General features: G+C 36.3%; 3 protein-coding genes and 2 pseudogenes across 3 annotated transcripts in view; all 5 read right to left on the bottom strand.

The window, feature by feature from the left end:
• Positions 1 to 2,311, bottom strand: part of LOC149141627 (uncharacterized) — a 7,415-nt gene extending 5,104 nt beyond the window's left edge. The window contains exons 1-3 of the mRNA XM_089451284.1: positions 1,988 to 2,311; positions 1,588 to 1,826; positions 1,419 to 1,482 (exon numbers count right to left, since the gene is read on the bottom strand). Coding sequence (XP_089307410.1) covers positions 1,419 to 1,482; positions 1,588 to 1,826; positions 1,988 to 2,311 — 627 coding nt within the window. The remainder of the gene's footprint in view (positions 1 to 1,418; positions 1,483 to 1,587; positions 1,827 to 1,987) is intronic.
• A 7,685-nt stretch (positions 2,312 to 9,996) lies between these two features.
• On the bottom strand, positions 9,997 to 14,511 carry LOC149141626 (uncharacterized). Its single transcript, XM_089451283.1, has 5 exons — positions 14,363 to 14,511; positions 14,064 to 14,227; positions 12,941 to 13,919; positions 11,772 to 12,472; positions 9,997 to 11,588 (listed from the first exon to the last, which is right to left on the bottom strand). The coding sequence occupies exons 1-5, from the start codon at positions 14,509 to 14,511 to the stop codon at positions 9,997 to 9,999; spliced, it is 3,585 nt and encodes a 1,194-aa protein (XP_089307409.1).
• A 6,499-nt stretch (positions 14,512 to 21,010) lies between these two features.
• Positions 21,011 to 21,931, bottom strand: LOC149141625 (pirin-like protein; annotated as a pseudogene).
• A 3,678-nt stretch (positions 21,932 to 25,609) lies between these two features.
• Positions 25,610 to 41,719, bottom strand: LOC149141624 (pirin-like protein; annotated as a pseudogene).
• Positions 41,720 to 52,477: 10,758 nt separating this feature from the next.
• LOC149141623 (GDSL esterase/lipase 6-like) lies at positions 52,478 to 54,222 on the bottom strand. The gene is made up of 5 exons (XM_089449148.1): positions 53,933 to 54,222; positions 53,712 to 53,827; positions 53,376 to 53,612; positions 53,013 to 53,271; positions 52,478 to 52,900 (listed from the first exon to the last, which is right to left on the bottom strand). The coding sequence occupies exons 1-5, from the start codon at positions 54,186 to 54,188 to the stop codon at positions 52,647 to 52,649; spliced, it is 1,122 nt and encodes a 373-aa protein (XP_089305274.1). The 5' UTR covers positions 54,189 to 54,222; the 3' UTR covers positions 52,478 to 52,646.
• Positions 54,223 to 72,089: the final 17,867 nt, after the last annotated feature.

Below are 72,089 nucleotides of genomic sequence, written 5' to 3'. Positions count from 1 at the left end.
ACTTGAATGAGAAAAAAAAACTTGAACCCGAATTAAAAAGATGATGATCAACTCTCGCAATAATATTTTAAAATCACTTTATTAAAATCGTTTACAAAATAGAAAATATTAAAATTGTGCTGGGTTCATATCACTCGTTTACCGAAATCTAAATTTTTTTGGGAATTTAACAACAATGTTGACAACTCTGTCAAATGGAGTGAATGAAATATCGAATAAATCTATCTAATAAGCAAATTCAAAGACGAAGGTTGGTCAAACAAATCCACATATTAAGAAAATTCAATGACAAGCTTGTTCGCCAGAGTATATTTCCAAATATTCAACGTTGATTTCAAAGATTTGACAGCGAGGATATTTCTTTCACCAATTGCAATTTCTATATAAATTAAATACATATATTATGTAAATTCAATAACAAGGTAAATTTAACATTTATTTCTAAGATTCAAGCTTGTAACTTCCTCCAATCACAACTTGCTGGAATGTTTAGCCTTCAAAGTAGCAAGCCTAGTGGGTTTAGTGAGAGCAATGCTAGTTGAGCATATATGCTCTATGTATTGTTTGCGTGACTTGAACCCACATGCTTTCAAGTCCTTTGGCGTGATTTTGGTCCTTTTAACCATAGCATCAACATTTATCTTTTTTGTTTTCTGTGGAAATTAAAACATTATCAATAAATATCAAAATCCACATAGATATAACGAAAATATGCGGACCATGTAACGAATATGAAAAGACAATGCATTGACTAGCTATCAACAAATATCAAAATCTATATAGATATAATGAGAATATGGGGAACATGTAACGAATATGAAAAGAAAATGCATTAACTAGTCATAAAAATATATGTCAATGTTATTATGAGCTAAGATATGTAGTATATAACTTACCTCTCTTAATTTATCTTGAAGTCTAGGTGAATGCCACAATGGTTGAGGAGAATGTGATTTTTGGTGAGTATCATGTCCACCATCATACATGTGCAAAGGTTTTTTAGGAAATGTATATTCATTACTCTGAACATTAGATTATACATAGATATAAGTATGACTCAAATAGAATTAAATGTAAAAATATGCTAAATTTACAAGAGTATAAATAGCTTACCTTGCATTGTGACATTGGACGTGAAGATGGTTCTAGAATTTGAACCATTTCATTTCCATTCTTCTTAAGACTTCGACAAGGGGTTTTCATTGATTGTGATGGTTCCAAAGGGAACAACTGCACCATAAATAAGAAATAACACACACACACATAATCAAAACAAATCAAGGATAACGATATATAATACAAAACATCCATTTCTCATCCCATCATTATGGTAAAACATAACAATTTATATATTAATGTTTTTAGTGGAATAGGTTATATGGATTAAAAACTTACTGGCCCAATAACCCCTTGAAAACCTTGAAATCTAGGTGAGCGGCGTAATACTTGGTGGCTTGAACTTGGGGAATTTTGTTGATTAGGCTACGCATATCAATAACAATGAGAAATTAGTATACAATTATAATAAATATAAATATTATTTAATGTTAAAATGTATAAAAAATTAATATACGCAAAAAAATGGACTCAACTGTGTTGTCATTCTCCTGATTAGTTTCATCAAAGTTTAATATATAGTTATGCCCATCTAATCTTTCTTCCCCCACATCATCAGGAACCTCAGTCCTTGCTTTCTCTTTTAAAGCAATGTCTATGTGCTTCATTGTCTCCATACGTCTACGAGGTAGACTTTGATCCCAACGTTGAATTTTTTCACAAATCCTTTGCTTTGCAGTATCATTAAGCTGATCAAATGTAACAACTGACTACGAAAACAAGTTTCAATGAATTTAGTCCACAACAATAAATTAATATTAATAAAAAACATATACAGATAAATACTAATAAATACTTACAGCTGAAAGAATTTCTTCATTGACAATATTAATAAAAAAGCATATACAAATAAATACTAATAAATACTTACAGCTGAAAGAATTTCTTCATTAACAAATCTTTTATATGCTTGTTGTCGTGCACGACATAGCCTTGCATCTAAATCATATTGTATTTTGGCATTTTGCCTTTTTACTACACTTGTAGATTTAACCGCCCATGTAGCATTTGCATCTCTTACTCGACCTCTTTGACGTGGAGGAATTGGTGGGAGATTGTGGTTGGTAGCCCGATGATGATTAAGGCCAGATAGCTTAGATCGACTCAAGTTCCCCACACAATCACCAACAAGACAAGTGAACAATTGCTTGGTGCCTTTGATAGTTACCTCCCATTCATGTCTATTGTCCTCCATTTTCTTACTTCCTTATAATGAATATGTAAACAATATTGTTGTTAAAAACATCATAAAAACACTTTAAAATAAAAATCAATATTCATATCTATTTTTTTGTGGTTACCATAACTATCAACTTTTAAATAAAACTGATATATTTCCAAGATTTCATGGATAAAATTGAAGTAAACCCATTATTCTCATTTTTACCCCTAAATAAATATGAGATCTACCTTCAAAATAAAAATATAAACATGACACATAATTTGAACAAATTTTATTTTCGAAGAATAATGGATAAACTGAAAATAATGGGGAACTGAACTGATTTGATTTGATAACAGTTACGACAGGGTAGTTAAAATTTGAAATATGCAAATTATATCACTGAAACATGGAATGTTGAGAACTATCAAATTTGAAAATTAAGATTCTAAGAAGTCCCAAATTTCCATGAGAATAATTACCCTAAAGAAGACAAAAAAAACATCCGATAATTAAAATTACATGAACTTTTTTTTTTGAGATAACTAAATAAAACTGAAATATTTCCAAGATTTCATGGATAAAATTGAAGTAAACCCATTATTCTCATTTTTACCCCTAAATAAATATGAGATCTACCTTCAAAATAAAAATATAAACATGACACATAATTTGAACAAATTTTATTTTCGAAGAATAATGGATACTGAACTGAAAATATGATAGGGGGAACTGAGTAAGTTAAGTTTTCGTTTTTTGGCTTTATTCATTTCTACATTGAATAATATATATAAAAAAAATTACCAACTTTAATCGTATTATATACAAGTATTTGGATGTATAATCATGTTTAATTTTGGAAGAATTAATATTCTATTTAAGAATTTAGGTTGAATATAATCTCATTTTATTCTATTTAAGAATTCATATGTAATGGGGTCGGTCTGTAATTACATCCTTGTCAAGGCAGAGAGACAGAACCGTGGATCATCTGCGGAGACAGGATGAGGAGCTCACTGAAACAATCTGAATAGTTAGCGGACTTGCTGCAGGGGCTGAGTGGAACAACTCAATCAAGAAGACAGAACAACTCAATCAAGAAGACATATTACTTTTTATCTGGATTGTCGATAAAAAGTTAGAGGTTCAAAAGTAGAAGAGTTGGGTATTTATATTTTTTTTTAGAAACAAAGGGTTTCATACATGGTTTTTCTATCTAGTATCGAATGATTTTATAACTTACAAAAATAGAAAATCAGAGTAAGAAGCTCAAGGAAAGTAAAAAGATCTAAGAAAATAAGAAACTTCAATCATGGAATACACAATGAAAGTTTAGGCTAGGAATACCAACCACATTAAAAATCACTCCAGAAAATGGACCCAGTTCAAAATAGTTAACTTGAGTGGGCCTAATTTGATAACTGTGTGAATAACCAATGAAAGTTGAGGCCAAGAATTGCAACAACATTAAAATAACCGTGATTTGATAACTGTGCAAATACCCAATGAAAGTTCAGAACACCCAATGAAAGTTCAGGCCAGGAATACCAACAACATTAAAAGTCAATGCAGAAAATTGATGCAGTTCAAAATAGTTAACTTGAGTGGGCCTGATTTGGTAACTATGCAAATACCCAATGAAAGTTGAGGCCAAGAATAGCAAGAACATTAAAAGCACTGCAAAAAATAAACGCATAAAAGAAAATCTCTAACCTGTTCAATGCAATCCAATAATGGCAGCCAGAAAGTTCAATTTATGACTTGGAAAAACAGAGAATATTGTAAATGGAGCCATTGGAAAACAGATTATAAAGTGTAGAGTTAACGATATATTTATCGTCCTACAAAGATAGATATCCTATAGAATATTTTTATCAGACACCCTCATAAAACCAAATTCTGAAGTACAGAAGTGTAACAGTACTAGCATGAATGGTGGTAGAGCGTTACCGGTTTCCAATGGCTGCAGGGGATCACCAATCTCTGTTCGTCGCTGCTCTGCCGTGCTCTTCTTCGATGGTTGCAGGGTCTGAATCCGCGTATTCCCTTCAGTCCGGTTGGTGTATGGAGTTTATGGATCCCGGTAGAGTTTACGAACATTAATGCGTGGGTTGGTAAACTACAGAGGCGGGTAAACTATGGATCCCGGCAGAGTTTATGAACATTAATGCGTAGGTTGGTGAACCTCATTAAGTCCTCAAATCGGAGGCGGGCAGGGACACCGGCGCCGGACGCGGGCAGGAACATGCATTGCCGGAGCTGAGTGATGAGATGTGGATGCATGGATGCATCCCCATGATTGGCTCTCCGGGTGACGTCAATCTGGTGTCAGGTAGGTGCATTAATACTGGTTATATACAGAAGATGTGTGCATATACGGAAGATGTGTGCATATACAGAAACTGGGCATGTACGGAAGATGTGTGCATATATGGAAGATGTGTGCATATACGGAAACTGTGCATATATGGAAGATGTGTGCATATACGGAAGATGTGCGCATATACGGAAACTGGGCATATACGGAAGATGTGCGCATATACGGAAACTGGGCATATACGGAAGATGTGCGCATATATGGAAACTGGGCATATACGGAAGATGTGCGCATATACGGAAACTAAGCATGTACGGAAGATGTGCGCATATATGGAAACTGGGCATATACGGAAGATGTGCGCATATACGGAAACTGGGCATATACGGAAGATGTGCGCATATACGGAAACTGGGCATATACGAAAGATGTGTGCATATACGGAAACTGGGCATATACGGAAGATGTGTGCATATACAGAAACTGGGTATATACGGAAGATGTGTGCATATACGGAAACTGGGCATATACGGAAGATGTGTGCATATACGGAAACTGAGCATATACGGAAGATGTGTGCATATACGGAAGATGTGTGCATATACGGAAACTGGGCATATACGGAAGATGTGCACATATACGGAAACTGGGCATATACGGAAGATGTGCACATATACGGAAACTGGGCATATACGGAAGATGTGCGCATATACGGAAACTGGGCATATACGGAAGATGTGCGCATATACGGAAACTGGGAATATACGGAAGATGTGCGCATATACGGAAACTGGGCATATACGGAAGATGTACGCATATACGGAAACTGGGCATATACGGAAACTAGACATATACGGAAGATGTGGCATATACGGAAGATGTGCGCATATACGGAAACTGGGCATATACGGACGATGTGCGCATATACGGAAACTGGGAATATACGGAAGATGTGTGCATATACGGAAACTGGGCATATACAGAAGATGTGCGCATATACGGAAACTGGGCATATACGAAAGATGTGTGTATATACGGAAACTGGGCATATACGGAAGATGTGTGCATATACGGAAACTGGGCATATACGGAAGATGTGCGCATATACAGAAACTGGGCATATACGGAAGATGTGCGCATATACGGAAACTGGGCATATACGGAAGATGTGCGCATATATGGAAACTGGGCATATACGGAAGATGTGCGCATATACGGAAACTGAGCATATACAGAAGATGTGCGCATATACGGAAACTGGGCATATACGGAAGATGTGCGCATATACGAAAACTGGGCATATACGGAAGATATGTGCATGCCTTTCAATTATGCACGTCGTTCGTGTATCTGCATTGTATACGCGCAAATTCAATATACAGAAATTGCGCATGTACGTAAACTGTGCATATACGGAAGCCATTCGCTTGTCTTCCGTATATGCACAATTTCCATATATGCCCAATTTCTGTATATGGAATTTGCGCATCTGCGATGCAGATACACGAACGACGTGCATGTACAGAAGGTATGCACATACAGGAAAGTTAGGGATATACGGAAGACATGGGCATGTCTTCCGTATATGCCCAGTTTCCGTATATGCGCACATCTTCCCTATATGCACAGTTTCCGTATATGCACAATTTCTGTATATGGAATTTGTACACATCTTCATTTATGTTATAGAAACTGCTCATATACGAAAACTGTGCATATACGGAAGATGTGCGTGTGTCTTCCGTATATGCGGAATTTGCGCATATACGGAAACTATGCATACACGGAAGACACGCGCATATCTTCCATATATGCCCAGTTTCCGTATATGCGCACATCTTCCGTATATGCACAGTTTCTGTATATGCACAGTTTCAATAAAGGTTAAAGAAGTTAAATAACAAGTACATGTTTATTAAATGGGTTGATTCTCACATGTAAAATCTATGGAATATGAACATAAACTATAAACTATAATTCATATGTAAAGAAATAAATGAATATTCTAGGGTCGAGGATGTGAAAATATATTTAAGTTGTCATATTTTTTCGATATATATTTTGTTTATACTTAAGAGTCGTTATTGTATGGTAGCTTATGATAAAAATATCTATGGTTACATATTTGTTAAGAGACTTTGTAAGAATATTTTTAAAGTGATATTGGATTGTAATGTGTGGTTATTGTTTTTTATCTAGTATCAAGTTAGAAAGGCATATGTATTTTTAGACATATTAATCTTGAGGTGCGAGGTATAAGTCTTAAGATTACATTTTAAACATCAAATAAGATATAAATATAAGTTGAAGTTGCAAGGTGGAACAGTTAGAACACTTCCGAGTGTTCTGCATATTCCTGCATTGGCCAGAAATCCGATTTCCATAAGCAAGCTGGATGATGCAGGTGTAAAAACAATGTTCGATAAGGATACTTGCAAGATGGTTCGGGGAGCACTAGTGCTCCCCGCATCAATACTAGTGTTCCCCGAACCATCTTGAAGGTATCCTTATATGCAGTTATTTTATCTCATTTTTACATTCTTTAATCTATCAAAATAAACTAAGACTTGGGTCGGATAATGGTTAACTAGATCGCTGCTATTCTTTCTGCCTAGAATTTATAAATAAATGAACTTATCAGAGAGCATAATATTTACTCATGAGAGTTTAATATTTACTTATCTGTTTGGCTCAGAAGATTGTTGTTTTACCTATCGGTCTGAAAGTCTCTTTTCCTCCCAGCCACGAGTGTGGCAATTACGTCCAGACTCCCCCCAGAGCACTTTTTGTGTTCCACACTGGATTGTCCAGTTACAGTCAGTACCTTGGGCCTCAGTGTTTCTGCCCAGCCTACTTTTCTATTGAACGTTATTTTTGCAAAATCCCAGTGACTTTTCCTTCTCTCTCCCAACTTAAGGATTTCCCCTCTCTCTTCCCTTTTTCAGGTAGAGGGTAACTATTTTTCCTTGCAACCGTTTCTTTTAACTACATTAAACAATTGCTATTTCATTAAAACATCATTATCAAAATTTTTGGTAAACACAACATATATGGCATTCTAGCCTCAGTCACTTAATATTCAATCATTAACATGTAATAAAATCTAATACTTCCAATCTTCTTGACTTGTTAAGTCATCCCAACTATAGTGATCTCGAAGTCCTTTCCCCTTTTTCTTACCATAGAAATAATTTTTTGAAGAATCATAATTAGATTCTTATTTTCTTAAGGTGTGATAGACTGCATTGATATTAGTGGACATATATATATATATATATATATATATATATATATATAATGAAGACAAAAACATAAAAATTAATAAAATAAACAATAAGGAAATAATAAATTAAAGAATAAAAAAATGTTAAATACTAAATAAAATAAATAACATAAATTATATATATATATGAATAAGAATTAATCAAAAATTAAAATTAAAAAAATAAATAAAAATACCAAAAACTAAGAATTATGAATATTTCGAGAAAAAAAATATAAATGTAAAAAGAATAAACCATTATCAATAATTAATTATTTATAGTATGTAGAAATATTAATAGGCATATAAATTTTATAAATTACGAATTTAAAAAATATATATAAATATGAATTGGAAAAGAGAAACAAATAAAAGAATCAAGGAAAAAACAACTAAAAAAAATTTCTAAGAGGAAAGGCAGGCATCTTCTCACATATTTGTATAATTTAAATTTGTATTAATAATTTAACTACTTGATATCCCCACATATTTTTTTTATATTTAATATATTTTTTATTTTTTATTATTTAATAAATTAAATTTAAATTACGAATTTATATTAATAATTTAAAAACAACTTAGAATCAAGAAAAAAACAACTAAAAAAAATTCTAAGAGGAAAGGCAGGCATCTTCTCACAATTTAAATTTGTATTAATAATTTAACTACCTGATATCCCCACATATGTTTTTATATTTAATATATTTTTTATTTTTTATTATTTAATAAATAAAATTTAAATTATGAATTTATATTAATAATTTAATTTTAATTTCATAATATTAAAATTTTAATTTAACCAAACTCGTAATTTGAATATATATTTTTAAAATATTTTTCTTTCTTAAATCTATAATAATAAAAGTGTGAAAACAATAATTTATAACAATAATATGCATACTTTAAAAAAATATTTTTATATGAAATTTATAATAATAAAAAACTTTTAAAAATTTCAAATTAAACTTCTTTTGTTTGTTTTTTTTTTTTAATTCATTGCTATAGAAAAAATTGTTATACAAATATAGTTTATTTGTGATGTGTTTTAGAAAAAAATTTGGAATATTATTTTTGGTCTAATTTGCCCAAAATCTAATATGTATTTGTTGAAAACAAAATGAAATCACAATTTTGAATTATAAAGTGTGGATAATCACATTGCCTAAATATTTTTATTTTTTTTGACTTTAACGGTTAGATTTTTATTTAAAAGGCGGCAAAACAGCTACCGCTTGCTTTTACATTGGATTGAGTTCCTCAGTTTCATTTCTCTCTGAGTTCATGAAATCCACGGATCCATGATCAATCTTTGACTCAGGGTCGCCTTTTGGAGAAGAAACGTTGTGTCTCTGCCGAAGGGTTCTTTACCTTGATGTTACCTGCTGTCTCTGAAAACCTGAGTTTGCCTTTCTGGAGCCGTCCTCTAACTCTGTTGCCAGAGGAGCGAATCGGATCTGAGCTATTTCCACTTGGGGGTATGAATATCGTTTTCCATCTCTAGTCTTCAATCTAACCTTCCAGCGCCTTGATTTTTCGATTATGGTTTCAACTGTAATCCACAGGTTGATCCCTTGGATAACCACTTGCTGTCGTTTACAAAATCGATGCACTAACAGTTTCAATGTAATGATCAGCTTGCGCTAATGCTGAATTCATAGATCCCTTTGTAGGAGGCGAGTCGAAGGCACCGGTGGATATGGAGTAGCCTGACACTGGAACAACTTTCTGTAGAAACGAAGAGCCTAAAATTTATGCTGCTGCCATTCTCCACAAGCTTGAGAGATAAAGGACAGAAGAGATCCAGTCTTTTGCTGTCATTCTTGGTTTACTTCAGAAATGAGGTTGTGGAACCTGTGATAACACTTTTATTTCTTCCTTAAACACACCTGCAAAAAGCAATCTGCCTAACTCACAACGCTCAAGCCGGATCCTGCTTGGAACAGAGAATATAGGGCCAGCCAGAGACAGAGAATCCAATGCATCTGACATTTCTTAGTTGCCTGTCCTTGGTGCTTGGTGTAACTGATTCCTGTAGCTGGAACAGCGAAAGCCTGAAGGAGCTTGAAGGGTTTCCGAAACATCTGGATCAGTAGCTGAGCCCCACAACCTCAAGAAGAACAGTATTCCTGGTTAATCCGATTATGGGATGATGCAGAGAGAATCTTCCAAGTTGAATGATAGGGTTCTTTGGCTTCTAGCAGCTCCAAGGTTGGCTTCAGAATCAGCTTGAGTATTAAGCTGCCTCATAATGTGGAAGAAGGAGATTTTCCGAAACTTAGCCAGCATGGGTCTTATTTTCTTGAGAATTCGGCCTAAATGGATCTGCAACTGATTCGAAGGAGAATTCATTGCTTGAATGATGAGTCGAGAGTCTCCGAAGACCGTCAATGTTTGAATGTTCCGTTTTAGAGCCAGAGTCAGCCCCTGCCACAAAGCTAGAGCCTCAACTCTATTATTTGATTCGATTCCCAGACCCCAATGGTACTTGAGTAAAGTAGACCCATCGGGTTTCAGCAGCACTCCACCTCCACCCGCAGCTCCTGGATTGCCTTTAGAGGCCCCGTCGAAGAAAAGACAATGGTCATCTAGTGCCGATCTCCACTTTAGAAATTCCTGTTCTTCCAGACGAATTTCCCACTTAGCATGGCAAGTGGTTGGAATAGTAGGGATGGGTTGATTATTCGGAGCGATTTCTTTTAGCCACAGCTCCTCCTCATTGTCCAGCTTTACTTCATTCCTTAGGGCTGGCTTAGCTTCCAAAGTCTCTCCCAATAAAGCTTTAATTTTGGATATAACGTTGTTTACAGTGCAGATTTCTCCTCTGAAGATTCTGTTGTTCCTTTCCAGCCATAATTTCCAACAGATGTATTTAGGGGTCCACATCCAAGCAGTCTTAAGGAGGTTTTTATTGTTGGTGCAGATTGGAGGTAGCTTGGCCCACTCGTAGAACAGGGATGGCACATTTCTTGGTAGCTCAATCTTGTCCACCCTTGAACTCAGGACCCCTTTCCAGACTGCCTTGGCAAAGGGGCACAGCAGCAACAGGTGATCAGCTGTTTCTTCCTCTGATATACATAATGGGCATCTGGAAGGCCCTTCCATTCCCCGTTTTCTCAGGTTGTCTCCTGTGAGAATACTATTATGAGCAAGTGTCCAGCAGAAAAAGTCTATTTTAGGGAGAGAAGGAAAGCTCCATATGAATTTCCATTGCATTGGGTCTGGAGGGACATTCGGGACAGCAATTAAAATTTTGTATCCTTCAGCTACCGAGAAGGAGCCAGTATGGGAGCCCCACCCTCTTTTATCCTTGGTTGTTGCTGATAATGGTGATTTCCCTTGCAGATTGTCTAACAGTAAAGAAGCTTCAGATTGCAAATGGTGTGGTACCTCCCCGAGATTCCAGCTGTCCCATCTTCTTTCAGCATCCTCCGTCCAGTTGGTTATGTCCCACAGAGTTTCCTTGTTGTTGGAATGCAGCCATAGCTTAATATTTGCCAGGCCTTTTATATGATGAAGAGGCTGGTCTCCAAGAATCTGATCATTCCAAATTCTTATTTTTTTCCCATTACCTGGGATCCAATAGAGGTTGGGGCTGAAGTTGTCCAGAGCAGCGATACAAAGTTTGGATATTGGGGAGCCTTTGGAATTTTTTGGAGGAAGATCCAAACATCTCAATCGTTGACCTTGAAAGTATTTCTTCCACAGCACTTTCTTGCTCCAGCTTATTTTCCCTGCCACAATATTCCACAATATTTTTGAGCCAAGAGCGAGATTTTGGGCAGCCAAGTCTCTCATTTGCAGACCTCCTTCTATGAAAGGTTTCTTAATGGTATCCCAATTTACTAAATGAAGCCTTCTTTCATTGTTTTTCCCCCCTTCCCACAGAAATCTTCTCAGCATACCATCCATTTTACTGAGAAAGGTTTTGGGAGCGAGGAGAATGGAATGCTGAAACAGAGGCATGCTTGTTAAGACAGATTTTATAAGGATAATTTTCCCAGCAGTGTTCAGCCAGGAGGCTCCCCAGGCATTAATTCTGAGTTTGAGCTTGTCCAAAAGGGGCATCCAATGGGAAACTTTGGGGATGGATCTGAAAATTGGGATCCCAAGATATTTGAAAGAATCCCAGTCTTGACAGATTTTCATTTCAAGAAGCCTAGCTATGTCAGCAAGGTTTTTAGCTGAGCAATTCCAGCCATAGATTGTACTTTTTGAATAGTTAATCTTGTTGTCGGATGCTTCCTTATAGATGTCCAGTTCCTTTTTGAAAGAATTGGCCGAAATAATGCTCGCTCCACTTAGTAGCAGAGTATCGTCGGCAAATTGAGCATGGTTTATTTCTTTGACATTTCGCACCATTCTGAGACCTGGCAGAATTTGGATTTGCTGACAGTAGTCGAGCTGGAAACTCAGCACTGAGGCTTGTATAGCATAGAGAAGCGGGGACAGCGGATAGCCTTGCCTTAAACCCCTGGAAGCTGTAAAAAATTCAGTTGATCTTCCATTTACCAGCGGAGCAATCCAAGGAGAGGCGATGCAGGCTTTCACCCAATTTGTGAATTTTGTTGAAAAGCCCATTTTTGTCATAACTGCAAACAGGAAGTCATGCCTCACCCTGTCAAAGGCATTAGCCAGATCTAGTTTTATTACCATTCCTTTCTCTTTTCTCTGGACACTTGAATGTACTGCCTCTTGAACCAGTACAATATTATCCAGTATCTTTCTCCCTTTGATGAAGCCTCCTTGGTTCTCCGGTATGATGTCCGGCAATATATTCTTGAGGCGCATGGATATTATTTTGGTAATAAGTTTATAGCTAGTATTACACAACGAAATGGGGCGAAATCTACTGAACTCAGAAGCTCCTTTTTCTTTCGGAAGCAAAGCCAGGAAGGCTGAATTGGTGCTGCCTCCTATCTTAGTACACAATTGGGACTTCCTTACCATTCTCAGAAGGTCTTTGTTGATAATTGACCAGCAAGACTGAAAGAACCTGGCAGTGAACCCATCAGGCCCTGGCGCTTTATCCGGATCCATGCAATCCAAAGCTTTCTTGAGCTCATCCATGCTGATCGGGGCAGACAGCATATTATTGACGGGGTCTTGCACACAGAAGGGGATCAGATTGTACGGATATGCTTGGGGATCTATAGGCTGGTCATCAGGAGCTGAATAGAGATCTTTAAAAAAGGAGAATGCTGCTCTCTTTATGCCCTCAAAATCATTAACCACTGTGTCTTGGAATCGGATTTCTGAAACATTTTTGTATTGCTTTCTGGCTTCGGCATGCTTGTGGAAGAAACTAGTATTTTTGTCGCCGGCTTGTAACCATAAATTTCTAGATTTTTGTCTCCAATACTCCTCTTCGTCCCTACTGGCTTTATGAAAGGCTTTTTGTAACTCAACTTCTTTTTGGAGCAGACTTTGGGTAATAACTGAATTCTCCATTGAGGATTGGAGGGCAGTAAGATTTTCTATAGACTCTTTTCGCTTGGCAGCAGGTGTTTTCAAAGCTTTAGCCCACTCCTTGAGCTTTCTCTTAAGAGCCCGCAACTTTTCTTCCCACACGAAGAAAGGGGATCCCTGAATTTTCCGGTTCCAGACTTCAGCAACCACCTCATTGAACCCCTCTTGCTGAATCCATAAAGGGCTAAATCTAAATGGAATGGGTCCAAGGAAATTATCCATGGAAAGCTCCAGACTTATGGGTTTGTGGTCAGAGGTGCAGTTGGGCAGAATTTTGGATGAGGTCATTAGTCCACTAGTGAGGAAGGAGGTTTGGACAAGGAATCTGTCCAAGCGAGCTGCTATATGGCTGGGACCTAGTCTTTTATTAGACCAAGTGTATTTCCGAGCTGAAGGTTTTATGTCCTCCAAATCCCAATCGATCATGATGTCTTCTACCCATTCTCTGGCAGGGTCCCTTACAGGTGAAGCACCTTCTTTCTCTTCAGCAGCTAAAGTAACGTTCAGATCCCCTGCAATAATGATATTTCCTGGATTGTGCAAAACAAGAAAGGACTGGAGCGAGTCCCAGCAAATTTTTTTCTCCGATGGCAAGACTGGAGCGTAAAGGTTAAATAAACTTACTTGTTGACCAGAGTCTTTGTGAAGGAGCTGAGTGAAAATCCAGTGCTGGCCACTTTCTTCTTGAATCAAGTCGTATTTGGAGCTGTCCCAGAAGGAGGCGATCCCACCAGAAGCACCTCTAGCACTGACAGCTCTACCAGGGCCTTTGCGCCAGAATGTTTTGCAGGATTGGAGGAGAAGAGTGTCCTCCATCTTTGTCTCCTGGATGAGAAGGATTTCAGGCATATGCAACCTTACAATGTCTTTCAGGGCCTCTTCTTTCAGCCTGCTACCTAATCCTCTGCAATTCCAGGAGACGTATTTCATTATTTACTGGAGGGGGGGGGGGAGTGGCTCCTTTTGGAGCCTTGTTGTTCTTGCGCCTAGATCTGGTATTCATCATTCCCTTGAGGGTTTTCTGGGAACCTTGGAGAACATCCATGTAGGTTTTCTCCTCTCTTTGTTTCTTCTTGGATTTTCGGCCCCTGGTTGATTTGATAGGGGAGATTTGAGAGCTGTCTGATTCAGATTCTCTTTCTTCTGATTCTTCTCCTGATTCGGTGGCAAGACTAATATGCTCGTCATCGCCTGCTTTTCCCCCTTGATCTGCCTTGGTTAGTTGGGGATTTGATTCTTCTTCGGATTCTTTCCTTTCCTTCGGCTGACCTTCAGTTTCTTCATGTTTCTCTGAGGCCTCCCTTTTTCAGCTATGGATGGGCCTCCATTTGAGACTGTTTTGGTTTTGTCATTGGGCTGGGGGTTTCCCTTTGGTTCTGTCTGCTTCTTCTCGTTTGGCTTTGAGACTACCTTTCCTTTTTTTATTTCCTTCCATCCTTCTTCTTCCTCTTTGTCCCCTGATGGTGCTTTAGGGCAGTTTCGTTGAAAATGGCCGTGTTCATGGCAGATCCTGCATTTAAATGGAAGTTGTTCGTAGTCCAGCTTCTGGTAGTGGTGCCAATCTCCCACTGTCAGCTTGATAGCTTCCGGTAGCCCAGCTTCGAGATCCACTTCCACGCATATTCTGGCACAGGTGTATTGGCCCTTGTTATCAGCTTTGTCGATGAATCTTCCCAGTCCATTTCCTATCTTTTGCAGTGCTTGATAGCTCCAACAGTGTATTGGCAGATTGGGAAGCCGAACCCAAACAGGGACCTCCTTTGGGACATCGACTGAGGGGTCAAAGTCGGGTGTCCATTTATTCAGAAAGAGACCTTGGTTTCCCATGAAATATGGGCCATTTCTGAACACCAGATCTCGGTCTTCTTTGGTAGTGAATTCAAAGATGAAGAAGCCCCTTCCAACCGCGTAGCTGATCACATTGTTTGGAAGCAGGGGTCTCCAGTTTCTTTGCACCCATTCATCAGTCGATTTTGTTGTTGGCCATCGACCCATAAATTGCGCTACTAAACCTCTGTCAGCCAGGGCAAGGGCGATTTTGATTGTCTGGTCTTCTGGCAGAGCAATTTCTGGAATTTCTTCTAATTTTTTGATAAACTTCGGGGCTTCAGGCTGCATTCGTTTTTTCCCTCTCTGCGTAAGAATCCTCCTGAAGGCTTCTGCTGGCGAGATCAGAGGGGTGGGAGAGGTCTCCGCACCCCCTGGAGCAGCCATGGCGGCGGCAGCTGGTCGCAGACCTAGCAGGGAGCATTACCTATCGCGCGCGCTGTGTTTTTTCTAATACAGCCAGAATGATAGGCATTGCCTAAATATTTTTCACCATACTAAATTCTAGTAAAAAAAAAAACAATTTTAAATAAACAAATTTCAAGTTTTTTATACAACGTTTTCTCATCTTCTTTCCATATTAAATCCATAATACTCCAAGCTTTTGAAGCTGGTTATATTTTCTTGATTTGTCGTTTCACTTTGTAATTCGCAAGATAAAGAAATTGCTAAAAAGAGAAGCCATAAACTTCTGCTTTAAGGTCAAAGTGATGAAACTTGTATATAATAAACCTAGAGAATTTATTCTTTTTAGTACCTTTAACAACTACAAATGTTCCTTGCAATGGGCTATTGTCAAATCCTTAATCTCATTAACGATTATATGGAGTATATTGAATTCAAAGCTTCCGGTTCTATTTTCTTAATTTTTCGTTTGACTTTCAAATTCGGAAAATAAGAAATTTTTTAAACGAGAGAAGCCATAAACTATTGCTTTAAGGTCAAAGTGATGAAGGTTGTATCTGTGTGAACAGATAACAAACCTGAGATTTTTTTTTTACTACCTTTAGCAACTTCAAATCTTCCTCCCAACGGGCTATTGTCAAATCCTTAATCTCATTAAGGATTATATTGAATTCATCTTGTGACTATGTCCACCAAATCTTAGTATGATATAATCCGGTAACTTATTTGAATTTAAGCTATAATAACCAATTTCTTTCCCACCAAAACTGACTATGATATGACCTGTTCATGAGCTTGCCCATGGAAATTTTTTAAGGAAAAGGAGTGAAGAATAAATTTGTTTTATTAAAGATTAATAAAGAAAAACAAGTTGATTTAATAAAAGTATAAAAGAATGATAACGACACCAACAGAACAGTTTGGTTGGATATCGTCTTAATCGCTGACACCGGGAGCATCTTACCAGAGCTGGTAGCAGGATCCCACATGGCGAGCAGCAGAAATTTGCGGCCATTGATTCCTTGGGCATTAAAACTTGCCCCCATCATTTCATCCACCAGAAGCTTTCTGAGGAACCCCAGGATATGTCCCTCTTTAGAATGTTCGTTGACACAATTCTTTGAACGGTTTTCGGGATTCCCTAACGTTATGGAGAGAAACCTGTTTGATTGCGTTCCTGCAAACTAGGCAGACACAAAAGACGCACTCACCCACTTCTTTTATTCTTCCGTTTTCAACTCGGGGGACCCTAATAACCTCTTCCACCTTTGAAAAAGGATTTGCAAATTTTTCGCATGCCCGAAGATCAGCGTCAAGAGGATGCAATTGAAGAGACCTTGCAACATTGATTTCCTCCATTGCTTTGCCAAGCAATTTTCTGAAGCATTGATTTCCTCCATTGCTTTGCCAAGCAATTTTCTGAATTCTCTGGTTGTGGGCTCCAGGAGTGGCCTTAGACATTGCTCCAACTCCAATCTGCATCTCTGGCACTTGCATTTAAAACCCCAACACTAACACTTAGCTTGGCGCTGCGGCAAGGGGACGAGAGCTGTGGGATTTTTTTGACATCACAGACCACTGCCATGACAAGTTCATTTTAAGAGGTCGTAAGAATTTTGCCCTGCTGGTTCATGCTCAAAAACATAGGAGAAGCACTCCTTTCATCTTCATAAACAACTGCGACAACCTTGCTTACTGGCAATTTGAAATGTTGGGCGCGGGCATAGCATTTGAATTTTGAAATTCTCTCTATCTAAGTTGCATTGAATGAGTATGGTGGACTATCCTATCTACCGTATTTATGGTGGGACTGTGACATTTGGAGTCAGAGCCACGGAGTCGGAAAATCGGGATGCCGGAAAATACATGATGACCATTATAAAATGTTATTTGATCATGCGCTATGGAGGTATGGGCATGCCATTCATACAACTGCCCTTTATGTCAAATCGGATATGGAGTATGGGGATACCATGGGGGTATGGTGCTCCGGGTGACGTCAATCTGGTGTCAGGTAGGTGCATTAATGATGCTATAGGGTATGAAATAGGACTTGCCGAGTTGGTAGTCCCTACCGAAGTCTTATCGCAAAATTTTTCACGTCACCATTAAATTAATAGTGACATTTTCTACGATCGACTGAGTTGGTAGTCCCTACCAAAGTGTTATCGCAAAATCTTAATGGTGAAGTGAGCAACTATTAATTTTTTTGATAAATATAGTGTATTTTTGTTAATTTTAATATGTTTTATGACAAAATAATTGATTTACAAATTTTCTAATATCAAGGGACATTGGGGAATGTACCAAAAAAATACTTTTTTGTGTGGGATTACATAAATTCAAGAGGATAATATTAAGAGCACAAGATCAAATGATTATTATGTTAATGTTTGAAGTTTGATTAGTCTTTATTAAGACGGTTTTTCATGTGGTTGAGATATTTTTATATGTTAGGTTATTAACTAGCAATTGTATTACATGTTCCAAAAGAAATGTCGTAAGATATAAATTTGAGAAGCATTGTGACATAAATTAAACCATTAAAAATTAAAACTAGTAAATAAAATGTCATTCAAAGGTAGGAGATAAAGAGAAATCAAATAATGTGTATTGCTTTTAGAGAGCAATCCCTGCTGGGATATTTTGTTATAGGGGTCACACGCAAGTTTGTCATTAAAATTTAGGTTAAGAAGGTTCAAGAATTGCAGGGGAAGAGCTGACTCTAAACAAGAAGCCTAACTAAGGTCCTCTTCTTGTTTCAATTTACCAAAAAGGGTAATGTCCATTAAGTTCATACCTCAGACACTGGGTGTGTAAAAATACCCCGATTGTGTTTCTCAATTTGAAGAGAGTTACTTGGTGACGTGGATGACCCAACTTTGCTATCCAATGTCGGTAGAGTTTCCACACCTTCCATGCAATCCTGACAATTCCTGGAAGCCATTTTCGACATGGATTGGAGGGTTTACCTGCCACGAGTCTTCACAATTTTTAACTCAAATTTGATGTCCAGTGTTGGTAGAGTTTCGCCACCTTCCATGCAATCTTGCACTTTCCTCAAACCATTTTCTACATGGATTGGAGGATTTACCTGCCACGAGTATTAACAATTATTAACTCAGCCCCAGAAAGGGGTATTCTTCTTCAACAACCTTTCCAAGTACTAGAAGGATTTGTCTTCCTCTGGGAGGGGGATAATATGCTGAAACAATAACCAGTGAAGTACAACCACCTCCCAACTACATGCTTTTAGTGTAAAGTCTAGATGACAAAATATAGGACTATCAGCTGATGATGGCCCGACATACCACGTACACACAAAGTCTTGAACATGTCACCCAATCTATCCAAGCTCAAAGTGGTTCTTCAACCCTTAATAAAATTGACAGTGAAAGGGAGAAAGTAGTTTGAAAAAAAATAAGAATAAAAAGGAAAATGGTTCTTTAAAGGCTTATGTTGCCAAATCCCCTAATGCATGTGTCTCCAATAAGCGCCCACCCAAAAAAAAAATGGCTCACCCCACCTTGATGCCTTCCTCACAATGTGATGGTCATAGAGCTTTCTCTCTGCCCCTCTGTTGAACCCATTGATTAAAGACTCAACTAATGGTGTTTTAAAGAGGCCAATATCACCACCTTGGACCACTGATTTGCATAAATAATTGAAAATTCAAACCCCTACAGATTTTGGAAGGCCTTAGAGATAATGAGGAGGAGATGTCAGACATCCGTGCCTTTTCTCAATGAAGTTATGTCATGGAACATCTGGGGCATATCTAACTTCATAGAAAACACGCATTCTAGTTCAAATCTCCCTTAGCATTGAGTGAGCTTCTATTTTTGTCTATAAGAAGTTGAAGTTACAAAGTCAAAGCACAATATTTTTGTTGAGAAAAGCCTTGCATGTAATCTGGTTGAATGTTATTTTTAATTCTTCTGGTTAATATCTCCTTGGCTGGATTCTCAGATTATTGAGAAGGGGACAAAATCTACCCAAATAACTTGTTTGGACTTTATTTATCCTAGATGGTGAGCTTGTTGGGCTAACCAAGATCTACAAATCAAATGAAAAGCATGAAAGGGCAATATTTTGGACGTAGTCTACTGATGAGTTTCCAAAGGCTCCCTAGTTTGTCTACAAAACCAATGGTAGATAAATCATAAGACAAGGAAAGGAATGTTACTAGTTCATACTTACATGGGATAAATAAACTTGTTTGGCCTAATTCAACCCAGAGTTGTATGACCATAACAAATTTTGATGCCATGAGATGTATAATTGTGGTTAACCTGGAATAAATTTTACAAAGGTCTCGAGAGGATTATGAAAAGGTTAGATTGAGCCATGCTCTAAAAGAAAAATTTATTTTATTTCAACTTTGTGAGAGAGAGGCCCATAAAATTCCTAGGGGAGGCCACACTATCAGCCCATAAAAATATTTGTTTCCCTGTTTTCCTGGGGAGGGATATGCAAGAAAATGAGAATGCACAGTATCTTGAATGTTTCACATCTAAACATTATTAGTTGTATAGCTTGTGAAATAAAAGTAGAATTTGTTACGTAGGTTGAAGGGTGATGGATATTGGGATCATCTAGTGGGGGGGTGCCATTTACTAGCCACTCGCCTTTCCAAGGGGCCATAGGTGCCAAATTGCCAATGTTCATCAAAATCATAGTAGGATCGTTAACAACTTGTAATACATATCCCAAATCCTACAGAACAATCCTTGTGATGTTAGAAAATAGGCTTGGATGACCAGACTCAGATAATTATGGGATGAAGTTTTTTGAGCCAAAGGAGCCCAACTCAAAGCTTACTTACACTTAATGAATAGTAAAGGCTGATGAGCTAAATATTTTTCATAGCATTTGCAACTAAGGACACCAGCGGAAATTTTCGCACTTAAAACAATGATAAAATGGTTAACTTGCCAAAGAGGAGATTGAAAACAAGCTTTTTTAGTCATTATAAGTTGTTTTTCAATCCCAAAAAACAGGGGAGCATAAGATAGGTAGAGATGCTTAAACAAAGTCTCGAATTTCAAGTCACCTAGTAAAAGAGCATATGAAAGTTTAAAATAAAGCGGGCCAAGATCTTATCAAAGGAATTTCATACCTACACCTAATTCTATACAATCAATGAATGAAAGAGAACAAATACAAAAAGGATGAATTTCCAATGAGAATGAAACAAATAAAAATTTCCAAAATCATTCTACTAATTAACGCAGAATGAAACAATTTACTATTAGAATAACCTGATAACAAACAATGCGGAATATTTGATTTTGGTTAAAAAAGTAATGAAAGAATTAAACAAGAAACAAATTGAGGCAAAGCAATATAGGGAAACAACTTTGTGAATGTACTTCTAAAGAATTATATCTGATCCTCTGGAAGGCATGTCAACAACAATAATTTTGGTATCATAGTTTTTAATTCAATATGCTCGCTATTCAGCATCACTAAGCCCACCAGGATCAGAACGCTAGCCAACAACTCTCTCAAATCCATTTTTGCAACGTTGATAATATTCAATAGACTGAATTACTTCGGTTTATTATTCATAACAAAGGGACCATATTGAATGACTCATTCATTCAGTGTCTTCCTCCCAATTAGGATGAATCTATAGGGAATATTTGACTTGTTTGAAACACTCAACCCATTGCAAGAGCTCAATTGAAGAGTGTGGTGAGCACCAATAACTGATGAAATAAGATCTACAAAAAATGCCTCACCTTAGAAAACATAGGGAAATGCATTCCAACCCCCTAGAACAGGTTGATGAAGAACAACTTCTGGTTTCAATGTGAAATCCAAGAACATTGTTGGAGTTCGAGTGTATACAGGGGATTTAATGCCCAAATCTTCTACAGCTATAGCAACTGCTCTAACACCATCTTTCTCAACCTTTGGTATGTCTTTATGATCCAATTCTTGATATGCAGGTTCAATCCTATACAGAAAACCAATGCCTTGTAAGTTAGTAAGTGAATTAGAAATAGAGAATCTTAAATAAATTATCTTCTTAGAAATAATTGTACTTACATTTTGTCTTTTGATGAAATATTTACCTGAATTTGGATGCCAATCTAGACCCCTTTGCTTGCTGGCATTTCACAGTGGACTATACTTCTTCGAGTTGTCATCAACTGCATAACCCAAAAAATTGTTACTCATAAGGTTATCACATATTCCAATGGCCTAGGTCTAATACTCAATGCTTAGATCAGTCCTTGTTGACCTTAAAGGAAAGTTCATCAAAACCATAAGAGATTGAAAATTGTCCAACCTGCAGATCACCAACTTTGATGGTACCCTTGTGTCCTGAAAAACCTTGATGTGTAAAAGCTACCTGCAGACAAACCATGTCCTATAAGTTATTTGACAAAGTTAGCTTTCAAATAAACAAATAATAGGTTCAAGCCCCCATACAAACCATCAAAAATTCTAAATGGAACCAGTTTTAGTCAACTGTGATGTTATGATATTAAGCATGATGTGAAAGAGGAGAATATGAAGAACAAACTATTAATGTAATTCATTATCAACTCAACAATATTAATAATATGTAAGAGATTCTTTTCCCACTTGTAATGGTCTAGATGAGAGTTCATATTGTTTATTTTTCTTCCTTCATTTATGAATATATATGTGCTCTTGGACAGATTGATAGAGGACTAACTAGAAGGTCGACATGCAATAACTGAAGGTTCCAGTAAACTTTGGCATCTAATAACAGATACTCATCAATTAACATCTGTAGTTCCTTGTTAATTACAGACTACATAGCAAATGCATCATTACAGTCTTACACAAATGCTTCTTATCCCATAAAAGAATAAAAGAATAGTTGTGTATGTTAGAAAGATTAACTGTGGAAGTTAAAACATCTATACAAGCTTACTCAAATTATTTTTAAATATATTTTGGGTCTATATTAATAATTGTGATACATATTGTTCACAACAAAATATTAAATAGAAAAGCAAGGAATGTGATAAGCAACAATGGCCATTGATGCAAGGATTTGAATTTGGTGTACATGTTGCATGTCGTTTACTACTTCTACAACATTTAAGTAGCCTGAGTTGGCCATGGCTTGAAGTTATCCTAGGCACAACAACTTGACGAACCCTTAAGTGACCTCCCCTCTTCTCAATACTGTATCTATGAACCAACTATTGCAATAACTGGCTGCATGAAACCATATTACTAGTAGGAGTGACGATAACATGAAATGCATTTAGCAAGTTAGATCCGAAAGTATACCATCAGGTATCCCAAATAAGAGAAACCCCTACTGATATTTCTTTCTTTGAATATGATAATGTGTATTTATTTTAGAGAGAGATCCCTGCTATGGTATTTTGTGGGAGGGGCCACACACAAGCCTGCCATTAAAATTTAGGTTAAGAAGGTTCAGGAACTGTAGGGCAGATCTGCCTCTAAAAAAGAAGCCTAACTAAGGTTTTCTTCCTGTTTCAATTTACCAAAAAGGCTAATGTCCATTAAGTTAATATCCATAGACCCTGGGTGTGTAAAAATACTTTGATTGTGTTTCTCAATGTGAAGAGAGTTACTTGGTGACGTGGATGGCCCAACTTTTCTTCCCAGTGTGGGTAGAGTCGCCCCATCTTCCATGCAATCATGGCCATTCCTGAAAACCATTTTCTACATGGATTGGAGGGTTTACCTGCCATGAGTCTTCACAATTTTTAACTCAACTTTTTTATCTAGCGTGGGTAGAGTTTTCCCACCTTCCATGCAATCTTGGCCTTTCCTCAAAGCCATTTTCTACAATTTTTAACTCAACCCCAGAAAGGATTTTTCTTCTTCAACAAGCTTTCCAAGTACTAGAAGGAATTTGTCTTCCTCTGGGAGGGGGATAAGATGATGAAACAATAAGCAGTGAAGTACAACCACCTCCCAAACACATGATTTTAGCGCCAATATCTAGATGAAAAAAATCTAGGAATATCAACTAATGATGTCCCAACATACCACCTGCACACAAACTCTCGAACTTGTCACCCAATCTATCCAAGATCAAAGTGGTTCTTAAACCCTTAATAAAATTGATAGTGAAAGGGAGTCTAAAGTAGTTTGAAAAACAATAAGAATAAAAATAAAAATGGTTCTTTAAAGGCTCATGTTGCCAAAGCCCCTACTGCAGGTGTCTCTAATAAGCTCCCACCCAAAAAACAAATGGCCATTGAGCTTACTCTCTACCCCTATACTCAACCCATTTATTAAAGAGTCAACTAATCATTGTCTTCTAAAGAGGCCAATATCACCACCTTGGACCACTGATTTCTATCAATAACTGAAAATTTAAACCCCTACAGATTTTGGAAGGCGTTAAAGATAATAAGGAGGAGATGTCAGACTTCCCTAAAATTTCTCAATTAAGTTACCTCATTGAACATCTAGGGCATGTTTGACTTCATAGAAAACACATTCTAGTTCAAAGCTCGCTTAACATTGAGAAAAATTCTATTTTAGTTTAAGGACACTAAAGACACCAAGGGAATTTTTTGAACTTAAAACAATGATAAAATGGTTGAATTGCCAAAGAAGAGATTGAAAACAATTTGTTTTCAGTCATTACAAGTTAGTTTTTCAATCCCAAAAACCAAAGGAACATAAGATAGGTAGATATGCTTAGACAAAGTCTCTATTGTCAAGTCACTTGCCAAAAGAGCATATGCAAATTTGGTATAAGGCAGGCCAAGATCTTATCAAAGACATTTTATTACCTACACCTGAGTCTAGACAATCAATCAACAGAAGAGAACAAATACAAAGAGGAAGAATTTCCAATGAGAATGAAACAAATACAAATTTCCAAAATCATTTTACTAAATGATGCGAAATGAAACAATTTACTATTAGAATAAATTGATAGAAAACAATGCGGAATATTTGATTCTCGTTAAAAAAGTAGTGAAAGAATTTAATAAGAAACAAACTCAGAGAAAACAATATAGGGAAACAACTTTGTGAATTTACTTCTAAAGCATTATATTTGATCCTCTTGAAGGCATGTCCTGGGAATGAATGTGCAATAAAATGAGAATGCATAGTATCTTGAATGTTTCACATCTAAAAAACCTTAGTTGTATAGCTTGTGAAGGAAAATTAGAATTTGTTACATAGGTTGAAGGGTGATGGAGATTGGGATCATCTAGTGGGGAGATGCCATTTACTGATCACTCACCTTTCTAAGGGGCCATAGGTGCCAAATTTCCAATGTTCATCAAAATCATGGTAGGATCGTTAATGACTTGGAATACATATCCCAAATCCTGCATAACAACCCTTGTGATGTTAGAAAATAGGTTTGGATGACCAGATTCACGCAATTCTTAGATGAAGTTTTTTTAGCCAAAGGAGCCCAACTCAAAGCTTGCTTGCACTCAGTGAACACTAAAGACCGACCAACTAAAGAATTTTCATAGTGTTGGAAACTAAGGACACCAGGGGCAATTTTTGCACTTAAAACAATGATAAAATGGTTGACTTTCCAAAGAAGAGTTTGAAAACAAGTTTTTCAGTCATTACAAGTTGGTTTTTCAATCCCAAAAAATAAAGGAGCATATGATAGGTAGAGATGCTTAGATAAAGTCTTGATTGTCAAGTCACCTACCAAAAGAGCATATCCAAATTTAGAATAAAATGGGCCAAGATCTTATCAAAGGAATTTCATTGCCTATGCCCGAGTTTAGACAATCAATCAATAGAAGAGAACAAATAAAAAAAGGAAGAATTTCTAACGAGAATGAAACAAATAAAAATTTCCAAGATCATTTTACCAAATGACGCAAAATGAAACAATTTACTATCATAATAACTTGATAACAAACAATGCGTAATATTTGATTCTGGTTAAAAAAGTGATGAAAGAATTCAACAAGAAACAAACTGAGACAAAAAAATATAGGGAAACAACTTTGTGAATGTACTTCTAAAGCATTATATCTGATCCTCTGGAAGGCATGTCAGCAACAATAATTTTGGTATCATAGTTTTGAATTCAATATGCTCTCTATTCAGCATCACTAAGCCCAACAAGATCAGAACACCAGCCAACAACTCTCTCAAATCCATTTCTGGAACGCTGATAATCTTCAATAGCCTGAATTATTTCCTATTTATTGTTCATAACAAAGGGACCATATTGAATGACTGTTTCATTCAGTGGATACCCTCCAATTAGGACGAATCTGCAGGGAATATTTGACTTGTTCCAAACACTCAATCCATTGCCAGATCTCAATTGAACAGTGTGGTGAGCACCAATAATTGATGAACTAATATCTCCAAAAAGTGCATCACCTTCTAAAACATAGACAAATTCATTCCAACCCTTTGGAACATGTTGATAAAGAACAAATCCTAGCTTCATTGTGAAATCCAAGAACATTGTTAGAGTTTGGACATATACAGGGGTCTTAATGCCCAAAGCTTCTCTAGCTATAACAACCACTCTAATGCCATCTTTCTCAACCTTTTGTATGTCTTTACCTTCCAATTCCTTATATGCAAGTTCAATCCTATACAGAAAACTAATGCCTTGTAAGTCAGTAATTGAATTAGAAATGAATTATCCTGTAAGGTATTTGACAAAGTTGGCTCTCAAATAAACAAATAACGGGTTCAATCTCCCACATAAACCATCAAAAATTCTAAATAGAACTGGTTCTAGTCAACAGTGATGTTATAAAGTCCCTTCCCATCAAGCAATTTAAGTAGAGCACGACGATAAACATGATTATTGAAATAATCCAGTCGCCAACAAAATGTATTGGTGATTGCCCCATGGATTTCATAGTAGACAATACCTCTTCCCGTTGTAAATTTCCTCGCCTTCTAAAACATAGACAAATGCATTCCAACTCTCTGGAACAGGTTGATGAAGAACAACTCTTAGCTTCATTGTGAAATCCAAGAACATTGTTGGACTTCGAGTGTATACAGGGGACTTAATGCCCAAAGCTTCTCCAACTATAACAACTGCTCTAACACCATCTTGCTCAAACTTTGGTATGCCTTTACCTTCCAAGTCTTGATATGAAGGTTCAATCCTATACAAAAAACTAATTCCTTGTCAGTTGATAATTGAATTAGAAGTAACTTATCTTGTAAGTTATTTGACAAAGTTGGCTCTCAAATAAACAAATAATGGGTTCAAGCCCCCACACAAACCATCAAACATTCTAAATGGAACTGGTTTTAATAAAATGTGATGTCATAAAGTCCCTTCCCATTAAGAAATTTAAGTAGAGAACTTATTGAAATAATCTAGTCACCAACAAAATGTATTGGTGCTTGCCCCATTCATTTCACAGTGTACTATACCTCTTCTAGCTATCATCCAATGCACAACCCAATAAATTTTTACTCAAAATGATGTCATAGATTCCAATGACCTAGGTCTAATACTCACTGCTCACATCAATCATTGTTGACCTTAAAGGAAAGTTCATCAATACCACAAGAGAATGAAAATTGTCCAACCTGCAGATCACCAACTTTGATGATAGCCTTGTGTCCTACAAAACCTTGATGTGTAAAATCTCCCTACAAACAAACCATGTCTTGTAAGTTATTTGAAAAAGTTGTCTCCTAAATAAATAAATAATGGGTTCAAGCCCCCACAAAAACCATCAAACATTTTAAAAGGAACCGTTTTTAGTCAACAGTGATGTTATAAAGTCCTTTCCCATCATGAAATTTAAGCACAACACGATAGTAAATATGATTATTGAAATAATCCAATCACCAACAAAATGTATTGATGCTTTCCCCATTTTCACTTGCCCCATCTGGTCAACACAGAAGGCAACCATTTCCTCTTCCAAAATAGACAGAAGAAAATATATCCATGTTTGATAAATAAATAGTTGAATCCATGAAAGGCCCAAGTATTGGCTGTTGTTGGGAAAAGTATCCAATGCGGAATGACCCTATCCCACTCTAAGGGTGATAGTACCTCAGCAACAATCAAAGCAAAGCTATTCAAGATTACTTCTTTATGAGATGTAAGAGAGGGGAGAAAGAGATCCACTAACCGATGTCTTCCGCTAATGATTGATCCAATCTTCTCTCCTTGCTGCTTGCTCCCAGCTCCCTGCTCTTTCACTGGCCCAGCTACACCAAGATCCTGCAAAATGACAAGAGAGGGAAACTACAAGAAGCATACATTCATAATTGATTTAAGGATTAGAATAAATCAAATACACAAGTACAACAATACATCATTGAGACACATGTATATAGAAGAACCTCAAATGCTTTATTAATGGAAGAAGTAAAGTTCAGGAAGTGATACAACCATAAGAGGCCCAATCCAGCATCACCTCCCAGCAGAAAGAAATCTCCTCTTCACCTCCTTCAAGCAAACCACCCAATAGTTCTATACTCAAACCAACAACACTTCCTTACATTCACAAGATTCCAGCCTCCTTAGACCTCATGAGAGAGCTCTATATATAGGAGTTTTGGAGAAAGGATGAGTCAGCTTGAGGCTGGCATGAAGCTGACTAGTGTCCTTTCCCACTTCAGTTATTCTTTAGTTCTTGAGTCCACTTGGAGGTTCTTGCTTCCACTTGGAGATCTAGACCCTCTTACTCATCACAAGTCAAATTCCCTGATCCAAGTGTCATTTTGGAAGCTTCCTGGGCATTGACACCTTGAGGAATGACTGTGCCACTTGGCCAAACTCGCCCAGCGTAGGTAGCCTTCTTTGCAGTTGACATTCAGCGCAGGTACACAGTGGAGCAGTTGACATTCAGCGCAAATGCTCAGTGGAGCAGTTGACATGATCCAGAATTAGCTTGTTTTTGAGTGTTTTCAGGTGGAGAACTGATATTCAGTGCTGTGGTTTGCTGACCTTGTTCCTCTAGGGGGAGGAACAACATGTTTAGGGACTTTGGATCCCTTAGATTATTGACATTTCATGCTTTATGCTGTAAGGCACAAAAATGTCTATAACAGTTGCCCCCTAAAGTATGAGGTCGTTTATCGGGTGAAATGCTTTATCAGGAGGATCTGAAGTTCATTCAATCGCTGAGAGGTGACCTGTAATAAAATACAATACAATACATTATTTTTCATTCTGCTTTCATGATCTAGCTGAGGCGGGCATTCCCATGCTCAGCTTTATAAATTCATTTTGGTACATATAACAGACGATCGTCTGATGATAGACTGATAATTCTCTGCTGAAATTACCATCCTTTGAGTAGGATGATCATCTGCTGCAATGATGTACATATCAAATGTCTTTATTTTTCCTGAATATATATCGCAGCCCGGATGGATGAAACTAGATCCGGGGTCTTCAAACTCGTTCGATCTTCACTCTAAGTACAAGTCGATCCATGTGAGAATTGCGCTGAAGTCGAACATGGAAAGACATCGCTTGATTACCGGTCAATAATGTAAACCGTTAACAAGCGCGAGAGGAATCACCGATAATGATAATGACCCTCAAGGTACTGCAGTACAATTCACGTGGTGTGAATAAAGGACTTGGCGTCGAACACCACGCAAAATCTTCTGGTCGAAGGTCATTGATGTATACCTGTCGCCGGAAGTGAGAAACTTGCCATTAAGGCATGCAAGCTTCAAATTACTGAGGGGGGGTGTTCCTAGATCAACTTCTTGGATAATGAGCTGAAGTCGACAAGAAGCGATCCGTCAAAGGAGGGCCTTAATGAATCCCACATCAATGACACGGAACGGAGCTAATGATTTTAGTGGAGGTGAAAACAATCTGTGAAATATGATTCAGGGTGGCGGTCATGAAAGGATGAAAGATGATGTATGGTAGTGGATGGGACACGGTTGACTCTTTCTGAACAACATCTCTTGAACATATAACGACACTGATGCGATGGATCGGTAGCATTACCCCAAATGTGGATGGTTTGGCGAGACCATGGTGATGAGACCGGTGAATGAAACAACCCAACCCGATGTGATACGGAGGAAAAGTGCCATGTTCAAGAGCGACTTGCTACCATTAAAGCTTTGAGGTTCTCACAATTTTTCCCCAGTCATTTCTGACCAGTACCTCTTTATTTTTGTCAAGCTTGAGGAGGATAACATATGCTTGTTCTATAACCTGCCCTTCGGGCAAGCCCATCGCTATGTTTTAACAAGCCTAGCGATAGGGAAACTCGTTCTCGTCTAAAGACAAGTTTGTCGCTATTTAATCATTTTAACGAGTCTAACGACAAGGAAAACTCGGTCCTTTTCATTTTTAGAGAGTCTGAAAAGGTACAGAAAGTTAACTCCAAAATTCCTTTTTCGTCATCTAATCCCTTGAGTCCGAAAAAGTATAAAACAATACAGAAGGGATGAGTTTTCGATAACTTTAACGAGCCGAATAAAACAAGCGCTCGACCTTTTTGTGCAATAATCCCTCAGGTCCAAAAAGATTTAAAATCTAGAGGAGGGATAGCTCTTCCGGTCCTTTTAACGAGCTGGAAGGCCAAAACTCGGCAAACTTTTCATATTTTACGAGTCAGTTGAAAAGAGCTTAAAGAAGACTCGTCTTTTGAGGAACGAGGGATAAACAGGGATAGCAGCAGATTCCAGGTACAGGTTGGAATTTTCCAATCACGGCAGTGTCACAAGGATGGCTAGGTGAAATCACTCTTCGCAGCTGTTCCTCAAAATGGGTAAACAATCATATGGAGGTGAACGATCGGCCAAATGGAATGGAGGTGGCAGGTGCAAAACACGACCAAGGCTTTTTATGGCTAATAAATTTACGATCACAATGGTTATTTACCGGGATAGGTTCATTTTTTATTTAACGAGCTTGAGTGCACCAAAAACACTGCTCAATCTTATGTTTATTTTTTAACGAGCATGAACTATGTGCTAAAACTGCTCGAATCTCGCTTTTCTATTTTTTAACGAGCATAAATTTTGCGGTAAAACTGCTCGATCATAATTTTGCATGCCCCCAGCATAATAACGCAAATCGAGGTGCATGCCCCCCAAGCTTCATTGCATTCAACTTGGTGGTTGGAATGAAGGTTTACCTTTGAGATTTGGAAAGGGGATTGTTTTCATTTTTTAATGAGGTTGACATAGTAAATGAACTATCCTCATGACTCCTTGTTTCATTTTTTAACGAGGTTGACACGAGATAAGAACCGTCCTCGGAGCCCACTGTATTTACAGTATTTCAATTAGGGTGATGATCCATACTGACAAAATGTTTAGGAATCTTCTGAATCGATTAGATATAGAAGATTTCATTTTGTAGGTTTCCACTGTGGCCACTTCCGCCAGATTACTTGGAGGCGGTAGGGCAAAAGTACCCATTAAGGCAGGGTCTTTTAGGAGACCTACTCCAATATTTTGAAGCGAATGATTGCTTCCATGGATCATTGGAATGATTCCCGTAACTTGTGAACTGTCGGGGAGGAAAGTTTGTTGGTCGACGACTGTAATTCCTCCTTGAAAGGGAAATGCAATCTTCCTGAAGTAGGTCGACACAACTGCGGCCATGACATATATCCAGGGCCTTCCCAGTAGGATGTTGTAATCGAGGTTTCCATCAATTACTTCAACATCAATTCCTACTGTTTTGCCCCCCAGTTCAACTTGCAAGTTACTTAAAATCCCATATGAAGTGTATGATCGTCCATCAAATGATTTTAACGTAGTTGATGATTTCGACAAGGGTGGTGAGCCTAAATTTTTCCAGCAACTCATCGACATAAGACATGTAGATGCCCCCTCATCAATAATTGTTCGATGAACAGTTTTTTTGAGGGCTTTCACTTGAATAAGGAAAGCTATTTGAGCTGGTAACTGAGGGTCATATCCTTTATGATCAAAGGCCACAAGATTGGAATCCATTGGGCCAATCCCACCTATTGCTGATAATAAAGCTTGCTCTTGGTAGAGGCAATTTTGCGGTACCTCAAGTGTCGACATAGCGGACGACGATTGAGCCAGGTCCTCTATTATATTATAATTCTGTGCTATTTTGGCACGAGGATTAAATGTCGATTTGTGTACTACTCCCTTTGGCGACTTTATCATTGGCTCAGGAACGATGGGTGGCACAACTTCGGTCAAAGTTGTTGTTGAACTACTAGGTCGTTCATTAACCTTGTTGTTCGACAGCTTTGGATTCCCGTAATCTTTATTCCTTGTGAAAGCATCATTTTGTTGCTTTGAGGTAGACAACATAAGCACTTGGGATCGGGAAGCATTTTGATTAGCAACCAGATTTTGACCTGGATTAGGAAACGGATCAGTCAATACTGCTGGGGTTTTTGAACTCTTAAAGAGTTTCTTAACTTCAGCTATATGTGGACAATCTTTCGTCCAATGATCCTCATCGCATATATGACACCCTGCTGGGGGTTTCCTTTTTCTTCCTTTATTTTTCTTCTTGCCCCCTGGTTGCTTTAGTTGTTTGCCCTTCTCGGTCGACATGGCATTTACTTCTGAGGCAAGAAGTTCTTCATTTGCATTTTGACTAGAAATTTTTTGTTTTCTAATCACGCCATCGTCGGCGTGAGAGTCATTTTTTGATTTAGGAGGAGGAGGAATTGAGAATTCCGGTCTAGGGGCGTCAGGTATTTTGTCGTAGAGCGTGCCGGACTGAGTATAGACCAAGTCCAGATATTGCGCACGAGCGATAACCTGCTCTTCCATTACGACTCCCCCCTTTGCCACATCTTCCGTGATGGCAGGAAGTAATGACTTGATAAACCATTCAGCTAATAGTTGATCGGGAACGTACGTTTTCACCATCCTACGACGACGTCGCCACTCATGTATATGATCAGATATGTGAGTGGCCGTTGTCTGTTTGAAGTTGGTTAGGAGTTCCGTTCCCGTTTCATACCTTATCGGTAATTGAAAATGGGTTAAGAAGGTCGTGGCTAAGGTACTGAAGTTGTCGAACGAAGCTCTAGGCAATTCAATATACCATTTTGCCGCTGGACCCGTTAACGTCCTCTGAAAAAGGCGAAGTCTTATCGAATCATCATCCAGGGTGTTCGATGAACACCATAGATGGAATGTCATCACATGATTCGATGGGTCTTCACCCGAATTTCCATTAAATTTAGGAATATCTGACGGAAGTTTATGTGGAATCGCTAGCCACCAAGGGGCATAAGCAATTGGATCATTCGCCAGCCGGTTTAGATCTGGTAATTCTAGAGTTGCTACAAAGGGCAACTGTTGATTCAGGTTAGGCGAAGCATACCCAGGATAAGATGGGATCGCCTGAGCAATGGGTCTTTGCAAACCAGCATAATGCTGGCAACTTTGACAAGGTTGATGGGCATAACCATTATAGTATGGTTGCCCATTACTTACAAAGACTTGTTGCTCAGGTCCTTGATATGATTGCTGGAATGGCGGTTGTTGAGATTGAACCAGCTCTGGTTGTTGGACCATTTGTTGTTGACCAATACTGGATGATTGACCAGGATGAGGAGTCACAGTACTTGTTTGAGCCTGAGTCGCTCCAGATAAGGAGACACTACCCTGAGATTGTGATTGAGTTGTTGAGACAAGAGGTTGTTGTATTGCAACCTGAGAAACTTGGGGTTGACATACAACAGGTGGAGCTTGTACTTGCGACACATTCACTATAGCAGGTATGGTGGGAATATTCGACACAGGGTGTACTGGTTGCATTGAATATACAACCCTGGTTGTTGAGGCAGTATTGGTACCCAACCGCTGGATGTAATTCGAGTTTGACCTGAACTTTGTTGTAAACTCCCATATGGTTGTTCTCTGGGAGGGAACAATGAAAGAGCATACTGCCCTCCATATGGTGGAAATCCAGTACTTAAAGGGTAAATTGGCCTTTGAAGACACATTGGATCAATTTGTTGAGTTTCAACATAAGAAATACCAGATGATAATCCGGATGAAGAAATAGGAACTAACCATGTCGTCGTCCCTGATTGGACACCGGCTTGTTGTTGACAATTTGCCGGGACAGATGGTATACCAGCGAACATCGTTGGAGTAGCAGTAGGAGGCTCTGCTGCTGCTGTGTCGGACGACACAGTCCTAGATGTCGACGGTTCTTCAGACATATCTAGTCTATCCAAAAGATTTCTTAGCGATTCTCCAAGAACTTACGATGCCAAAAGACTAACTTCGAAGATCAACGAGGGAATGGTGATGATTATCCCGTTTAAAATAAATTTTAACGATGCTTAGACACAACTTGCTTTTTCACTTTTAAAGAGTCGAGAAAAAGCTAAAGATGACTCTAGTCTCCTTCGATGTTTTAACGAGCCCGAAGTGACAAATGCTCGGATGGACTTTTTCAGTTATAGAGTTTGAAAAAGGCCAAAAGAAACTACTCTGGAGTTCTAGGCAGAGGGTGTGCCAAACTTTTCGCAAAACCACAAAATACGTTTTACAGTACGGGTGGTCGATCTTCGTGAATGTTGTGTTCACTGCATTGCGATCAGTAGGGCGGTTGACACGGCTTCCTAAGGATAAAAGATATATGCCTATAGGGGTCTCCCAATATATACGCGACGGTACGTGGGAGCACAAGTTCGTATTGATACTTATCGCTTCACCGTGGAGTAATCACCCAACCACTCAACTCTAAGATATCACGTTTAACGACGCCGGAACACGTCTCTAGCTTAGACCTCTATGTGTTTGCGTTATGTTTCAATGCATTGTTATGTAAATTCAATTTATTTTAAGGTTGATCTTGTTTAGCAGTTTTCCTTTATGGATCACCACGGGATGTATAATACAACTTCCTAAATGCAGTCTAAGATGATAAGCAAGCTTTTCAATCTTTCAACTTTGAAAATCTTAACTACTGAGGGAAAAGAAATACATCATCTTTTCACACAGATCATAGAGCACACACTAATGCACTTTTTCCTAAATCAACATGCAAACTGTCAAAATGCACATGCACAATGCAGGTATTTCTTTTCTCTTTCTTAATGTTGATGTAATACAAAAAGAAAGCCGTTGTATAACTTTGAATTCAATTTCAAGTGAAAGCGAACAAGCTTGTCCAAAATCAAAAGACACCTTAAGATTTGCTTGTTTCGACACTAGAAATATATAAATTCAAACCATATGATGAAAGTAAAAGCTCAATCAGCTATGAACAAGAAACAAACTAACTCTTAAGATCAAAACGACACTTAATCACAGGTCTAGATCTAAGAGGCCACAGCAAGACTAGTTCACTTTCGTTATGGGAAACTGCAAATGATGTAAGAAATACACAAAGAACAAATACAATTTCTTTATACAACCGAGGCGGAATAGTGGCAAAGAAAGGTGGTTTCAGATAGGCACATTGACTGATAATAGGCTGCAAAAACAAGGATGAAAACAGGGCAATAAACAGCAGGGAACTCCAGTAGCACAAGGCAAAACTGGTTCAGCGCAGGTAGTACACTGTCAGTTTGACATTCAGCGCAGGTAGCCCCTTCGGGATCTGCGCTAAAATGCAGACTGCCTTCACAGTGCCTGCACTAAAGAGATAAACTTTCGTTTTTCTCAGTTTCCGGGTCACAGATTGCTCAGAAATCAACAGTTTTTGGCCAAATCAGAAGCTATCAATCAAGTACACACTAAGGGATGAAAAGGAGGATGAAAAGCTATCACTAAGAGCTGTTCAGAGTCCTTGTGGATCAGCTCTTCAAATCATAAACATGCCCAGAAACTGAGCTAGAGTAGCTGCCCTCTACTTTGCATTTGAAAGATCCAAATGCAGTTCGATTCGGTACTCCCTGTGTTTATGAAATGAATAGCAAAAACACAAACAACCAACAAGATACGATCCCCAGCGGAGTCGCCAATTTGTTGTTGGGAAAAGTATCCAATGCGGAATGACCCTATCCCACTCTAAGGGTGATAGTACCTCAGCAACAATCAAAGCAAAGCTATTCAAGATTACTTCTTTATGAGATGTAAGAGAGGGGAGAAAGAGATCCACTAACCGATGTCTTCCGCTAATGATTGATCCAATCTTCTCTCCTTTCTGCTTGCTCCCAGCTCCCTGCTCTTTCACTGGCCCAGCTACACCAAGATCCTGCAAAATGACAAGAGAGGGAAACTACAAGAAGCATACATTCATAATTGATTTAAGGATTAGAATAAATCAAATACACAAGTACAACAATACATCATTGAGACACATGTATATAGAAGAACCTCAAATGCTTTATTAATGGAAGAAGTAAAGTTCAAGAAGTGATACAACCATAAGAGGCCCAATCTAGCATCACCTCCCAACAGAAAGAAATCTCCTCTTCACCTCCTTCAAGCAAACCACCCAATAGTTCTATACTCAAACCAACAGCACTTCCTTACATTCACAAGATTCCAGCCTCCTTAGACCTCATGAGAGAGCTCTATATATAGGAGTTTTGGAGAAAGGATGAGTCAGCTTGAGGCTGGCATGAAGCTGACTAGTGTCCTCTCCCACTTCAGTTATTCTTCAGTTCTTGAGTCCACTTGGAGGTTCTTGCTTCCACTTTGAGATCTAGACCCTCTTACTCATCACAAGTCAAATTCCCTGATTCAAGTGTCATTTTGGAAGCTTCCTGGGCATTGACACCTTGAGGAATGACTGTGCCACTTGGCCAAACTCGCCCAGCGCAGGTAGCCTTCTTTGCAGTTGACATTCAGTGCAGGTACACAGTGGAGCAGTTGACATTCAGCGTAGATGCTCAGTGGAGCAGTTGACATGATCCAGAATTAGCTTGTTTTTGAGTGTTTTCAGGTGGAGAACTGATATTCAGTGCTGTGGTTTGCTGACCTTGTTCCTCTAGGGGGAGGAACAACATGTTTAGGGACTTTGGATCCCTTAGATTATTGACATTTCATGCTTCATGATGTAAGGCACAAAAATGTCTATAACATTGGCAGATGAAGATTGTGTAAGATGGGTTTACTTTGAGCATGTATGTGACAGTCTCAAAACTTGAACAACAAAAGTTAGGATGAAAAGGACCTAGTCTTCCATAATATACTACACACACCAAATGGAAAAATAAAAGTGTTATTGAGTTTTTAAATAGGAAAAATATTGTACCTCTATGAGGATGGTCCAGAAAGCACACAAGAGCAGAAACTGCAAGCCAAATGAAATTCACCATTAAACAGATAGTTCTCCTTACAAACCACATTAGCAAAATGACAAAAATTCAACTCAAAATCGACAACTTATGTTCTGATTTGATCAAGACCCATCGTCTCTATCGTAACCCAAATGTAGCCCGAGCAAGCTCAGAGGAATTTCTTACACGAGAAGGGCAAGAGTTTGAATCTCATCCTCTGTTTGCTAAGCAAATTGGGTTCAATTAATTTCAAATTTGTCAAATAAAAAAACTAACTTAGAAATTCATCCAGCATAAGGAAAGGATCCAAATTCTGCAATTCAGGCCTGCATGCATATCGATATCCAAAAATTTGATGAAATCGACACACCAGACCTCTGAAAAGAAAAATAAAAAGCCTAAATATTATTAGTAATATTACCTTTCAATGCTTCATCTAAAAAATGCACCATCTCCTTTAGGTTGCGACTTGGAAAACAAATTTCTCTCTAACAGGCAAGTCCTTTCAAATGGGGTGATATCATTATTATTCACCTGGAATGGAAAAATGTTATTAATCTCCACAGCTCCTGAATTTGAGAATGAAAGACCGATTGGGGCTTAGAATTAACACCAAGATTTGAGGCAATTCTGTGCAGCAGGAAAAATGGTGTAGAAACGAACATAAGACTAGCCTAAACTAACTATTAGGTTTCTTATTATCTGAACTATTCATCCAAGGGCCTATAACTTTTCAATCATCTAACATCTGATCGAATGGTTTAGACAAGTACATGACGGAAACTGGGGGAGTTGATTTCAAAGGGGAACGCCTTACGATGTAATTATTAATGAGTGGTTGATATATTTATTTTAATCAAATTCGATTTTAAATATTTTTGTTGGAATGTGTGATTGTTTTCTATTTTAAAAGAGAATTTCAAAAATAATTATTATTGTGTCTTTATAAGAGTGTGGGTTAGTTATGGTGTATAAAATAATGGTAGCCTCTCGGGTAGCTTGGAAAAGAATGTAAATGTGTTAAGTAAAATATCATGAGGTTCTTAGTTTGATCTATTGGATTAAGCCATGTCCACTTTAGGGGAAAATGTGGTGCACCTACAGGTTTTGATGGTATCGAACAAAATGTGCCCCATGTCACATGAGTATGAGACTACCTTAGTTTTTTATTCCACTACTCACAAAGAGAAACAGATAAAACTATGAAATAATGGCAGTTTAACCCTAATACTAGTGTAGGGTGATTCTTTGCAAACATTGTGTATGACTAGATTTTTCAAACATTTTGTATGACTAGATCAATCTAAGATTGTACAAAATTCATAGCTACCACCCACCATATATGAAAACTTTAAGGACCAAACCATTGAGACATATAAGGTCAAAGAGTTATCCTTGATCTTAACCTATGTTTTATTTTTGTTTTATCCAAGTTATAGAGGCTAGGGAAAACCTTGGAGTACTTTCCCGTATTATGAGGATGGCATCTAGGGTACACCCTAAAATCTCCAAGGAACAAGGTGATTCAAAAATTGGGCTCAAATAAATTACAACAATATACTCATTATGAGCTCAACATGTCGCTTGTGGGAATTGAACCTAGGTGAGGAGGATAACAATCATCCTCCCAAACACTAAGACTCAACCCAATTGACATGATCTTAGCCAATTATGTATCTATAAATAGTATGATCGTCTACGCACAAAATTAATCATAAAAACTTCAATGAATGATTAGAAAGCATGGTGAAAATAATCATCCTAACTACTACATAATCATTCAATTGTTGAAGTTGAACAATGCTCACAATGTCACCTCTGAGTAATCAAGATGAAGAAACACATAAAAATGATCTTACTAATAACGAAATAATAATACATCATATAATAACAAATGGTTTTACTCGTGGCCTTTCATTATGTAGGTCCTAACTCAAGGAAGACTAACAAACCCTTGAATAAACTCTAAATTACCACTAATAAAATAAAGTTTTTATTAATGAACAATTTAGAAATTACTTAACTATTTTGGAAGCACACAATCCTTTGTTTCAATTTGATTGCAAAGAGAGAATAATTCAAACCAAAAGAACTTATTTAAGAGTTGTGACTTTGTTACAAATAAGGGACTCACTAGGAGAGATCAAAATAATTCACAATTACTTCATTGGCAAAAGAAATATGTTTTATCAATTAAAAACTATTGTTAGTCATGGATAAGCCATGGAGCTTTGAACTCTATCTTAACCATTTGGCTACCCTATGAGCTGCTTAACATCATACTAGCTAATGCCACAAAATGGGTGATAAGATCCTTAAAACTAGTCCTTTTTCCCCCAAGGTTGAAGGCTTTGTATCATAATGAAAATAAGGTTGTTCTGTGAAGAATTCCCATATCCATTATAGTAGTTTCACAGAGATTGTCATTTAATTAACACTATGAATATTCTACAACATCAATGTAAATCCTAAATTTGAAGTATCCACAAACAACTTCATACAACAAGATCATCATCAACAAATTAAATCAAGGATTCAAGATCGATCCGGCAATCAATAGAATCTCTCATCCTTATGCCCAATCAAATTGATTAAAATAACAATTATTAAATAAAATTGAAATAGTTATTAAATAATACTTTGAGAATATTCCAAGTACATCAAGATACTATTGGGTAGTTATACACTACAAGGAAAACACCTTCTAGCAAAGGTTTTTGTGAAGATTTTCATTGTTACAAGATTGAGGGAAATTATAAAAAAAACATCTGCTAGAACCTTGACTATTAGTAATAAAGGTTTCAATAAAGGTTTTTAATGGATTTTCACTATAACTAAAAATTTTGGGTTGTTGGAGGTTCTAGTAGATATTTTTTTTTTCATTGTGCATATATTGATAGTGCACACTAGCACACCAAATACATATAACATGCACTAGTTCCTTATGAAAATATATTCAGTAGGGCTTATAAATATATCCATTAAACATCGATATAAACAACACATTTTTGAAGTTGCGTTGTGTAATTTAGATATTTAAAGCACTAGGGTGCTTCTAATAATAATAAGTAATAGGGTGCCACATAATGATATGCACTAGGACAAGTCTATCAATAATGGGCACTGGTGCACCATAATGTGATGCCCAAGATGGATTTAAAATATATATTATAGAGACTACAATAGAACAGGTAAACAGTGCCTAAAATAATGCCATAATTTAGTTTTTTTCAGTTCATGAATTAGACACCATTCGCAGCGCAAAAAGTTGCTTCTAGTTCAGCTTCCAGTTTTACATCTAGTTTTGCTTCTCGTTTTTCTTCCAATTTGGTTTCTAGTGTGGCTTTTAGTTTGGCTTCCAGTTTTGCTTCTCATTTTGCATCCATCTTTGCTTCCATATTTACTTCTAGTGCGGCTTCCAATTTTTCTTCCAGTTTTGCTTCTAGTGTGGCTTCCAATTTTGCTTCTAGTTTTGTTTCTAGTGTGGCTTCTAATTTTTCTTCTAGTGTGGATTCCAATTTTTCTTCCAGTTTCTCTTCTAGTGTGGCTTCCAATTTTTCTTCTATTGTGGCTTCCGATTTTTCTTCTATTGTGGCTTCCAATTATTCTTCTAGTTTTTCTTCTAGTGTGGCTTCCATTCTTACTTCTTTTTGCTTCCAAGCGTTGGGAATAACATCAGGTTTAGCGGTAAGATTTATGTCCAATTTGGCTTCTAATTTTTCTTGTAGTTTTTCTTCCAGTGTGGATTCCAATTGGCTTCCATTGCTGCTTCTTCTTTTGCTTTTGCATACAGTTAAATTAATATGTTTTATTTCAACTTAATTAGTTAAATATATCATGTCTTTTAAATGAGTCATATGATTATAAAGTAAGTCATATGAATGCATTTGAAATATTTTATAGGATAATATTTTTAAAGACTTTTTAGGGAAATAAACATCCATACAAATTAACAACATCATTATACTTATTAAATCTCCATCAAAATAGAATCTACAACATCCAATATATGTAAAATAACAAGATAATTATTATAATATGATCATCATCTATAATTAAAATAAGTGAGTCAAATATCTATAATTTAAGTGAATTTGACAACATCCATCATGAGCAGTAAATCAAAACCATCATACGTAATAAATATGCATCCAAATCATCAACCACTTTCAACATATAAAAATTGACGAGTAAATACTAACAAGATCATCATCATATATAGTTAAAATAATTGAAAATCACATATACTAGTATATCAATAACATGTGAAAATGATGCATGTCCAACAATCGACATAAGTCAAAATGATACATCATGTACCAATGATATAAATAAAATGATAAATTACGTAAGACAAAATGATACAAGTCAATATGATACATCATCTCCAAATGATATAAGTCAAAATGATACATGTCGAAAAAATACAACTCAATAATATGGTACAGGAGGCCATGAAAATGATACATATGATAGTAACCATGAAAATCAACATCATAACAATATATCAAAGAAAATCCATGATGCAGTTTATATGATCATGCATGTCACTAGTTGCTACAAACTATTGCCTCATGATCATTGTCACCATCATGATCATGATCATGATCATCATTTGTATCAATATCGGCTTTGTTTTCATCTGTATCTGTGTCATCATGAGAATTATTTTCCATCTCAGCATCAAACCCAACGTGATCTGGATCTATGTGATGAGGATTATTTGGATCTTTTGGAAGATCCGTTTTCTGCAAAAAAAACATTTAGAATGAAAATTTATTATTTATTTCATGTGATAATTAATTTCTCTATTATATATCTAGTATTACAACCTATGAAATGAAATAATAATAATATTAGAGCATATCAAAGTGCACATACAATAAAAAAAATTCAAATAAGTTACAACTAAGATTTAATTCCAATGATGTAAAACATTCAACAATTCTAATAAATGTTAGTAAATATCATTAAAAAAATTGTTATACAATTTAGCTATCAATTGTAATTTCTATTACATAAGCTTAAGTACAAACCCTCTCCATTTTATGCTATATATACACTACATTTACACACTCAAGTGAATGGATGGTCAATGTTCCTTTCAATGTTGAGTAAGATGTAGTAAAGGTGTTGAAGATTAAATGGTTATGGGGAATGAGACTAGAGTCAACTCCAGGTGGAGTAGAAGGATCAACAGGAATGGAATAAGTGAAATTGTAACTAGTAGCGCTGACTCTCTAGTTGCAAGAAGTGGTGAAGGGAAGATTTCCTTTTTCTATGCCACTTTTTGAAGAAATGGTTGTGTTTGAAGCTCACTTTTAGAATATCTAGGAGATAGAGGGATCGTTCCACCCTAGGCTTAGGTTTAGAGGTTAAAACAAGTCGACGACTTGTGGGAGGATGAAAGAACTTAACTTTAGCCTAAGAATGAATGCAAGGAAGGAGACTTTGAAGTGACCTAGGGTTGTCCTAAAGGGATGCTACATGACTGCAATAAAACTATAAGCTTATTATTCGTACAGTGATGTGTGGTTTGACGGTAAGTCACTTGGGCTATGCCCAGGCAGACCGAAGTTCAAATCTCATTGAGTACATTGACCTGCTATGGTGGCGGCTAGAGGGGCGGATTCCCCTTTCCCGTGAGTCTGCTCTTGCTAAAATCATAGAGACTTAGTATACCCGACTTGCAGGTGGTTGGTTATGCTCTTGGTGTTATAATGGCAGCGTTGAGGTTTGATCCTAGGTCTCCCTTAGATTAGGCCAGGCAGTTACCGATTCACCATGTTGTAAAAAAAAACTATAAGCTTATTATTCATTACAACTTCTATAGGGTAAACAATTTCCATGTATATAATTGTTGCAAATTATTTTTTATTTCCTAATATTTTGAGAACATATTTAAGGTAGATTTTGTGATCCAGGAGCATTAGCTCGGGGAAAATACCTTGTATTTTTATTAAACCTAAGGGTCTCATATTTTTGAGAATTTATTAATTTCATGTAAATATTAATATTATTTTTGAGTGATTAATTATGTTTTTAATTATATGTGAGAATTGTAAATGTTTCCAAACAACTGGAAACATGAGAGAAATTAGCCTTGAGATAATTTAGAATTAATGATGGAGCCTAAGTTAGAATTAGTTTCAAGGTTTTAGGGATAAAAATCTATCTTTTAGGGGTGTTGAGATATTTGGGGATTTGTTGAGATATTAAAGGGATTGAACTCAAATTAGATCATTTTGGAATTTGTATAAATTGATATGCCTCAAAGGTAAATAGATCAGAAGTTGGAGAGGTGAAATTAGAGTGATTGAGAGCAGGTTTGAATAGCCAAGGCTGTAAGCCTCTGGGCAAATTGTAAGGCCCATGAATGTTGAATATCTGGGCAGGAAGAAAAGTTTGTAAGTATTTTCATTATTAATATGATAAGTGTGTTTTAGAGCTTTATTGGTGGATTTAGAAATTGGGTGTTTAAATTTCTGTAACTGGGAAATCGAATCGCCTAATGCATTTGTTAGAAACATTTTAAGACTGAATTTATGAGTTAAAGAACTGTGTGAAGAAGAACCAAAGATAATTCTGATTTCGTGGTGAACTGGCAGAACTCTGTTTCTGTTAGATTGAATTTGGTTGGTTGTTGACCGCGTTATTAAGTTGAATGCAGATCTGGAAATCGAATGATGGCAAATTGATGTGGAATGTGTTAACTTTGTTAAAGGTTAAACAACGTTTTAAATCTGGTTTGATAAGTTAAGTTCTGGCTTGAGATTGAATCATTGACACGTAGAACAGGGTAATGGAGCAGCGCTGGCTTAATCGAAGGTGTAGCTGGATGTGCCATCGAATGAGGTGTTCGATCAAACAAGTTGACAAGTCGTAATGTGATAACGCAATGTTTAAATCCATGTGGGAACTGAAATTGATGTCAATTGCGTTTATGGACAGACGTGAGAGAAGGCGTAAGGTGTTGTTTTTAAACACTGTTTATTTATTTGGAATTCAATTAAAACGATTTTAATTGTTGGGTTCCAGAGTCAAGTGAAGGAAGTGAAACCGGTATGTAAGTAATTGGTTGTTTAAATCATATTTATATATATAATGCTGTGGTTGAACTGAAGGACGCAGGGGTCCAGCATCAGTTACCAGTCTTTATATACGCTGATCCGGATTGTTGAATTCAGTAAATGCGTTGGAAGTGGACTTTCGGATCTAACACTAGTCAGAATTTATTAATTAGCGATGGCAAATTTGTTGCTGAAGGATCGATGGCAAGTTCGTTGGTGGAAATCGATGGCAATTCTCTGCATGTAGGATCGAATGGTAAGTCACAATTCAGCGTTGGGGAAAATTGGTACAGGATGAGTACCATAATGAAGATTGTTGTTATGTTGGTTTTTGAATTCTGGTTGAATATAAATTGGGAGCGCTGGCATTCTTTTTAAACGATCTCACTGGCATTAATTCAAACAAGTTCGAATCTCATTTATATTGTGGTGCCTGAAATCGATGTGCAGTGGTATGAATTTGCCAGGTTGAGCTTTTAAAGCATGGGCGCATTCTTTTTATTGAATTTTGATTTTAAAATCCAGTCATATGTGAATGTTGGGATTTAAATGGAAGTTGAGGAATTAGAGGTATTGGGTTTGGTCATGGATTGAATGGTGAGTTTTAAAAGCTTATTAAATATTCACAACAGATTTGGAGTGCGGATATATGTTATGGTTGATATGTGAATGAAAAACCATTGGGGTTTTTAGTCTTTTCCTAGGATTTTTGGGAAAGATTTTCATTGGGTGTGTATGGTCCCATAACCATAAGAGAATATTTGAAAGAAAATTTCTCTATTTATGTAATGGTTTTATAATCATAGTGGAATGATTGTGAGATGAAGCTTCCGCAAATGATAATGTATGTAATTGCCCGGAATTGGAGTTTTTATTTGCGCAGTTATTGAGATGCATTTTTATATGTATGAGAATGGGAAATATTCTGGGTTATGCAGGTTTAACCTGGGTCATTTTTGGTATTGGAATAGCTCTGTGAAGGTTTAAGTTTTAAATTGAATTGAGTTAATTGCATGTGATGAACGAATATCTGATTTTGAAACTAATAAAGATTGCAGCAGAGGAATGCAGTGCAGTTGAGGAAGTGAAGCAAGATCAACAGGATCTTGAAGGTGAATTGACAGGTATTATTTAACTCTGGTTTGAAGGGTATGCTTGAAAAATTTGGTTTACATGAATAGTGAAGAAAATCTCTAAGTGAATGTGGTAGAACCTGAAGATTCAACAGAGGTTGAATAAAGTTGCAGATGAGTGAAGCCTGAAGGAGGAGTGGAGAAATGCTCGAAAGGTTCCAACAGAGGACGGGTGATTACCAAAAGACTAGATCCGGAGGAAGGGATTAGCAAGGTAAGTGGTAGCAGAAGAGTTTACTGTTGCAGAGGCTTGGTGCAACTCATGGGTGAGAAACTCATGGCAAAGAAGATGACTATTGAAAGTCATAAAGGAGAGAGCAAAGGTTTAGAAAGAGGCCACAGTAGAAAGAGGGAAGAAGAAGATGCCAAGGCAAATGGCATAAGACAAGAGTTGACTGATGAAGAGTATGAGAAAGAGAAAGCTGACATAGCAGTTCATCTTGAGTTATTGATGAAACTGTTACAGGAAAATACGAAAGACCAGAGACATGGTTGGACCATGAAGAAGAGAGTGAAGTGGCAGAGGCTATAAAAGAAAAGAGAACGACAGAGAAGAAGCTCAAGCAGATGATGAGTATACAGTTGAGTTGTGAAGAACTCAGAGCAGCTAATTTGAAAGTGGAGGTTTCCATTGATGAAACAGAGGAGGAGATCATTGATGATTTCTTGAACTATTGGGCAGATCTAGATCAGCTGGATAATGTAAAACCTTGTATTTTTATAGCTGAAAATTGTGATGTGATTACATGTTTTACCGAGGAGGATGCGCAACCTTGTGAAGTTATCACAAGTATGGAAAAGCATCTTTCAAAAGAAGAAATCAGTGATGCGTTTGTACTTGAAGCTGTTACAGCACAAGAGGAAGTTCTTGTGAATAAAGAAGAGGATCAGCTTGAAGATCTGGTACATAAACCAACAGTTGAGACTGTTGAACTTTGTGATTTTCAAACTAAAGATTTGTGTATGAATGCAGGGATGGTACATGATGATGATATACTTCAGCAATGCCACAAGGAAATTGCATTGTTGGAATTCTTGTTGGTAAATTCAGAGTATGAAGGAGAAATTGCAGCAGAAGGTAGAGTTCATTATAGTGAGCAAGAGTAGAAAGACATTATGAAGACAGATTGTATGAGAGGAAGGCTGGTTGATAGTCTTGAGAATTCTTTAGAGGATTCTTTGGGAAGAGAGAATCAGCATACTGATGTGGTGATTGAGAGGGAGAATTCAGAACAACATACTGAAGTGTTGGCAGAGGGAAGTAAAGTAAAGCACTGATGCCTTATGATTTTTGTTTTAATAAGTGTTTTGTGAATGCAGGTGTTATTGCAGGTACTGAAGAACATTTGCAGTGAAATGAAGGAGAAAGATGAGAATTCTGTGGAAACATCTAATCCATGGGATGAGGACCTTGTGTTGCTGAAAAGGTTGCTGAATGATCAAGATTCAGTAAGCAGCCTAGAGAGCCGCTGCTTAATAATAATAATAATAATCATAATAATAATAATAATAATAATAATAATAATAATAATAATGGTGATTATTAATACACAATGAGAAGATAATGATAAATTAGAATTTTTAATATTTTATTTCTATGCTCAAAAAATATTAGTAAAATCCTTCCAAGATCATTATAATTTGGTTGACTTAAAAGGCCAAGAAAAATATTTCTATATATAATAATTATAATGGTGACTATTAATACAAAATGAGAAGACAATGATAACTTAAATTAAATCCAATACAAGTGTAAGATGGACAATATAATAGAAAGTGATTTTCATCTTCAACCCTCATAGTGTAATAAAGGTGACTAACTTTTTCATCCCATAGTGTTTTAGTAATTCACCCATTCTAATTTTGACCATAAAACTTATGAGAATTTGTTCCTTTTTCCCAAGATTTTGAGAATTTATTTTTATTTTAACAATGTTCATTTTCTTCTTAATATTAGTCAAGAAATAAAATATAAATAATTCAAATTTAAAAAATTCTTATTTTACTAATAAGTAATTTTTATATCTTAATGTGAAAGGAATGTGTCATTCTTTTAGTTCTTCATATAGAACTGACATATAATATTTAAAAAACATTAATTAAGAAAATTATATATATAGATATAATATATTTGTTTACCAATATATAAATTTCTTTTAATATTAATTATAAATTTAATATATTTAGTGTTAATTATAAATTAAATAATAATAATAAAAAGTAGTAAACGCATAATAATGATAGTAATTTACTTTTTAACATCTTATATATCATATTGGTACATAGAACCATCTTGTTTATGAAACAGGAATTTCTTAATTTCCTTTATATTAATCCTCCTGAAGCTCCAGAATTAAGATATATCTTCTCTGTTGATTAAAACATTTCAGCTGTTTGCAATTTAATAAAACAGGGATATGTAATTTGACCATGGGGACGCGGACTACGCCGACATACGAAAAAGACCCTTTATGGTTTAAAACAGACACCCAGGTCTTGGTACGAGAAGATTGATTCATTTTTCTTACAACATGGTTTTCATAGGAGTAAGAATGATCCAAATATATATACCATGTATGATGAATAGGGGCAGATAATTTTGATTTCCTTGTATGTGGATGACATGATTATAATAGGTAACGCAGATGCATTAATCAAAGAAATCAAATTGCAGATGTCACAAGGTTTTTAAATGAAAGATCTCAGAATTTTACATTATTGTCTAGGTCTGGAAGTGTTGAGATACTTTGGGTAGACTTTCCTTAATCAAGGGAAGTATGTCAGAGGGCTGCTTAAGAATTTCAGAATAGAACAGTGTAAGACACAATCAGTACCTTTGTTGCAGAACCTGAAATTGTGCAGAGATGATGGCTCTAAGGAGGTGGATGCTACTTTGTACATGCAACTAGTTGGTAGTTTGATATATCTGATTACAACTAGACCAAAATTAGCATACTTTGTTAGTGTGTTGATCCAGTTTATGTCTAAAACCATTGAAAGTCATTGGGTAGCAACAAAAAGTGTACTGAGCTATCTTCATGGTACTTGTGATTATGATATTTTATACACTGATACATCTGATGTTACTTTACCAGGTTTTTCAGACTCTGATTGGGCAGGTAACCTAGAAGATCGAAAATCTATCACGAGTTATGCATTTAGTGTTGGATCTGTGGTCATAGCATGGAGCAGTAGAAAGAAGAGCATTGTGTCTTTATCTTTAGCTGAAGCCAAGTAGCAATTAGTATGCGTAGTGACATGTGAAACTATCTGGTTGAGGAGGCTTCTTCATGATGAAGGAGAAGAGAAGAAAAAAGTGACCATCATCAAATGTGACAACCAGAGTTCCATTAAGTTGGAAAACAACCCAGTGTTTCATAAGAACACGAAACACATAGATACTTAGTTTCACTTTGTTAGAGAAAAGGTCCAGTCGAAAGAAATTTTTATTGAATACTGTAAAACATGTGACAATGTGGCTGACATTTTTACTAAGCCTCTTGGTAAAGTGAAGTTTGAATTGTTTAGGGGGATGTTAGGACTTCAAGATAATTCTTTCTCCATTAAGGGGGAGAGTTGAAAATAATTAGCATTATATTGTATTAATGGAGAAATGGTTACATGATTGTAACGTAACTCCTTAAGTTAGGATTAGTTCCTAGGTTGTAGGAGTTTGTTCTCACCTTCCTATTCCTTTGTGATGTATTTATTGAATCATCTTTGATTAATTGAATCAGAGTGTATGCTCCAATCTGTGCAACTTCCAGGTGCAATGATGCAGTCTCGAGGTGCAACTTGCTCAGATGTGAGCTGCTGGTTAATTCAATTCATTTCTTTTCTTTCCAGTTTTCTAACACGCATCCATGTCCATGTTCCATTTATTAGCCTCCAACAACTCCTAATGGTGTGATGTATACTATTTTGAAGCATAATTCAACAACATAAAAACTTTTCTTTCCAGTTTTCTAACACGCTTCCATGTCCACGTTCCATTTATTATCCTCCAATAACTCCTAATGGTGTGATGTATACTTCTTTGAAACATAATTCAAAAACATAAAGACTTAAGTGAACGTAAATTTACATTAGTAATATTAAATTATTTATTTATTTTAAATATATATATATATATATATATATATATAATTTTTTAGATAATTATCATGTCTAATTTATGATTTAAATAGTTTCAACTCAGATATTTAAGTCGTCAAAATTATATGGCATTGTATTCTGCCTAAGCCACACCAACCTTTAGCATGGTTTAATTTTTTCCCACTAAATTTTAAACCAATGATCCTTTCACCAAAAAATACCATAGCAAAATCACCCTTTCACCATCTATTTTATGCCTCATAAGTTAAAATATATATATATATATATATATATATATATATATATATATATATATATATATATATATATATATATATATATAGTTTATTGAAATATTTTTGGAGAAAAAAAACATAAATATAATTTTTATTTATTGATTTCATTATATTGAAGTGTTTTTTACCATTTATTATTTTGAAATGTGTAATTCTCTATGCATTTAACATAGTTTTTACTTGTAAAACTTATATGTGTGTGTCCGCGTGTGTGTTAATTTTATAATATTTTAATGTTTATTTTTTTATGATGATTTTATTTGTATATTTAAATAAAAATTCTCTATTATATTTAAAAATGTTTTAAAGGAATATGTGTAATCAAATTTTGGAATTTGATATAGATCTCACTTCTAACCTATTAAAAAAATTGATAATAGAGAAATTATATCAATATCTATTACAAATAAAATATTTTAATGTCTATTTTAAATAAAATTAATTATTTTTTTATTTTATATAATAATAATAATAATAATAATGGTGACTATTAATACACAATGAGAAGATAATGATAAATTAGAATTTTTAATATTTTATTTCTATGCTCAAAAAATATTAGTAAAATCCTTCCAAGATCATTATAATTTGGTTGACTTAAAAGGCCAAGAAAAATATTTCTATATATAATAATTAATGGTGACTATTAATACAAAATGAGAAGACAATGATAACTTAAATTAAATCCAATACAAGTGTAAGATGGACAATATAATAGAAAGTGATTTTCATCTTGTGTAATAAAGGTGACTAACTTTTTTATCGCATAGTGTTTTAGTAATTGACCCATTCTAATTTTCACCATAAAACTTATGAGAATTTGTTTCTTTTTCCCAAGATTTTGAGAATTTATTTTTATTTTAACAATGTTCATTTTCTTTTTAATATTAGTCAAGAAATAAAATATAAATAATTCAAATTTAGAAAAATCTTATTTTACTAATAAGTAATTTTTATATCTTAGTGTGAAAGGAATGTGTCATTCTTTTAGTTCTTCATATAAAACTGACATATAATATTTAAAAAACATTAATTAGAAAAATTATATATATAGATATAATATATTTGTTTATCAATATATAAATTTCTTTTAATATTAATTATAAATTTAATATATTTAGTGTTAATTATAAATTTACATAATAAAAATAAAAAGTAGTAAATTATAATAATGATAGTAATTTACTTTTTAACATCTTATATATCATATTGGTACATAGAACCATCTTGTTTATGAAACAAGAATTTCTTAATTTCCTTTATATTAATCCTCCTGAAGCTCCAGAATTAAGAGAAATCTTCTCTGTTGATTAAGACATTTCAGCTGTTTGCAATTTATTTAGTAAAATAGGGATATGTAATTTGACCACGGGGACGCGGACTACACGTTTACGAAAGAGTCTGGTTGGTGTTTTTTCGATTAAACTTTTATATTTTTTTCTCCCATTAAATATGTTATTTTTCATATTATTAATGTTGGTGTTTTAATGATGAAAGATAATAAAGATTAAAGTTGTTATAATAATATATTTTATATAATTAGTTTTGTGGACTAGTTAATCGTTCGTGAAGTATTTTATTAGTGAGAGGTTATATGAGTCAATTATTTTACACACTCAATCTCTGTATTAGACTCTATTTAATTTGGGTCGCGGGCTGTGATTTTTTGAGATAGATTTTTTTAGATTTTCTATAAGAATTAAATTTTGATAAAAATAATGATAATTTTATAAAGAGTTGTTTTTGTCGGAATTAGATGAAAAAAATTGAGGTGAAATTTTGATTTGTGTTATTTAAACTAGTTTTTGGACTGTATATATGGATTCATCACCCTTAAAAACCTTACGGCACTTCTATTATGCAAGGGTTACCCATCAAGGTTGTGATTTCAATTATGCAAGGGTTACCCATCAAGGTTGTGATTTCAATGAATTTCTGTTGGATTTTAGAGAACTTAACCAGGAAAAATCTATGAAAAAATTGGAATAAATCTAATTCAAAACCAAATTTAGAATAATATAATTATTAATTAACAATGAGAAAAAATATTATTAATTATTAACATAATATGTAGTTAAGTTCTTCATTATTATTTATAAAGTTTATATATTTCTAAAAATATTTGAATTAATTATCAATAATAATTATCACATAGAGAATAAAGATTTAACTTCTATATAATATTTTAGAGTATTCTTAATAGTAGTCAAAATCAAATATGAAAGTTAGTTGTGCCTTTTCTATCATTTCAATTAAATTGATTAATTAAAGAAAAAGTGATATAGACAAGTGCCATATTAAATGAGTTATATTTTTTGGGTATGTGGTATTTATAACCATGGTATTGAATCATGATATTGTATGGAAGTCTATAATAATAATATAATTATATTACTATTATTATTATTATAATATAAATTTTTGTTGTCTATGGTGTCTTGGATAGACGGTGATAGAGTGCTCTCTTAAGGCACTCCTTGACATTGAAGCCAGGGGTTCAATTCCACATCCTTATTGGGGTGATATCACCAATTCAACTTCTCCATGGACTTTGTTCCTTACTTTTTAAATTGTGTATATGTTTTGATGGTTATTATGGATTGATGTTTATGAATGTTTATTTACCAATTGATTTATATATCTACCCTCATTTAATTAAATTTAATGATTTTTAGATCTGGGAAATTTAAACTATATCATAAAAGAATTGTTTAAATGTTTATAAACATTCTGTAGAAACAATTGTTTAAATGTTCATAAACATTATGTAGCTATTTAATTTGTATAACTTAGATGGTTACATTTCTTTAATATATGTATTTAGCTTAAATATTATTCTTTATATAGATAATAATAATAATAATTTATAATAAAATTACCATTTAATTGTTTTTTATAATATTTTTCTTATAAAATTATAAATTAATATCAATCTATTTTTACTTTATAATAATTTTTTTTTTATATATTTGTAATATTTATTTATAATAAATTTAATTTTAAACTAAATTATTTAATAATTATTTTATTTTCATTTTTGAACTTTTACAGTGGATTTTGCAAAATATCAAAAATTCTTTTCACTTGTTTTGATAAGATTAATCGTTTGCGTAACCACCAAAAAAGAAATTTTTTTGCATTTCATAAGTAATCAAGATTCAAAGTCTGCATACAATCATGATGTGAGCTATGGCTGTGTATGGATGTTTGCCCGCAGTCAACTGGGCTACGAAAAAAAATGAAGTAAACAGTTATGTTGGGCCACCGCTCAACTGGACTACCACGACATACGAACGATCGTTGATAAGGGTGACCAATCTAAAATGCCTCAGCCATAATTACCCGCTTACAAAGTCAACGAAAATAATGATCTCCGCTTCAATGTTTGTGCAGCAGTCTTTTGAGATTGAAAGGTGTGATGAAGGATGTATTCCCTTGCCAAATCTGGTGAGAAACCATCTCATAGATTTTCTCAGTGGGATGGGTTCCATCCCAAAATACGTATTTCTCTGGACGTTTGCAAAGAAAAGCTTTGTATTCTCCACGCTCCTTCTTTGGAATCTCCAACCCACAAGACACAGCAGTGTTAAATGGCCCCGCTCCACAGCACGCAGACGTCGTGTTTTTAAAACCTGCAACCAAAGCCACGTCCCATATTGCATTTAGTCAATTCACAAGCCAATCCACGCCTATAACGTTTTTGAAATTTGTACTAGTTAATAAATATATATTACTGTATTTTACCATAGGATTCGCCGTGTTGAATTAAATTTAATACGAAATCATAAGCGTTAGCAAGCAGGATCGTTGCTCCGTCTAATTTTTTATTCAGCTGATTGACGAGCAGCCTGAGACCATCATTAAATGCCACTACCAGCTGATTTGCAGTTTCCACACATCCACCGTTATATGCTTTCACTCCAGCGAGCCTTGAATTTGGAGTACACCCCACAACAGGGCTGCTTATTACAATGAATTTTCTTGCCCCCTTATTGTACAGACTCTGCAACATCCACCACAGACAAGAGGATAACCCCAAATTTAACATAATGGAACAATCGGCCAAGAAACTGAGGAAATACAAAATCATGAGGGATTCATACGCACCAACAAGTGTTCGTTATATTTACTAAGCAGCAGCTTAACGAAATCCTGGGCAGTTGTAGAGTTTTGGAAGGTGGTATTCGCTAAATAGTTGAGGCCAATATCATTGCCACCACTGGTAATGGTATACAAGGACTGGGATAGATATTCTTTTGCATAATAATCTCCTCCAAGTTTTTTCCCTAGACGCGAAGAATAGTTGGCGAATTGGCGTATCTGGAGACTTAGAGGGATGATATTCTGCATAGCGAAAACACCAACCACGTTTAATTGCTTATTTTCAACATGTAAATTCATGTGTATCAATTAGAATGAACATGTATCTATTTTGGCACTCACCAAGTAATTCCCCGTGGAATCTAGTAATCCGCTTCCTCCAGATGCGAAATTGATACCACGAGAGAAATCAGATCTTGGCTTCAGATATGGAGGTGGGAACGGCAACCTTAACTTACGTATAGAATACAAATATCATACGTATATTAATCATCTAATGATAGAATCAACCATATAAATATCACTAAGTGAGATGATTAGGTGAATAAGTAGGAGAAAAAAAATACCGATAAAATCGAATGCAGTTCGGCCATTAGTGAAACGACCAGTGGGGTGATGGAAGAAGGTCTCCCCGTAAGGCGGGAAATTAGCTTTGGAGGTTGTGTTGGCAATGAAATTGTTGGTACCAGCGTCTGCTAGAGAATCCCCAAAAATGAACATGGCGGGGACGTTATAGTGCATGGCAGTAGCGAAAGGAAAAGATAAAAACAACATAAGGGCTGCGCTGGAGCAGGCAATAAACATTGCTAAAAACTCCATGATAAAGGAATATGAGTGCAGGGAAGTAAAAGGAGGTGTGGATATTGGATGCAGATAAATGAAAAGAAATGCATTTATAGAGAGATGATCCATGGGATGGGGATGGGCAGGCAGGCTTTCTAGAGGCCATGGCATTGTCGTCTCCATGATGCGTTCAAAATACGTATTTGGAAAAAAGATGCGTGGCGTGTGAGGTGACTGCACATCGCGAATATCTCTGAGGTTTGTGGTCGCGGATGGCTGCTCTCTCTATATTAAAATATATCAATGTCAACTTCACTTTAAATATTTGCAGTGACTCCAATGATCATGATTAATATGCTGTTTTGCTTGTGTTGTAAATATAATAATCATAAATGATGTATTATATTAATTTTATTAATAATTGATATTTTTAATTATTATAATTTGAAAAGTATTGTTTAAGGAGGTTAAATTTTTTGGTAGAAATTTTTTAAAATTTCTGACTGCATAGTGTTTGAATATATAATTTTTAATGATAAAAATAAATTCAACATCATTAAAAACTTTTTATACATGTTCTATTTAAATTTTTAAAAATTTCAATAAAATCTCATCAAAATTTTCCATTTCTTGATATCCTTATCAAAAGAAACGACGATGGCACAATATCTCACCAGGTCTATCGTAAGAAAACACACACTGAACATTACCTGCATGCTAACTCTCATCATCATCCGGCTCAGAAACTTGGGGTGCTAAACACTCTAGCCACAAGAGCAATCCGTATTTCAGATCATGATAATTTTGAGCAAGAAAAGAACCACCTCTTGGATGTTTTCGAAAAGAATGGATACAAAAGACACCAAGGTATTAAGGTTTTCAAGAAAGTTGAGAATCCCATAAACAAACAACATAAGAATGATTATGCTGGTACAGTTCACCTTCCCTACATTCTAGGCACCACTCACCTTCCCTACATTCTGGGCACCACTTATAAGATTTCACACATCTTAAGAAAGAACAACATAAAAACCACTTTCAAACCTATGAAAACAATTAACAGATGTCTTAAATCCGTAAAAGATCCTATTGACCCTAAACACCACAAAGGGGTCTATTTGGTCCCTTGTTCATGTGGCAAAACATACATTGGTGAAACCGGCAGATCTATATTAAACACGATTCAAGAACATGCTGCTGACATCAACCATAACCGCACCAAAATCTCGACTTTGGCTGAACATTCTAGTAAAACCAATCATCACATTTGCATCGAAAACTCCTATGTTATGGCCAAAATAGAGCATTACCACCACAGAAAATTTAGAAAAGCTATCGAAATAAGAAAACACCCCAATAACCTTAATCGTGATGACGGTTGGAAAATAAGTGATAACTGGATTCCCACACTAACAGGGGGGTCCATCACATCCTAAACATATCCTGATCCTTAATAATCTTTAGTTAAATTAAACTCACTCATCTTCATAATTTGATTACATTAAAACTAAATCAAAACCAAATTAAAACATAATTTAATTAAAATTATAACAAACCTAATTAAAATAAATCATGATTAAAAAAATAAATAAATAAAATTAAAAAATAAATAAATAAAATAAAAAATAAAAATTATAATTAATTAATCAATCAATCAATCAATTAATTCAATTCAATTTAATCTATTTCAAAATAAATATTTACATACATTTACATATTTATATATATAGATATAATTGAAATTAAATTAAATTAAATTAAAAATTAAAACATATTAGATCATAATTAAAATAAATTAGACAAAATAATAAATTCCAATGCAAATTATCAAATTATAAATGGCATCATGTGGATACATAAGTTTATAAAACAAAATAATGGGAATTGGCATATATCAACCATATTTACTAATATAATAGTACTAATATCTATTAAAATACACTCTAAACAATATATATCATGATATTATAAATTTTGTGGAGGTTTATATATATATATATATATATATATATATATAGATATATATATATGATGATGATGATGATGATTATTATTATTATTAACATCCACTAAGACTAATATGGTCTATCAGAACTTCATAAAGTAAGATATTAATTTTTTTTCTTTAACATTTTAATTCTATGATAAAAAAAAGGGAGAGAAGCACAACTAGATCACCGTAGTTTTGTGGACTTAACAAGTCAAGAAGGTTAGTAGTCTCGAAAATACTTTGAAAATTATAGTGGATGCAAGTAAGAGTAGGGCAATCCAAGAGAAAGTGTTTTCATCTTCAACCCTCTTATTATCGTAAAGGTGAAAAACACTCTCGCTCCAAGGAGTCTAGGGAATACACCGACACTCAAATTTAGTAATTTAGAGCTCATGAGAATTAGTTCTAATCTTGGCAATGTTTATTTTCTTCTTACCACTGGTGAAGATAGAAATATAATTATGGTTTTCAAGATTAGGTTTGATCACCTCCTTATAATACCTTAGCTTCATTTTCCCCTCTAACTCCTTATTCTGCCACAACTTATCCTTAAATTTGGAAGTAGTATTCTTTTCCTTATTTTTCAAGATGATCTCCTCTTTGATCCCCCAATGGTTTAGCCAATACTGTGTATCCTTATGCCAACCTTTCTTAAGCATGATGTGGGAGTTTTGGCTTGAGTTAGAAGCAATTTTAGGATACCTCTTAGCTTCCATGTTGTATAGCCTCTTCTTATACATGAGATACCTAATAATAGATATGCTTTCAAAGGGGGAAGCACTAGCTTCAATCAAAAGGATAGGGTAGGGAGTATTTCCTTTAATCTTGAGGTTGTAGGTTATACATTAATTTATATATACACTGCTACGCCAAACCTCACATCCATATAAGATAACAGGGTGACAAGAGTCTCAAAGAGGAACCTTTTTCTAACTCTATGCCCAAATATATGTCAACTTAGAATTATTTTCTAGCCCATAATAAGCTTTCCAACCTTCAATTATCCTTTTCTCAATGTTTTAATTCCAATTGAATTAATGATGAATGTTGATTGCCAAATATTTGTGTGAAGAAAATTTCTCTAAGTATTTATTATCCTAAATGAAATTATCATAGTTGATATTTTTTTATTTAATTATGGAATGACTTTAGTCTTGTAGGTATTAACAGTCATACGCATCTTGGAGAAATAACCTTGGAGATTCTGAGTTGCTTCTTGAGATTGTCATGACTATTAGCTAATATAACAATATTGTTAGCATAAAGGAGAATATTAATGACCATATCAGTGAGCGCAGGGCCATCACATCCAATAACTTCCAGACACTTTTCCAAATTATTAATGTAAATTCGAAAAAGGGTAGGGGATAAGGGACATCCTTACTTAACTCTGATATTGCATGTAATTCCTTCTAACAAATCGTCAATGATCCTGATCTTGGAAATAACTTTCTTGTATAGCCTATTCACTATAGCCCTCCGCTCGGGAGGAATCATTATCTCTTATAGCCTCTTCCATAGCTTATCACAAGGAATGATGTCAAAAGATTTTATAAAGTCAACAAAACAACAAAAGAGATCAATCTTATTATTGTGGCATTCTTCTGCATTGATCCTAAAAGTAATAAATCCAGCTTACCCTTTAGCTCTTTTACCATGGATTTCAAGCCAAAGGCTAATATTATTTTCCAAAACGATCCCATGCAACTTGGCTAAAATGTGGTAAATCATAATGGTCATGTAGTTAGAGGGAATGTTTTTATCCCCACTTTTAAAGATAGGCATAATACGAATTTACATCCAGGGCTTAGAAAAACCCTACTTCACTATCAGATTGAGGAGTTTGTGTATATGAGGATGAGGATTAAACCTTCCCATTTTGATAATTTTAGCTTGGTAGCCTTCAATATCCCTAGCTTTCCCATTAGCGAGTTTCTTAATCTTGAACTCATTGTCTCCCAAATAGAAGATATCCTCCTCTATAAGAGTGTTCAAGATGGTTCCCATGGTGTTAGGGGAATCATAAAGAATCTTAAGATAGATATCACAACTCTTTAAGGGGATCAAGTTATTTTCTTTCATTTTATGAACAAGAATTTTCCTATAAAACTTTCTGGGCTCAACTTTAGAGAGGTGAAGAAGATGCTCTTGCCTCCTATTTATATAGGATTTTTTCTTTCTTTTAATGAGAGTTTGATACATACTTAGATTTTCAAGCTTAACAGTTTCATTAGGAGCATCTCTAATTGCTTTCTTGAAAATTTTACAACTGTTATCATACCAAAGGTTACACATTCTATTATTCTTTTTATGAGAAACCTCAATAGAGAACTTGTTAATGGTATTGGAAATGATTGTAATAAAAATGTGTTAGATATGATCAATGTTATCATCATACGTTAAGAAATCAAAATCCCTATTTAAGTCCATTGATCGGGACTTAAACAAGAATGCAAAAAATTACAGAGATAAACATAAATACAGATATACAATGGAAATAATACTTCATTTCATTAATGTAAAATACTGAAATATGCTTACAAACAATAATGGAAATAAACCAGCTAGGGCGATGGTAGCTTATCTCTGAGAAGAGATGTGGTGGCTACATGCCTCTGAACTGTGTTACGATGAGGCTCAAAGGCCTATTTATTGTTGAGAAACAATGGAAAACCCTTAACATTCCAAAACCTAACCCTAGTTGATGAAACGCCAAACTGTGGGCCCCGTTTGGGTAAATTGGTACATCAACTTCCCGAGGTCGTAACTTTGGCATACGATCTCCGTTTGACGCGTACAATAGCTCATTAGAAAGATCTATGTGAGCACTACCACTTTGGGAAGGACAACATCGGTCCATGGACCCATGTTTCTACCAGATTTCCCAAAAAACGTCATTTAGGGCCTCAAAACGGCTCCAGAAGTTCAAGACCTGAAAAAGTACTAAAAATAGTAAGTTGTGCTACAATTAAGGAAACTAAAAATGCTGAGAGAAACAATGGTGGGGGGTCTAGGTGGACTTGGCAAGTGGCCACCAATATCCACCTGGATCATTCCTCCCCCATTAGGAAGTAATGGTCCCCATTGCATTGAGTTCCTCCATGAGATGAGGAAACTTTTGCTGAACTTGGTCCCTGGTGAGCCACTTGCCCTGGTGAAGGAGTTGGCCTGCTTTGACAACTCGATACAATTGGATATTCTGTTGGCAAGTGTTCTTCTTGATATGTGTGTCCATGATCCGATCAGTTGCAGCTTGTTCCATGCAATCTGGATTTAATTATGTGGGTGTGAGTTGTTCTGCAATGTTGGATGTGTCTAGCAATGGTGGAAAGTATGGTCGAAGGTGGTCCACATTGAACACTGGGTGTAGGCCAAGGAATGGGGGAATGCTAAGCTCAAATGCATTGTCTCCCACAGCCTTAGTAATGGTGTAAGGACCATATTGGAGTGATTTCAGTTTCCGATAGGCTCTAGTAAGGCGTTCCTTTTGCAAATGCAACCCGACTTTTTTGCCCACCTGAAACTTGTGTGGCACCCGATGTTGATCATGTCGCTGCTTGTACTTGGCATTTGATTTCTCTAGAATGTTATGGACCTGCTAGCGAATATGTTGGATGTGCTCAATGAAGCTAGTTGCCTTGTCTGTTTTGGATTGGACATGAGTCGAATCTGTGTGAGTAGCTACCAGTGGCATGGCCACATCAATGGGGCATAGTGGCTGGAATCCCAAGCCCACCTGAAAAGGGTTGTGGCCAGTTGAGCTGTGAAGAGATGGGTTGTAGCTGTGCTGAACATAGGGGAGGCTCTCGTCCCATGTGCATTGATGCTTTGAGTTGTACATGCGCAGAATGTGTACAATAATCCTATTGACAACCTTTGTCTGGCCATCAGTTTGAGGATGGAAGGCTATGGACTTAGTGAGTTTGGTGTCCAGCATTGACCAGAGACTGGACCAAAATGTACTGAGGAACCAACTATCCTGATCTGAGATGATAGACTGTGGGATCCCAAAGTGCACCCACACTCATTCAAAGAAGAGTTTAGCAGTGGCTTCTGCTGTGATATTCTTCTTGCAGCCCACCATAATGGCCATCTTCGAGAACCTGTCGACGACCAAAAAAACAAAATCATTCCCATGCTTAGTGGAAGGAAGGCCTCACATGTAATCCATGGAAATAGATTCCCAAGGTCAATTAGGGGTAGGCAGCGGGGTATGGAGGCCTTGCTTCTTGATGGCTAGTTTGGCATTGGCACAGGCAGTACATGGTCTCATGTACTTCCCGAGATCTTGTCGAAGATTCGACCAATAGAAATACTTTTGCAATACTGCCACTATTTTCTCGACCCTGGAATTTCCAGCAGCCTAATTGTAGTGTGCTTCCCAAATAATCTTGGCACGCTCGCTTGAAGGAACACAAAGGTGACCCAGGTGGCATAATAGGGCATCCCGGAGGTGAAAATCTGGAACATGCCGAGCCTCCAAGAGTGTCTAGTATGTGTGGCCGAATTCTAAGTCGATTTTGTAGAGAAGTGGCCAATCAGAAGTCTCGTTCCCACAAGAGTTGAGCACGGTGGTTAATGCCATGATCGGTGGTCGACTGAGGCAATATGCAACATTATTGGTGCTGCCCTTCTTATACTTTATATTAAAATGGAACTGTTACAGGTATGTAGACCACTTCTGATGGAGATCATTCTGTAATTTCCCTTGGGTTTGTATGAACTGCAGGGGTCGGTGGTCTGTGTGGATGATCGTTTCCTTCCCCAAAATGTAATGCTTCCATTGTCGGCAGGCTTGCACAATGGAATACATCTCTTTATCATAAGTGGGGTACTTTCGGACTGTGTCTGAAAGTGTTTCACTGTGATATGCCATTGGATTCTCGTGTTGAGTAAGGATTGCCACAATAGCATAGTCAGAGGCATCTGTCTCGACCTCAAATGGTTGTTGTAAATATGGTAACGCGAGCACTGGTGCCATGCAGAGGTGATCTTTCAACTCTATGAATGCCTTATGTTGAGATTCAGACCAATTTTTTTTTGCTTTCGCTCCTCCCTTGGTGACTTGACTCAAGGGCCAAGTGATATGAGAAAACCCCAACACGAACCTGCGGTAGAAGTTGGCAAGACCTAGAAAGCTGTGGAGCTCTGTCAGAGTGGTTGGAGATGGTCAATCCTGAATGACTTGGATCTTGGCTAGATCCACATGCACCCCTTGTTCATCAATAATGTATCCCAGATACTGAACCTGGGTCATGCCAAAAGTGCATTTCTCCAAATTGGCACATAGCTTGTGTTGCCGCAATGTTTGGAGAACCTGTCGGATGTGGTGGAGGTACTCTTCCCAACTCTGGCTGAAGATTAGAATATCATCCAAGTATACCACTACAAATGAGTTGGTGAATGGCCGCAAGATGTCATCCATTAGCCTCATGAAGGTTGCAGGAGCATTCGTCAGCCCGAAAGGCATAACCAACTATTCAAAAAGGCCCTCCTTGGCTTTGAAGGCAGTATTCCACACATCATAGGGTTTGATTGGTACTTGGTGATATCTTGACTTCAGATCGATCTTGCTAAAATATTTTTCCCCCTTTAGTTGGTCTAGGAGGTCATCAATCTGTGGGATCAGGTAACTATTACGGACAGTGATCTTGTTCAGCACTCGATAGTCAACAGAGTCTCCAAGTCCCATCCTTCTTTTGTACCAACACGATCAAGCTCCCACAAGGTGATTAACTTGAATGGATGTGACCTTTCTACAGCAGCTCCTGAATCTGCCTCTTGATTTCATCGTTCTCCAGAACGAAGCGCTAATAAATTGGTCCATTGGGTAGTGGTGCACTTGGGGTCAGATCGATGGACTGCTTAACCTGACAGTGCAGAGGAACCCCTATAGGGGAGGTGAAGATGTCCTCGTACTCCTCCACAACCTTGTCCATCTGTAGTTGTCATGCGGAGGGGCCATGTCTAGAGGCCGTGACCACCGTCTTCTTCTTTCCTTGAGGGCGTATCATCAGGAAAACAAATTTTCTGGTTTTGGAAATGAGCTTAGTACATTGTTTTGCAGTAATCAAAGAGATGGTGGTAGGCAGTGCTACCTCTGGTATCCTGTACAACTTATTTCCCAATGTAATAATAACAGCATGGGGCGTTGATTCATACACAGCATGTCACTTCCACAAGTATGGTTGTCCTAATAATACATCACAAACTTCAAGGGGAGCAATGTCACACAATACCTCATCCGTGAAGGGCTTGATGTTGTATGGAAGGCGACACTACTAGCTCACGTGAAGATCATGTCCTTGGTGAAGCCACCCAATGTTGTACGATTGTGGATGCGTTGTGGTCGGTAAACCCAACCGCTTCATGACCTCTACTAAAATGAGGTTCTTTTGGATCCCGCTATCGACAATGAACTGTAGTGGGGAGCCCTTTACCCACATCTGGGAGTGGAAGAGACACTCCTCCTCTGGATCTTTGGGTTCATTTTTCTGTATCTTGGCGGTAGCAATAGTGGTGTTGGGATTTGCATCAATGATCTGCTTCCCTTTGTCATTCCCCTTGTCGAGTTCTGACTTAGAGTTGGAACATGCATCTAATTCTAAAACCTTTAGCTCAGCCACTAGTGACTGCTTGGCCCGACACTCACTTGTGTTGTGAGTGGAGCTCTTATGTAACTCAAACCATTTTCCCGTGTCCTTTTTCAGCTTCGCAGTGCTATTCTTTGCTTGCAATTTTGGTGGGTTGTCTTGGGCTACCCCACCTTGGCCTTGTCATTTATTCTATGGTTTAAGGGCACCTTTCCCTTGCTTCAGATTCGTAGATCCAAAGTCTCACTTCTTTTGTTTAAACTTCTACTTGACCTTGACGGCATATGAGTATGCTATGCCGAGCGAGGAGATGTTCAGGAATTCTATTTCTTCCTAGATGTACTTGTGTAGGAAGCTGCGATATTTGAGTATCAAATGCTACTTCGAATCCTTGATACCCAACTTTGTGCAAAGGGTATGGAAAAGATTGGTGAACTCCCGCACGTCTTGGTCCCTTCCCTGCCGTAGCATGGTCCACTTTATGTATTCATCCTCATAACTTCCAACAGGGTAATACTGCTCCTTGATGGCATCCCAGAATGAATTCCAGGTGGGTGTGGCTGAAAATAGTGAACCGGTATTTTCATCCTTCTGCTCGCAGTAGGTTTCCCACCAGTCCTTGACGTGGGGGGCTGCTTTGAAGAGAGAAAAACCAATCTTTTCCCGACTCGAAAATTCATGAACAGAAAAATAACCCTCTAGTAGATTTAACCATTTATCTACAACATCTGCGTCTATCTGACCCTCGAATATGGGGATTTCAATATTAACTTGTACCTTAAAGGGTGTGGCGTTTCCAGAGTAGCTGCTGGAAGCCGATGCCTCACTTCTGGGTAGTTGCTGAAGGATCTGGGCAAAGCTATCCATCATCGTATTCCATTATCGCTCGAGGGCTTCTTCGAGCAAGATTTTGATAGGATCTCCTGCTCCCTCATCTTTCTTCTCATCTGCCATGGGAGGCCATCAGGATTTGTGAGGCTGGTCTTGCAAAGGTTCGACCAGTTCAAGCCCTAACTCCTTATATCCCGACCTCATTGGGGACATGCAAAGAAAAATAGAGAAAACGCTGATTGCTTTGATACCACTGATCCAGACTTAAACATGAATGCAACAAATTACAGAGATAACCATAAACACAGATATGCAGCGGAAATAATACTCCATTTCATTAATGTAAAATATTGAAATATGCTTCCAAATAGTAATGGAAATAAACCAGCTAGGGCAATGGTAGCCTATCTCTAAGAAGAGATGTTGTTATAGAAATTTTTGTGCCTTACAACTCTAAGCATGAAATGTCCATAAACCAAGGGCTCCTAAGTCCCTAAAAGTGTTTTTCCAACCCCTAAAGGAACAAGGTCAACAAATTACAGCTTCTCCCAGAAGTTCTCAGAATAAGTCAAATCAGGATCATTTCAGCTGCTCCACTAGCCAAGTGCGTTGCATAACACCTAAGTCCACTAGCTAGGTGCGTTGCAACGCACCTAAATGCACTACCAGGGTGCGTTGAGCAGGAAATGACAAATGGTAGTGTCATTCCGCGAGGTGGAGAGACAATGGAAGCTTCCAGAATCTTCTCCAATGACACTTGCCTCACTGAATTCGACCAAGGATGAGTAAGAGGCTTTCAGTCTCCAAGTGGAAGCAAGAACTGACAGAGAGAAGCCACTAATCAAATCATGAGCTGACTCATCCTCCTTGCATACATCTATATATGGATTCCTCATCCCAGAGATCCAAAGGCTAGAATTTTGCACATTGTAAGGAATTGTTGTTGGTTTTGAGATACATATCAGAGAATTGGGTGATCTATGCTTTGTTGGGGGTGAAGAAGGGACTTCTTTGCTGGGAGGTTGATGTTGGGTCAGGAATCATCGGTTGTAACTCCTCCTGGATCTTCTTGTATATCAATAAAAACTATTTGAGTTTCTTCTCCATGCTTTTGTATCATTGATGCTTGTTACATTTGTATGGTTAACTTAAATCTGATCCTAAGTTATTTATGAATATAAACCCATGTCTTTGTGTAGTTTCCTTCTTCTGTGATCTTACAGGTACTTGGTGAAGCTAGGCAAGTAAGGGAGCAGGAAGCTGGAAGCTGTCAAAGAGGAGAGAGATTGGATCGAAGGACTAGCGCAAGACACAGGTTGGTTCATCCTATTCCTCTTTGTTTATAGTTCATAAAGAAGAATACAAAAGTAGTTTTCTCTGTTTGTTTCTAAGGTAGTTGTCACACCTTAGTGGGATAGAGCAGTTCTAAATAGACACTTTTCCCGATAACAGATGTGGTGGCTACATACCTCTGAACTATGTTACAATGAGGCTCAAAGGCCTATTTATTGTTGAGAAACAATGGAAAACCCTTAACATTCCAAAACCTAACCGTAGAAGATGAAATGCCAAACTGTGGGCCCCGTTTGGGTAAATTGGTACATCAACTTCCTGGGGTTGTAACTTTGGCATATGATCTCAATTTGACGCGTACAATAGCTCATTAGAAAGATCTATCCTAGAACTACCACTTTGGGAAGAGAAACATCAGTCCATGGACCCATGTTGCCCCCATATTTCCCAAAAAACGGCGTTTAGGGCCTCAGAACGGCTCCGGAAGTTCAGTACCCGAAAAACTGCTAAAAATAGTAAGTTGTGCTACACTTAAGGAAACTAAAAATGCTAAGAGAAACAATGGTGGGGGGTCTAGGTGGACTTGGCAGGTGGCCACCAATATCCACCTGGATCATCCATTAAAAAGAGATCCATTTTACTTTTGTCAAAATCAATGTGCCTTTGACCCTTGCTATTCTCTTGCATGTGGCTGGTGTGAACTTCAAGGTTTAGAGTTAAGTTTAGAGGTCTATGGTTAGAGCCAGGCTCATGGATATTTATGAGGTCAAAATTTAAGATATGGTTGAGAACATGGACATCATATATCGCATAATCCATAACACTATTTCCAAGCCCATGAATACAAGTCATCTGGCTGGAGGTTGGCCACTTATTAATTACATTACAAATTATCAGGTCTTAGGAAATATAAAGCATGATTAGCTTAGTACCAAATAAGTTCTCAATTATGGTTTTAGAATTTCTCTTGAATATATTAGCTAAGTAAATGTCCTCATTTAGCTATAGGGGACTAGAGGGGGAGTTCTTACTTAGGAGAATAGTTTGGTTAGTAGCGGTTCTAGCATTGAAGTCCCCTAACAAGAGGATATTACCTTATTTCCTTAGACTAAAAATATTTTATTCTAAGATATTGAAGGGGAATTTCTTATCCAGGTTATTTTTCTTATATGAAGTTGAGTTGATAGGAGCAAATTAACAAATTGTGAGATACATCATATTGGCGTTAGAGTAAAAAAATTCGATCCAAATGTACCATTTAAGTAGGTCGATATTATGAAGCTGAATGTGAGGAGAAATATTATTTTTTACATAAAAATTTATTCCAACAAAACCCCCATGGGAGGAATTCTTGTTCCAATCTAACCAAAGAATGAATCCATCTATATGGGGCACCTTGGATTCATCATGCTCCCAAGATTCAACTAAGAAAATAAGATCAATATCACTTGGGATCCAACATAACATAAGATATTTATGCCATGGAAAACCACAATAGTTCCTAAAGAGGATCAGAGTGTTCCTAATTCCTATTTGTCACTCTTATTTTAGTCTTTGTCTCTAATAAGAGCTTTCATATTTATAATTATTTCCCCTTTTCCTTCCTTTCTTGCCTCCTTTACCTTTTGAACCTCTTTCCTTAGTTCAACTTGGTCTTATGGAATAAGATCCCTATTTATAAATGTTCTTGACCCTTTTAGCCTTAATAATTTACTAAGAATATATAATTTAGGGTCATTACAACTTATGTTAACACAAATTAGTCTATGTTTATGCTTGATTACTTTTCCACCCTTTGCGATTCTATGAGATAAGTTGTTTGAATTTGGGACTTAGTTTTCAATTGTTCTTTTACTATTCTAATGTGTCCTCATCTTTTTTCTCTTCTATGCCCACAATTATTAGCTTGAAGACTCTTTGATGGTGTTCATGATCTAGTTCAATTAGTTTGTTCATTTCCTCTTTGATGGGTTTGATATATAATGTATTCTATATGCTACTTAGGGCAGATTTTTTTATTTTTTTTCTTTTAATTCATTAATCTCATCTCTCAATGTGAAATTTTCTTAAACCATTGATTGTTTTTTGTTTTCTATTTCCTGCACCCTATCTTTTATTCCTTGGAGTCCAGTCTTGAGCATTACCATTTTATTTTCTAATGATTTGTAGTTGTTGTCAAGCCTCGTGGATATATATAGCTTATGTTGCATAAAAATTGTGGATAATTTAAGTTTATGCTTTGTAAGTATTGTATATAATTCTATTTTATGTTCCAATTAACTATCGTATCTTCACTTTTCTAAAGAGTCAATACGATCATAAATACTCTCTAGGGTGATTTTTCTTAGCCTCCCCTTTCTAAATGGAGGCTCAGACATATAGGGAGAAGTAATCATAATTTTAACAAATATAGCTATAAAGAAAAAGAAAATTAGGTAAAAAGAACTTGTGCACCAAAGATATTTTCGGAAGAAAATATTTGTGCAAACCACTAATTAGTCTTAACAACAACTTGAAGTGAGCCTGAGCACGTATTAACATGGGCATGAGCTGCAGAAGACTTGAAGTGAGATGCATAATATAACCCAAGCCAAGTAGAAAACTTCTTAAACATGATAACAACTTGAACTCAATCACAAAATGGCAGATGGTCTAGGGTTCCGAAACTGTGCACAAAAGTGTTTAATGTAGAGTTCAAAATATCCACAAAGAAAAACAGATTCAAAGCGACAAATATAATAAGTCACATGCCTGAGTGAGATTCAAAGCCATAGACCCAAGATCTGCACCACAAAAGTATTTTTCGCAGAGTTATTACCTGAGCGAGAGTGTTTATCGCATAGTTATTAACCGAGTGAGTGTTTATCACATAAGTGTTTGCCCAATATCTTGGACTTGATCCACATGAGATAAGTGTTTGTTGTAGAGTCATTACTCAACAAAGTGTTTACAATAAAATCAAGATATATATATATATATATATATATATATATATATATATATATATATATTATTGTTATCTTGGATGGTTAGGAGAAAGGAATGGAATTCTCTCCACCTAAATTCAATTCTCACTAAGTGATATGATGGATATTAACAATATTGACACACACATATGAGAGAATATATGTTGATAATAATATTTTCTTTCAGATTAATCACATTATTGAGATTTGGTTGATGTTTTGAACCAACTAATGCTTCTCTGCTTTTTATACATTTGCGAAGATTGATTTTTTCACCTTTGTCTTGAAGATGAACCACATTAGTTGGTTTGAAACATTGACCAAATATCAATAATATGATTAATTCGAAAGACAATCTTATTATCAATATGGGTCAGAAAAGTCTAAGATCTAACATTATAAACCTACACAGAAGGGAGTTGGCTGACAAGGTTCATCAGTTCAAATGACCTTGTCTGCTGGATTCAAAGAAAACATCAGATCTTGATTTTCTGAAACGCTGCAGGGATGCATCTGTTGTTCCAGTTTTCACTTGTATTTATTATCGTCGACTACTTTTGAATGGTTAATTCATAACGACTAATTCTGGGCAAGGATGCTTCTCTTCTAGTTATACATTTGGGAAAAGTGATTTTTCACCTTTGTCCTGAGGATAAGGCACATTAGTTGGTTCGAAGCGTCGACCAAATCTCAATAATGTGATTAATCCGAAAGACAATCTTATTATCAATATGGATCACAAAAGTCTAAGATATAGCATTATAACCCTACATGGAAGGGATTTGGTTGATAAGGTTCGTAAGTTCAAATGAGTTCGTCTATAGGTTTCAAAGAAAAAAATCAGATATTACTTTTCTGAAACACTGTAGGGATGCATTAGTTGTTCCAATTTTCGCCCATATTAATCATCGTCGGCTAGTTTTTAATAGCTAATTACGGGAAAGGATGCCTCTATGCTATTTATATATTTGCAAAGATTGAATTTTTCACCTTTGTCTTTAGGATGAATCACATTAGTTGGTTCAAAACATCCACCAAATCTCAATAATGTGATTAATCCCAAAGAAAAATCTTATTATCAATATGAATCACAAAAGTCTAAGATCTAAGGATATATATTATTAATAAATTAAAATACCATTATGTATATATTAACTATTTTATTAATATATATTAAAATATTTTTTTTCAAAATTAAAATAACACAATATATATCAAAAAGTATTTTTCAAAACTAAAATACTACATACATATATGAGAAATTCAATACATATCAAGAGTTAAATAAATACCACTCACATAGTTGAAAATAATTAATATTATGTTGTATTAATGGAGGAATGGTTACATGATTATAACATAACTCCTTAAGTTAGGATTAGTTCCTAGGTTGTACGTGTTTGTTCTTACCTCCCTATTCCTTTGTGATGTATTTATTGAATCATATTTGATTAATTGAATCATAGTGTACGCTTTATTTTGTGTAGCCTCCAAGTGCATCTTGCTCACTTGTGAGCTTCTGGTTAATTCAATTCATTTCTTTTCTTTCCAGTTTTCTAACATGGTATCGGAGCTCAGATCTGGTGAGCCTGATTTACCTATAGTGCCTTATTGGCTACAATAGATCCCTAGTGGCTATAGAGCCTTTCTGGCTATAGAGCATTCATGGCGAGAGTGCCCTAGTGGCAACATAGGAGCCTCAATGCTCACAGTTTCAGAGTCTAGGTGGTCGAGAGTGACATACCTTACTCACAGGAGAAATTTGATTTCTCACATGTCTCAATGTATCTCCAGCTGAGCACAAGGTGATCATCAGGTTTTTCGGCATAACATAAGTGATGATCAGCCTTTCCTTAGAGAAATTTTGATCATTGCACCCAAAAATTGTGTTTTTTCAGTGTGAAGGAGCACTGATGTGTCTTTTATGGTTCTGTGCATGAGATCTTGTTAGATCGGTGGTGGATCTGAGTTGCAAACATAGAGATCGTGGTAAAATGGTGGCAGATCTGTGATCGATTCAAAGGTTCTGGTATGTGTTGAGATTTTTTTTTTTTATTGTAGCTTGTAATTGTTCACTTCGTTAGAATCAACTGAAGATCGAGGGATCTGGAATACGATTAGTAAAAAATGAACAATTTCATAGAAGCTTATCTCAATGATACTAACAAACTCAATGGGACCAATTATACCAATTGGAAATTCAAGCTACAAACGTTGCTTGAGGGAACAAGCACAAGGTTGATCGTTAGTGGAGATGAGCAGAAGCTGACCATTTCGGCAGGTGGTATGGCAACAGTAATACATGATTGGGATAAAATGGAGAAGGCGAAAATCTTATTGAAGATGTCCATTAAAGACAACATTATCCCACATATCAAAGACTGTAAATCGTCTTGTGAGATATGGACTACACTCAACAACCTTTACCAGAAACAGAGCACCAATCGTGTCTTGTCACCCAAAGGAAAGTTTTTTTCCATGAAGATGGAGGAGAATGAATCTGTTGCTAGATTCATTACACGGTTCAAGGACCTGAAGGACAGATTGGGTGACATCGTGGAGTAGGTGTCTAGTTATGATATTGTCACAATTACATTGAATGGGATGACGAATGAATACCAGATGTTCATCACATGCTTGTCTGCAAGGGACAAAGCCAATGCATTCGAAGAGCTAGCAAGAATCCCAATACAAGAAGAAGAGTGGCGGCATAATTTGAGACCACAAAGTGTCGATCTTTCTCTGATGGCGCCATACAAAGGGAAACAACTACATGGACATGTGGGAAGTAGCATTTTTCAGAAGAGACAATTTAGAGGTATGTCTCCAACTAACAATGGTAACAAATTTGAAATTAAATGTTTTTACTGTGGGAAAAACAACCATTTAGCTAATTTTGTTTTAAGAGATAGACAAATGAGGCTAGAAATAAACAGAGAAAACACACAGGGAAATTTTCCGATGAAGGTCACAATCATGATCTTCGATTATTTGTAGTTGATTATGCTCTTTCGTCTCTTGAGGAGGATGAGTCTGAAACATGGTTCGTAGAATCAGACGCATCATCACATATGGCAAGTAATAGGCATTGGTTTGAAAATTTTGAAGAAACTACTTGTGGAGCTAACATATATCTAGGTGATGAAAAAGGTTATCAGATTAAGGGGTACGGTGATATTCTGGTGATGTTTCCTGATGGTAATATTAGATATATTAAAAATGTGATGTATGTACCCAGGATCAAGAAGAAATTGCTCTATGTTTCAATGATGGAAGATCAGGACCTGCAAGTCGAATTATTCAGAACATACTATGTCATAAAGGACAACAGAAGGAACCAGTTGCATCAGGAGTGTGTGTGGGAGGCCTGTATAGTTTGAACATCAAGAGAATGCCACACCAAGCTTTGGCTTCAACAGGATTGACAACCGAGAATATTTAGCATCAGAGATTCGGTCATCTTAACCTATGGTTGATGGAATTCCTGCTTTTTAGAATGTTCATTTAGATTGTGATGGATGTGTATTAGGGAAAATGCATAGGGAAGAGTTTCCTTTGAATGTTGATAGGAAGAAAAGAGATATTCTAGAGCTTGTGAATACAGATATATGCGGACCTATGTAGAATAGGTTGCTAGGTGGTGCATATTATTTTTTACTCTTTACTGATGATTGCACCATATTCTCCTGGGTATACTTTATCAAAAAAAAGAGCCAAACATTTCAATTCTTTAAAGAATTTAAGAATATGGTGGAGAAATAGACAGGAAAATTCATTAAGACTCTCCTCTTTGATCAAGGGGGGGAATAAAAGTTGGGAGAGTTGATGAAATTTTGCAGGAGTCATGAGATTATTCAATGTTGGAATTCAGAGGCACAACAAATCAATTAAAACACACAGCAAAATAAATTAAGCACATAAACACAATTTTTATCGTGGTTCACCCAACCAATCTGGGCTACGTCCACCAAACATAGGCATCAGGAATTTATTAATCAAATCAGGAGATTACATCATGAAATCCTCACAAAAATCTCTCACTCTCAGCAAACCATCCGAATGGTTGCCTGTTATATAGCCTAGAGAATCTAACAGCCTCATTAATTCCCTCACATCAAATATAGGAGGCATTAACTCCCTCCCAACAACCTAGAGTTAATCTGGGACCTGAATTCCTATTGTTGTCACCAGCTGAGATTTTTTCCTATTTCATTACAAACAGAAAATCTCAACAATCTCCACCTTGACAACAATTCGCCTGATG

The sequence above is a fragment of the Pinus tabuliformis genome, chromosome X (assembly GCF_031772625.1).
Source record: "Pinus tabuliformis cultivar Carrire ecotype Pingquan chromosome X, CPIR1, whole genome shotgun sequence".
Classification (NCBI taxonomy): Eukaryota; Viridiplantae; Streptophyta; class Pinopsida; order Pinales; family Pinaceae; genus Pinus; species Pinus tabuliformis.
Note: the sequence above shows the minus strand (reverse complement) of the source record. Positions and strands in the feature narration are given on the sequence as shown.

Bases quoted from the DNA above. Each gene is read 5' to 3' on its own strand.
- LOC149141626 (XM_089451283.1), bottom strand. From the start codon at position 14,511: ATGACGAGCATATTAGTCTTGCCACCGAATCAGGAGAAGAATCAGAAG. The intron at 14,228-14,362 runs GTTCTCCAAGGT...CTGGAATTGCAG, and splicing joins AGGAGAAAACCTACATGGAT to AGGATTAGGTAGCAGGCTGA. The intron at 12,473-12,940 runs GTCTGCCCCGAT...TGCCTTTGACAG, and splicing joins GACCCCGTCAATAATATGCT to GGTGAGGCATGACTTCCTGT.
- LOC149141623 (XM_089449148.1), bottom strand. From the start codon at position 54,188: ATGGAGTTTTTAGCAATGTTTATTGCCTGCTCCAGCGCAGCCCTTATG. The intron at 53,828-53,932 runs TTTTTTTTCTCC...TGTATTCTATAC, and splicing joins TGCATTCGATTTTATCGGTA to GTAAGTTAAGGTTGCCGTTC. The intron at 52,901-53,012 runs GTAAAATACAGT...CTTTGGTTGCAG, and splicing joins TCAACACGGCGAATCCTATG to GTTTTAAAAACACGACGTCT.